Source organism: Lactuca serriola, chromosome 6, assembly GCF_051521515.1.
Source record: "Lactuca serriola cultivar US96UC23 chromosome 6, Lser_US96UC23_V15, whole genome shotgun sequence".
Lineage (NCBI taxonomy): Eukaryota > Viridiplantae > Streptophyta > Magnoliopsida > Asterales > Asteraceae > Lactuca > Lactuca serriola.
The window spans coordinates 187,039,593-187,111,681 of NC_136413.1; the positions used below are offsets into that span (position 1 = coordinate 187,039,593).

The following is a 72,089-nucleotide window of genomic DNA, read 5'->3' on the forward strand; positions in this document are numbered from 1 at the left end:
TCGTTTGGTGGCTCGAGGGTTCTCACAACAATATGGACTGGACTATGATGAAACATTTAGTCCAGTGGCGAAGATAACTACTGTACGGGTGCTGCTAGCTCTTGCGGCTAGTAAAGACTGGAAATTATGGCAAATGGATGTGAAGAATGCTTTCTTGCATGGAGAATTAGATCGGGAGATCTACATGAACCAACCAAAGGGATTTGAGGATGCAGTTAATCCCACTCATGTGTGCAAGCTGAGAAAAGCTCTTTACGGATTGAAGCAGGCACCAAGAGCCTGGTATGGTAAGATTGCTGAATTTCTTACCCGAAGTGGTTATTCAGTTGCACATGTAGACTCAAGCCTGTTCGTCAAAGAAAAAGAAGGGAAGTTGGCAATTGTGTTGGTTTATGTGGATGACTTGATCATCACCGGGGATGACGAAAGAGAAATCCATCAAACAAGAGAAAATCTATCGGTGCGATTCCAAATGAAAGAGCTGGGGGAGCTTAAACACTTCTTGGGGTTAGAAGTTGATCGTACAAAGGAAGGGTTGTTCCTCTGCCAACAAAACTATACAAGAGATATACTTCAAAGTTTGGCATGTTGGAGTGTAAGCCAATATCAACACCAATAGAGCAAAATTCCAAGATATGTGCTCATGAAGGAAAAGAGTTGGATGATGGAACGACGTATCGACAACTAGTAGGTAGTCTTATCTACCTAACTTTATCTCGGCCTGACATTGCTTATGCAGTTGGAGTTATGAGTCGATACATGCAAAGTCCGAAGAAACCTCATTTGGATGCTCTCCGACGGATCTTGAGATATGTCAAAGGTACAATTAACTATGGTCTCTTATATAAAAGAGGAGAAGACTGCAAGTTGGTTGGATATTGTGATGCTGACTATGCAGGAGACCATGATACCCGAAGATCAACCACTGGGTATGTGTTCAAGCTTGGGTCGGGACCAATATCATGGTGTAGTAAAAGACAACCAACAGTATCATTGTCAACCACGGAAGCGGAGTACAAAGCAGCGGCCGTAGCAGCTCAAGAAAGTACATGGTTGGTACTCCTAATGGAGGACTTACATCAAAAAGTTGACTATGCAGTACCACTTCATTGTGACAACCAATCTGCAATTCGGCTGGCAGAAAATCCAGTATTTCATGCTAGAACAAAGCATGTGGAAGTGCATTATCACTTTATCAGAGAAAAAGTCTTGATGGAAGAAATTGAGATGCGGCAGATCAAGACCGATGACCAAATAGCAGACTTGTTCACCAAAGGGCTGAGTACTGGAAAATGTGAAGGTTTTCGCTGTCAGCTTAACATGGTACGAAGAATGAGGGCTAGTGTTGAGGGGGAGTGTTAAAGATCATCACTAGCCCAATAAAACAAATATTATTTAGAAGACTTTAGCTTGTTCTAGAATGCTCTAGAAGATTCTAGAACATTATGGAAGACTATGGAAGACTCTGGAATATACCCGAAAAGTCTAGAATACTCTAGAACGACATGGAAGACCCTGGAAGGATATGGATCATTCTAGAAGACACTGGAGCAACCTAGACCTCTCTAGAACATGGTAGAACGTTCTAGAAACATATGGAAGCATGTAGAGTATGTTAGATAGTTCTAGAGTTATCTAGTATGTAGTAAGTGTATGCTAGTATCTAGAACCTTCCTAAGAGGCCTATAAATAGGTATGGAGCTCATTTGCTCCAAACCATCCAAGAAAGCCTCAAAGAAAGCAAAGTGTGTAGTAGTCTCACAAAGTGTAAGTTCTCCTTAAGTGTCTTAATAAAAGTCTTGTTGTTTCCCATATAAAAGAGTCGTGTTCTACAGTCACCACAAAAATTCCATCTTCTTCTTCTTCTTCCTCTCCTACCTCCTCTTCTCTGTCCATGGCTTAAAAGGAGGTTCATCTCTATCTGTAGAAAATGACGACGACGTTTTAGTTTCAGCAAATGGGCTTTTCACAGCAGGTTTTCATCAAGTTGGAGAGAATGCTTATTGCTTTGCTGTGTGGTTCACGGATCAACCCACGACTGGGGGTCCCACAGTGGTCTGGATGGCTAACCGAGATGCACCTGTAAATGGAAAATACTCGAAGCTTATATTATTTGAAGATGGCAATCTTGCTTTAACAGATGCTGAGCAATACATTACTTGGTCAACCCACACAAAATCAACCTCTTCTAATTCGTTGCAATTGCAACTGCATGACACAGGTAACCTTATCCTTTTTGAAGGACAACAATCTCTTTGGCAAAGCTTTGATTATCCAACAGATACCCTTCTTCCAGGTCAAGCTTTAACTATGAACACACAACTTGTTTCTTCAAGAAGTTGTACGAATTATGCCTCGGGTTTTTATAAGCTCTTTTTCGATGACTATGACAGCATTCTTCGTCTTCATTATGAAGGTCCAGTATCCAGTAGCGTCTTCTGGCCTGATCCTCGTTTTCTACCTCGGGAAGTTGGGAGATACCAGTATGTATACAATCGAAGAGCAAGCCTTAGTTCAGATGGTGGATTCAAGTTATCAGATGGTCTTGAATTTTTCTCGGCTGATTATGGAATTGGACCCCAAAGAATGATGAAGATCGACATCGATGGTAATCTAAGAGTCTACAGTTTCATTGAACATCAAACAAGAAAGGAATGGCAAGTTCAATGGCAAGCTGTTTCCCGTTCTTGTAGGGTTCATGGTATTTGCGGACCAAATAGTCTTTGTACTTATTCACAAGATGCAGGTAGGAGATGCATTTGCTTACATGGCTACAAGATGGTGAATTTTGAAGATTGGAGTTACGGATGTGCACCTGAATTCGAGGGTTGTAGTCCAGATAACGAGGGTTTCATCAAGCTTACCCAAGCAGAATTCTATGGCTACGATATCTGGTATCACCCCAACTACACTCTCGATTCATGCAAGAAAGATTGCTTAGATGATTGCACTTGTAAAGGGTTCCAATTTTCATACGATTGTCACAAAGGAATCTATTATTGCTACATGAAGAATTCTTTGTATAATGGATACCAAATGGGATTCTACAACACTATGTATATCAAATTACCAAAAATGTTGGTGTTATCATTTCATCAGAAAACAATCAACGACCAAAACGTCAGTTGCGTAGGCCAGGCTGTGACACCCATGATAAGATCGTATGAGAAAAAACATCATAACAAGCTACTTAACTCCATGGCTGTTTTAGGATGTGTGATCGGTTTTATTGAGATCATTGGCATAGTGTTTTTCTGGTATAAGAGCAGTAAACACTCGATTACAATCGATCAATGTTATTTTCCGGCAGCCACAGCGTTCAGAAAGTTCACATACAGTGAGCTGAAAAAGGCATCACGTAATTTCAGCGAAGAGATAGGGCATGGTGGCACTGGTGTAGTATATAAAGGTATTTTATCGGATAACAGAGTTGCAGCAATCAAGAAGCTCAAGAACACAAATCACCAAGGTGAAGACGAATTTCAAACCGAGATCAGCACAATCGGTAGGCTGAATCACATGAATTTGATAGAAACATGGGGTTATTGTGCTGAAGGAAAACACATGCTTATCGTCTACGAGTATATGGAGAACGGATCATTGGCCGGAAACTTGCATCTCGGGAAACTCAATTGGGAGACAAGATTCGAGATCGCGAAAGGAACAGCTAAAGGGTTAGCTTATTTACACGAAGAGTGCTTGGAGTGGGTTCTTCATTGCGATGTGAAACCTCATAACATACTCCTGGATAGTAATTACAATCCAAAGGTCGCGGATTTTGGTCTTTCAAAGCTATTCGATAGGGATAGAAAAGGGAAATCGAATTTTTCAACAGTTCGAGGGACTCGAGGCTACATGGCTCCTGAATGGGTGTTTAATCTTCCAATTACTTCGAAAGTTGATGTATTTAGCTATGGGGTTGTGATACTGGAGATGATAACAGGACGGAGTCCTACAGGGAAGGAGCAAAAAAGCGATGAAAAAGGTGACACAGAGCCTGCGCTTATTGATTGGGTGAGAGATAGGATTAATGGAAATGGAATGGAATCATGGATTCAGGAGATTGTAAATCCTTCGATGAGTGAGGAATATGATCGGATCACCATGGAAAATCTTGTTAATATTGCACTGCAATGTGCAGAGGAAGATAGGAAGGTGCGACCAACAATGAAGCAGGTGGTTAATATGCTTCAACATCCAGAGAATTATAGATAATATGCGTAACTAGTGAAGTTAACTTAATGATTTCTGAGTTATGATCCCTGAAATTCATATCTGAGCTTGAATTCGATTGAATAAGATTTGACGATGAGGGTAATCCTTAGATCATAAGACCCAAATACCTATTGTTTTCATCTGTAACCTTGGACCTTATGTCGTATTTTCAGTTCTAACTTCTAACAAGTACAACTTTTTTTCATGGTTAAAAAACCCGGGCAATTTTTGCAATTTTGGCTGGCTTTACTTGCTCTTTATTGGCTTGTAATTTGTAATTAACATGTACCAAGACAGTTTATTAGTTTCTTGCTAGATTTTATTTATAGGGTTTAATATCAATCTTTCCACCTTTTAGGAAAAAAAAATCAATACTCAAACAAATAGAAAACATTCTTTCCACCTGTTAGAAAACATTCTTCTTTTAGTATGGTTGCAAAACCTTTTTCTTTTTCAACTTTATTATATGTCAATTTGTATTGGTTGGTCCTTCGTCATTTTCTTTCAATTTTAGCACCTTTTGTAACCCTGTAAAATTTAGTCTGTTAATCACTACATATATTGTATGTAATGAAAGCTTAGGACCAATATTGAAATGAAATTGGAAAAAATGGAAAAACTTGATGAAACTCAACCCTATTTTTTCCACAACATTTTCATTGAAAATTGAAAATGAAAACTCAACCCTATTTTCTGAAACATTTTCATAGAAAATGAAAACAGTTTTCCACAACCAAATGCACCCTAAAACACCATCATTATAATTTTCCATGGTTAATATATCATGCTAATCGAACTTATTTACCACTTTTATATTGAAATATGTTAGATGGTCTATGGTTATCACAAACGAATATTGGTTGTAACTGTGGAAGACTTCCATTAGATGACAGAGGAGGTGGAGAGTTCGGATCTAAATTGAAGTTGGCTAAAGAAAACATTGTTCATAAGCCGATACGACTTTTACTATTATATATAATCTAGGCTTAGTAATGTTTAAAACTAGTTTAGCATTGTGCCTTCCACTTGTATATAACTATTTGATAAAAAATAATTGTAAGATTTTTAAAAACGTAAAATTATATTAAATAACATCTAAAAAAAACATAAACTATCACTTTTGTAGACATTTAGTCAATTTTTCCGTACACTAACTTAATTATTCAAGAAATCTCATTTTGACATAACATGGGCTAGTTGGTTTACAAAAAACATCATTAAACTCATATTTGTTGTTTCAAAAGCAACATTAAACTCACAACTATAAACAAGATCTTCATATACATTTAGTCACTTTCATCTATTCCAACAATCATCAATTTTACGGTCATCTAAATGTTGATACACCCATCTAAACATCATTCGCCAGAGAAAAAAAATATCATTGGAGAACCCAGATGAGCCACAATTAAGCTTCACACTTGCACCTACTCATAACATGTTGGATCGAAACTACCAAAGAAAACACCATTTTTTCTCACTCATTGTCGCTCATACTTTTGCTAGATGTAATGTTTGGGACCCTTAGCAAACTGCATTGAGATTAATAGGAGAATTAGATTGAGATTTCATCACCCAATCTACGGTTCACTATGAACTATGTAGCGACCAACAATGATCCCAAGAGTAACAAACCAGGAAAAATATAATTTAATTGTTTTTTGTCGGATGATGGAAGGCTATGTTCTTGTTTGTTGCAGGAAATGGGTAGCTGTTAGGAGTTGATGATGATGACTAGTGAAGATGATCGGTGTATAGTTTAATGATAAATCATATACAAAAAAATTATAATAGTAAATCATATACAAATAAAAAAAAAAAAAAAACATTAACTTGCAATATTTACAATGGTAGGTTTTTAACAACACCAAATCGTAGTAAATCGTGTACACAAACATAATGACTAAACATATACAAAAGTTTAAAAGTGATAGTTCAATACACTTCAAAGTCATTTTCCCTGTATTTAAAGACAAGAACACTCATGTAACACCACTAAAACGTAACCATTGTCATATACTATATATTTAAACATAACAACAGATTAAAAGGGTAAAACAGTCATAGTCATTTAGCCAACAGAATCTCAACCCTATTGTAGATCTTTAGAAGTGGGAGAGTTTTACAGGTGAATCATGGAGCTGCACAGTCCTGCTTTCGACCACCTGGAGAACACCTGGTTGTTCTATCAAAACAAAAACGAAAGCAATTAGAAATATGTTTTTATCATAATTAAGCTCAAGGCGCAATCAATTTTCGCACAAAATACCCAAAATGAAGAGATTCAAAGAGGAAAAGAATCATACTAGAAAGATCTTCAACTTGTTCAGGAGTGAGTTTTGCAGAAAATCCACAAGCTGCGTGTTTGTACGTGTACAACAAAGCCCCTTTTGCTGCCTCCTCGCTATCAATGAGTAAAACGAAATAACAATAAATAAACACAAACTCAAAAATCAAAGACAGAAACGCCACTATTTATCAGCCCCAGTTGTTTTATTCCAATGAAATGAAATAACTTCAACTCTGATATCGTAATTCAAACAAGATGCCTTCCTAAATTCAAACAGCGACGAATTTACTACGAATGAAATATTTTGCCCAATTATTAAGCCCTAATTCACGATCAAAACGAAATTCTGCTGGCTCTCAGTTTAAGACCTAATTTGTTAGACTCTTATTGCAACCTCGAACTTCAATTCCGGGATTGGATAAATAATCAGTCTATAAATCTGCTATCAATAACTTGTATAAAATTGAAGCACACAATTTAGTTAGAATTCGTAAGGAGATCCATTTATCTACGAATTTTCTACATTGATCAGATGGAGTAATAATAACAAAAAGAAGAGACCTTCCGAGGACTGAAGAGAGGGTGCGAAGGTGATAGATTTCGAGATCTTCTTGTTGAGGTCGCTCGGTGTAAACGATATGGACTGCCGCTGATACAGATTTGGGAACAGATGAATCGGCTTCCGCCATAGATGATGATATAGTGATTATGGAGATTAGCGAGAGAGTGATGATGGAGGAAGATAGGAGGGATTGAAGAGACATTTTATAGAGACAACGAGAGTTACATGTATTCTTAGCGACGAAGAATCGAATTACACGGACGGATTAAAAGAGGGGAGAAAGTGGGTATTGATTGGTATAGAGCCTACAAAACAATGGATCAATGCAAATTTTATTTACGGCAATAACGCGTAAAAGTATTTCTCTTTAGCATTACGACAAGTCGACAACCGAATAAAATAACGATCATATTTTATTTTATTTTACAGTTATTATTTTATCAATTCATACAATTAGACATAAGGTTAAAAGGTTTGGGTGCGGTTTGTTTGGCCGCATCTTTAGCATGGTGGCAGGGGAACATCACACCCACCTTGCGGTGACCTCTACAATTTCGCCGCACTCGACTAGTTTTGGCCGGAATTTTCTCTCTTGCTTTCTCACATCCAAACGGTAACTATTTTAAAATTTCAATTTAATTTTTTAAATATAAATAAAGTTTTACAGCGTTTAATTTACCAAACTTTAATCCAATACTTCTATCTTTCACTATATTTTTTTTTTACAAAAACTCCCAAACATGTCTTCTTCTACAACCCAAACAACTAAAAAACACTCATTAGAACCATTCAAAATCTTCTAACGATCCACCGATTTATTTGCCCCTGCTTACAATTCCCACAACAATTCTCACAACGCCAACTACCAACACCAACACAAACACAATCACAACCACAAACCGTAACGTCCAAAAACTCATAACCAAAAAAATTGTTTTCATATTGAATAATCCATCAACCAAACATGTTTCTAAAAAACATAAAGTATTCAGTGTATATCAATAAATATCCTAAAATTATATCAGAGTCCATAAAGCGGAAAATCATGATGTATGCAATGTAATCATCCTGAGCTCTTCTCCTTCGAATCGGAAGTACCTGAAACATAAACTGAAAACTGTAATCACAAAGCTTAGTGAGTTCCTCAAAACACCTCATACCATACATACAATGGGCCTTGCTCGACAACCATCGGACCCCGTCCTGAACAGATCTATTAGCAACATGTGATGAACCCCGCCCAACACTCCATCAGGTCCCGTCTGGCATCGGGCCCCGCCCGATATATATACAAATACATACAATACATGAAAGAGTCACAAAGACATCTAGCATACTATACCATAATCCTTTGGGCCGACATTGGTGTCTTCGACCTGTAAGTACTGTGATGAGACTCACTTCGCAAAGCAGCTCAAAAGTCAACACGCCCTCAAAATCCCACAACAGGTGCTAAACGCCACCTAGATAATCACACAAAGGAAGACCTTAATCTACCTATTAACAGTTGAACAAAAGTCCATAGGTCAAAAGTCAACCCTCAAGGTCAACGGTCAAAGTCAATAGTCAATGTTGACTTCATCTGACCATGACGACGTGGTCTTCCTTGGCCACGTCGTGGCCCGCATACGACCAAACAGTCGGGAAAATCCCATCTTCCATGTCGTGGTGACCTAGGACCACAGCGTGGTAGCCGAGGTTCTAACAACTAGGAGTGTTCACGGTCTGGTTTTTTCAGTTTTTAGCTCAAACCGAAGCCAAACCGTTAGTTATGGTTTTTATCAAGCGAAAACCAAAGCCAAACCGTTTAAAAATTAAAATCGAACAAAACCAAACCGTTACTAACGGTTTGGTTCCAGTTTGGTTTTATGGTTTGGGCTTTTTAGGCCTATTTTAATCGAGTCCATTAAATTGTTGAAAAAAAAAACTGCAATATTATTACAACAACAAAAAATCAGCCAAATATTATTAAAAAACTGCAATTAGGATTGGGCTGGACTCTAGAGTAGTAAGATAGTGTGGGTTTTAATTTTACTATGTAATATCTATAAATTAAAATTAGTATGTAATACAACAAAATACAATTTTATATATATATATATATATATATATATATATATATATATATATATATATATATATATATATATATATATATATATATAAATAAACTCTATGGTCTAGTCCAGTCCGATTTTTATACGGTTTGAAATCTTAAAAACCGTAAGCCAAACCGTTCACTACGGTTTGAAAATTTCAAAACCGCATTCCAAACCGTACAAAAAAATATAAACCGTAAAGCCAAATTGATGACCGGTTTGGCCGGTTTCACAGTTTCAAACCGAACCGTGATCACCCCTACTAACAACTTAATACATTAAGCTATTTTCTTCGATTCCATGAGCTCCAAAGCACACATCAGGTCCAAAGTGTGATCTAGAAGGATAAAGTTTCTAACTTTATCCATTAGGACCACCCAAAAGGTCCAAAACCCAAATCTCTAAGTCCTAAAAGGCTTAACAATTCAAGAACTTAACCAATAAGCACTTATTCCATAAAGTCTGAAGTCCATCCTTTCTAGAAGTGATTCTAACACCAAAACTAACCTAAATGTTGGTGCTTTATAGACATGCGAGTTACAAAAAGGTTCCATAAAGGAATGGAGGAGCTTCCAGAGTATCATTCAAAACACCAAATTTAAAAGAGTAAGACCCTATATCCATTCAAAATTTCGGACCTCTCATCTCTCTCTCTCTATCTCTCTCTCTCTTACTTGAAAACCCTAATACACCATTTCCCCATATCAAGAATCACTTTCACTTTTTTACTCTACCTCTCATTCTCTCTCACACTCTTCATCACTACCACCATTTTCTCTCACCCTCACCCTAAGTCACGAAATTTTCCAGAAAATATGTCTAAGAAGACACCTCAAACTCGAAATCTTCATAATCATGTGGTGTTCTTGAAGGTAAAATCGATTTCTACTTCACTTTTCCTTCAAGTATTATTATTTTTCTTACACTTTCTTCTTCTTCTTCTTCTTCTTCTTCTTCTACTCCATTCTATTGTAAAATAATGAACACTTGTACCTACTCACGTTTTTGATGATGATGATGGTGGTAGGATTTCATCCAAAAACAACATGCATGTTGTAGATGGTGAAGTCCCATGACCTAAACCTAAGTCAAAATCAAGGAAATGCACTTTTCTACATGTTTTGGTGGAAAAACACCACATGCATCCAAAGTTTTCTTTCAAAAATGAATTTTGAATATTTCAAACTCATGAATGGTCTTCAAACCAACATGCATGTGATGATCTTCAAGCTTAGATGCTAGATGATCAAGGTTTGTTGTTAAAAGCTTTCAAATATGTTCATAAAGGATTTATTCTCAAATAAATACCTAAAACTCTTTTCTGATCAAATCCAATTTTTGCAAGGATCCCACTAATAAAATAAGATGATCTGTAAATTTTCAAAAAATAGTTCATTTTTCTCAAATTATTATAATTATTGCAACAAAATAGGGCAATAAATCATATAAAATACTTTTTGAGGTCTATAAATCATAGGTAAGTTCGTAGATGACCCCTAATGTAAATGATTACATCTCAATGAGTTTCATCGATTTTGGTTACTGATTGGTATGGTTTTGAATTTTCTTTTTGTTTAATTAAAAAATTAAAATAAATCATAAAACCCCTTTAGGGAATCCAAAAAGGCTATCTAAGATTTTTTGCAGCTCCTACCTCACGTTTAACACTCAGACAAATATTTGCAGAATTTTTCATAATGCATACCTATTTTTCCCCGATTTTTATATTTATAACGGACTAATAGAGGGAAAAATAGTTCTACTCATCTAAAATTCATGAAAATTTACCAGAAGATCTTATAATATATTATAACTCTAAATAAAATTTTGGTTGATTTTTATGTTCAATATGCTATTTTTCTTTTTTTTCTAAGATTAAATACACTTAAATCCACAAAATCGGATTACAGTATATAAAAATCACCATTGGTACTTTTCCCATATTATTTACACTTTAAATAAAGTTTACAAAAACTTTTGTAATTTAATTTAACTTTTTGATAATTATTCACCAAATAATGATTATTCAAGAGAATAAAACAAAGAAAAATAGAAAAACTAACTGAAAAATATGTTTTATATATTTCACAGCTTCTATATATAGAACAAAAGTGTTACAAAAATTTTGGGCAATTTTGGAAACTGTCTTTTATTTATTTCTATTTTGGTTAGAATAAATGCACAAAAATTATAAAATCGGGTTAAATTATTTAGAAACCAATTTTTATATTTTTTCCAGATTAATTATGTTCAACGACAGTATTATGAAAAGTTTGAAAATTTTTATCATCTGGATACTATTTTTCAGAAATTTATATTTTTATAAAGGCTTAAAAATTTAGAAAAATAGTTAATCACATCAAAAATTCAAGGGAAAATTTCTAAAAGACTTGTACTGTGTTTAGAATGAATATGCAAAGTTTAAGAATTTTTGGAAACTTTTTGATTATATTTTGGATTTTTATGAGCATAAAACACCTTTAAATGTGTTGAGATACCCTCAACTAATATTACAAAAATCTGGAAATTAATATCCAAAATTGTCTTAATCATGTGAGTTATAAAATTTCACCATTTCAGAAAACTGTTTGTAACTTATCAATATTATATTTTGACACAATCTTGGCATAATTCTATTATAGTAGTAAGTATACTAGTATTAGATTTCGATTAGAGAGTCACTATGTAACAGCCCAGAATTTCAAGTATTGTAATAATTATGTTTTTGGGGTGTTTTAAGAGGGAACTCGGCGAGTTGGAGCCTAGACTCGCCGAGTAGGATCGCAGACCTGGTCGCGGGTTCGCGACTGGACTCGACGAGTCCAGATATGGACTCGGCGAGTCTGCGCTGTTTAGCGAAAACCCTAACCGTTCAGGTTTGGGACGTATAAAAGGGACTTATTGGCCGTCATTGTTCATTTTAGCCTTCTGAGAAGAACCCTAAATCGATTGTGTGCATCTGGAGCAAGGATTATAGGCCATTGTTGATTATAGAAGAGTTGTTGTGCAAGGAAGAGAAGGGATTGGCTAAAGGAACAGCAAGGGAGTCACATTCTGAGGATTGGGGACACAGAGAATACATCATCCAGGTAAGAATTCGAGTATACTCTGCTCTGTTGATGTGATTATGGAATTAGGGTTTATGGAACCCTTTTGTGAATAGATTTAATGTTACCCTAGTCCCCTAATCGATTGTAACCCTGTATTGGGACCTTTGGAGGTCCAGAATGTCCCATGTCTGTGCATCTCGGGAATTGATGAAGGTTTTGGATTGGAATCCTTATGCCTTAGGTCAAAATGTAAATTATGAATCATAGGGTGTATCATGAGCACTGAAATGAGGACTTTACGTGATGGATCAGCCTAGGAAGGCCAGACCTAGGAATGGTCGGAGCAGTTCTGACCTTATGATGTAGTTTGAGCAGTTGCATGGCATGGACTCGCCGAGTTCGACGAACAGACTCGGCGAGTAGCTTGAATATTAACTGGGTTGTCTTTGACCAAGGATTGACCAGTGGTTCCAGGGGTATTTTGGTAATTGTTGGTTATTGTTTGAGTTCAGTGCACTGGTGACTGTCCAGAGGTGGAGATCGTATCAGTGATCGGAGCAGCTTGAGCTATCTGTTCAGTCGGCAGTTTTGAGGTGAGTTATCCTCACTATATCGCTAGGGTTTATGGCACCAAGGCCGACCCTTTTTATCGGATGGAAATCCGGGTAGTTGTCATTGTTATGATATAGGCCGGAAGTCATTACATGTTATGGGCCGGAAGGCTTTTCTATGTGGACCGGAAGGTCATGGCCTGGAAAGGCGTATGTATGCATTTAGTATGTTGACTGATTCATAGGGTAATGTTATGCTAGTGACCGGCTAGACCGGTATCTTGTTTAGAGTAATGCTATGATATGTGATCTGTTGATCGATTGTTGTCTATGAACTGCTATATGATTATTTGTTATGTTATATATGCATTTTATGCTTATGGGCCGGAAGGCGATTATGTTGTGTGATGGACCGGAAGGTCGGCGTGGGTAGGACCGGAAGGTTTACCCAGCAGGGACGGAAGTCCCCTGAGACACATGGACCGGAAGGTCAGGGCCTGGAAAGGCGTATATGTGGTTGGTATTCTGGGGGTATCTCACTAAGCTTTCAGGCTTACAGTTGTGGTTTTATGTTTCAGGTTCTCAAGAGTCTGTGGCAAGGCAAAGGCGTGATCGTACCGTTCCTCACGTTGGTGTTTTATGATATGAACCTGGGAAATTACTCTGTTTAATAATGTATTGAAAACCTTTTTGTAACAACGTTAATAAAATGGGTGATTTTGAAAAGTTTTAATTGTTTTGAAATTTTGGATGTTACAAGTTGGTATCAGAGCCTTGGTTTGAGTGAATTGGGGGAAACATTCGTGTGACTCCAGTCTCAAATCGAGGAGGATTTTAAAAAGAGAAATTTAAAATGGTTTTCACATTTAGTAAAAGGAGGACGCAGAGGTACGATCAGCCGGAGCCAGTAAGTAACCCCAAGATACCATACATGATATTTGTTTATTTGAGCTTGATAGCACAGCATGCTAGAGTTAGGCTAGGGATCTTCAGGAATTCATGATAATGTTGCCTGATTTGTGATGCCTGTAGCCTAGGGTCCCTTATGGGATATTCTCAGTGTTCCTCTAGTGGTGAGGGTTGATAGTTGTTATGCATGTTCCCTAGGGTATTGTGGTAGTACTTCATACAAATATGGGTAGGTGTGGAAGGTAGTATGGGCCCGTACTACTGAAAGCACATGACCCATACGCATATCAGGGAAACCATGGTCTCTAGGGTAGGGTTGCGAGAGTTGGATCCCAGGATTTTGGGAAGTGTCCGAGATTGGTAGGGTGTCTTCAGTATGGAGATTTTGAGGCATGATGATAGTGGATCCGGATCAGGATCGGGAGCTGGAGAGCGAGTTCCGGGTGGATCGGTGCCGTCGGAGGTTATCGATCGGACGAGCACGAGCGAGCGGGATGCGAGGATTCGCGAGATCCTGCGTGATGGGGTTGCTGCATTGTTCCGGACTGAGTTGCCGGAGTTGTTTGGGTCGATCCAGACCGCCATGATTGAGTATTTCGATGAGCGATATGCGGCTCTCGCAGAGACGGTTGTCGCGGCGGCTACAACGGCTGTAGCAGCGGCAAGGGGAGGAGCTAGTCGGGGTTTTCAGTATCGGGACTTCTATTATACGAAGCCTCCCACATTCGATGGAGTTCAGGACCCGATTGTTGCTATGAGATGGTTATCAGACGTGGAGGGGTGTTTCTCCACGAATTTATGCCCTGCTGATCAGAGGGTGAGGTGTGCTCTGAACCTATTGAGGCTCGGAGCGAAGGATTGGTAGAGATTGACTACGGGGTCATTTTTCCGATGTGCAAAGGGCTGCAGTTTCATGGGATCAATTCAGAGAGATGTTCAGTACTCGCTATGTTCCGCGGGATGAAAAGGAGAGATTGGCTCGGGAGTTCCTTGAGCTGAAGCAGGATTTGGAGTCGGTGACTGAGATCACCAGGATGTTTATTGAGAGGGCGATGTTTTGCCCTGAGTTCGTTTTTGGAGCAGGCTCAGATGTCCCGATATCTGAGTATGCTCAAGGGGGATATCAGACAGTTCGTGTCTGCGCAGAGGTGTGAGACCTTGTTGGTGTTGCAGGAGGCCGCCATGCGGCGTGAGTTAGAGGTTGAGTTGTGGTTGCGTGAGCTGAGGCAGGCTCCGATGCAGTCGCAGCCAGCGCCGAAACGGTCCAGTACCGTTGATGTTAGAATGGGGGATCGGAGCGGCCACACTTGTGGGAAGTGTGGGAGGGGTCACACCGGAGTTGCTGGTCCAGTGGTGCATGCCGCAAGTGCGGAAAAGAGGGGCACTATGCGCGGGACTGTCGGCAGTCAGTGCCGATTCGGGATTCAAGGATTTGTTATCATTGTCAGCAGGTTGGACATTTGAGGGTCAACTGTCCACAGCTTTCTGCAGGACCGGTGCAGGCTCTAGCATCGGCCACCTTGAGGAGTTCAGGAGGAGGACAGGATGGAGCGGAGTCCCAAGGGCTCAGGGTCGTGTTTATCAGCTTGCGGCAGAAGGGAAACGGAGCAGTGCCGGAGGCAGCTGCGGGTATGATGCTTTCTTAATGTCTTGATTATCTTGCGTTGATTGTGGCGTATTGTTGGTGCTGATATCTCGTGTGGATTTCGATGCGACATTCGTTGTTCGCGGGCTTGGCATGGTTATGGATTGGTGGTTCAGGTTTTCGCTTTGGCATTCGTTGTCCCCTGATGGTTTGGTATGATTATAGTTTGGTGTTTTGGTGTCGGTAGCCTTGTGCGGTTTTAGATGCGGTATTCATCCTTTTGCAGATTGTGGGTTTGGTTACGGGTTATTGTTTGGGAACTCCGTTGGTCATCGTTCGCGAGGGTTGATAGTAGATATGCGACACTGGGTTGAATGTCGGGTAGCATCTGCAGTCGTGGAGTGGATAATTGAAAGACCGGATTCTTTTGAGCGGATTGATCAGGGAAGAGATGTGTTTTGCTGAGGGTTGTTTATGCTTGTGGGAAGCAGTCAGGGTGTAAGTGTTCTCTTTGTGCAGGGTTGCTCTGGAAGGTCTTAATGGCGATTGGTGGCTGTTAGTCAGTGCTTTAAGTGGGGGAGAATTGGAGAATTCTCCGGGAGATCAATGAGTATGTGAGGGTGCTTAGCTGTTGGGATTCAGCAGTGTTTGTCAGCTCAGAGTATAGGCCGACGAGAGCGAGTGTCGGGTATGCGGGGGGGGGGGGGGGGATACAGACCTAGGGCATTTGGTTGTGGAGGCCTGGGAGTAGGCCGGGATCAAGTTTGAGTAAGTAACCGGGGTTATGTGATCAGAGTATTTGTATGCTTGATGTACGTGATGGGTTGTACTGCATTAATCCCACGGGATTTATGTTGTGCATGTTTCTAGAGTTGGAACCGGAAGGTTCCCAGAGTTAGAACCTGAGGGTTCACAAAGTTTGGGTGTACGGACCCACAGAGATATAGCCCCGAGTGGCTAGTGTGTGTTATGAGAGTCGGTCCAGTCATGCTGGGGACTCTGATGGTATTGTTGGATCGGTTTGAGATTTCGGACTGTGTATGTTACAGTGTGATTACATTGGAAGGTCTGGCCCCGGGTTAGTGATCTTGTTTAGCTGAGGCAGTGATTTTGATGAGTGGAGAGAGTGCATGAGATTGAGAGCCCCTGCAATGAGAGCCAGAGTATGTGAGTAGCGGTTGCGCAAAAAGGGTGGTGTCGCTTGGGGTGAGCACCGTGACACTGGTTGGAGTGGTATTATGGCCAAGAGGGTTCCTTGGAAAAAGGAAAAGAGAAAGGTGTGTAACTCCGAAGGGGAGTGCAAGTTCACGAAAGTGAAAGCTGCGGAGCAGAAGTTATGGTTAGAGTATTTCGAGTATGGCTTTGAGCATCGTGTTCGCGGCAGCGAAGTAGGAACCCATCCGGTTTGGGATGTCTGTCGAGGCAGAAGGGATGCAGGGGGAAAGAGAATCTTGAATTCTCAGTGTGATTCCGATCAGGGTATAGGGTGGATATTAGTGGTTCATCCTGGAAGATGTTCGAGGATATCAGCAGTGTATCGGGTCTCCCAACCTGCGGGTGTTGGGGGCTAGTTCAGCAGGTGTATGTGATTGCAAGAGGAGAACTCGTGAGAGTTGCTCCGAGAGTGAGAATGGGTCCCTCAGTTTGTCCGGAATGGACAAAGTGGGCTTTGGATCGGGGATCCGGTGGTTCATGGTTTCCTAACCCTTATGGGTCGAGTGATTGTTGAGATTTAGAGCAGAGTTGCATCTTGGGTAATTCTCGGTTACAGAGAGCGATGGACAGTACAGAGAGCGGGCTTCAGTTGACAGAGCAGATTCAGCAGATGAGGCAGAGGTTATTGACCGCCCAGAGCCGACAGGAAAAGTTATACAGACAGATGCTGGTCCGAGCTTGAGTTTCAGGTCGGCGACTTCGTACTCCTGAAGGCCTCTCCTTGGAGAGGAGTGATTCGATTCAAGAAGAGGGGCAAGTTGGGGCCCCGGTATATTGGGCCTTTTCATGTGATTGCAAGGATAGGCCGGGCAACCTATCGTTTGGAGTTACCAGCAGAGTTGGGGCAGATCCACGACATTTTTCATGTGTCGCGATTGAGAAAGTATATAGCCGATGGGTCGGCAGTGGTCCCATTAGAAGACATTCAGGTGGATGCGAGCCTGAATTATGCCGAGAGACCAGTGGTCATCAGAAATCGGAAGATTGAGGTTCTGAGGTATAAGGAGATACCTCTGGTGTTAGTTCAGTGGCAGCACCGGAGGGGATCGGAAATGACCTGTGAGCTGGAACGTGAGATGTGGGAGCAGCATCTGGAGTTATTTTCAGAGCGAGACTTTGAGGGCGAAGTCTAGTCCTAGTGGGGGAGAGTTGTAACAGCCCGGAATTTCAAGTATTGTAATAATTATGTTTTTGGGGTGTTTTAAGAGGGAACTCGGCGAGTTGGAGCCTAGACTCGCCGAGTAGGATCGCAGACCTGGTCGCGGGTTCGCGACTGGACTCGACGAGTCCAGATATGGACTCGGCGAGTCTGCGCTGTTTAGCGAAAACCCTAACCGTTCAGGTTTGGGACGTATAAAAGGGACTTATTGGCCGTCATTGTTCATTTTAGCCTTCTGAGAAGAACCCTAAATCGATTGTGTGCATCTGGAGCAAGGATTATAGGCCATTGTTGATTATAGAAGAGTTGTTGTGCAAGGAAGAGAAGGGATTGGCTAAAGGAACAGCAAGGGAGTCACATTTTGAGGATTGGGGACACAGAGAATACATCATCCAAGTAAGAATTCGAGTATACTCTGCTATGTTGATGTGATTATGGAATTAGGGTTTATGGAACCCTTTTGTGAATAGATTTAATGTTACCCTAGTCCCCTAATCGATTGTAACCCTGTATTGGGACCTTTGGAGGTCCAGAATGTCCCATGTCTGTGCATCTCGGGAATTGATGAAGGTTTTGGATTGGAATCCTTATGCCTTAGGTCAAAATGTAAATTATGAATCATAGGGTGTATCATGAGCACTGAAATGAGGACTTTACGTGATGGATCAGCCTAGGAAGGCCAGACCTAGGAATGGTCGGAGCAGTTCTGACCTTATGATGTAGTTTGAGCAGTTGCATGGCATGGACTCGCCGAGTTCGATGAACAGACTCGGCGAGTAGCTTGAATATTAACTGGGACTCGTCGAGTTGTTCTTCAGACTCGGCGAGTTGAGTCGGGGTGGCCCCGCGATTCTTCCAGGAGGAACTCGTCGAGTAAAAAGGGGATACTCGACGTGTAGAAAGGGAATCTTAAGGAATCGGTGAGTCAAGGGCGAGTGGACTCAGAGTCATTGAACTCGGCGAGTCTTGGGGTGACTCGGCGAGTTAGGTCGCGGGTTAAATGAAGTTCTGAGTATGGGGACTCGGCGAGTCATAGGGTTGACTCAGCGAGTAGGGTCAGTCAGGGGTTGACTTTGACCTTGTCTTTGACCAAGGATTGACCAGTGGTTCCAGGGGTATTTTGGTAATTGTTGGTTATTGTTTGAGTTCAGTGCACTGGTGACTGTCCAGAGGTGGAGATCGTATCAGTGATCGGAGCAGCTTGAGCTATCTGTTCAGTCGGCAGTTTCGAGGTGAGTTATCCTCACTATATCGCTAGGGTTTATGGCACCAAGGCCGACCCTTTTTATCGGATGGAAATCCGAGTAGTTGTCATTGTTATGATATAGGCCGGAAGTCATTACATGTTATGGGCCGGAAGGCTTTGCTATGTGGACCGGAAGGTCATGGCCTGGAAAGGCGTATGTATGCATTTAGTATGTTGACTGATTCATAGGGTAATGTTATGCTAGTGACCGGCTAGACCGGTATCTTGTTTAGAGTAATGCTATGATATGTGATCTGTTGATCGATTGTTGTCTATGAACTGCTATATGATTATTTGTTATGTTATATATGCATTTTATGCTTATGGGCCGGAAGGCGATTATGTTGTGTGATGGACCGGAAGGTCGGCGTAGGTAGGACCGGAAGGTTTACCCAGCAGGGACGGAAGTCCCCTGAGACACATGGACCGGAAGGTCAGGGCCTGGAAAGGCGTATATGTGGTTGGTATTCTGGGGGTATCTCACTAAGCTTTCGGGCTTACAGTTGTGGTTTTATGTTTCAGGTTCTCAAGAGTCTGTGGCAAGGCAAAGGCGTGATCGTACCGTTCCTCGCGTTGGTGTTTTATGATATGAACCTGGGAAATTACTCTGTTTAATAATGTATTGAAAACCTTTTTGTAACAACGTTAATAAAATGGGTGATTTTGAAAAGTTTTAATTGTTTTGAAATTTTGGATGTTACACACTAGCGAATACCATTATTGTAGGAATCGGTAGTGGTACAAGTGGAACGTAGTTCAAGACACCATTTGCATCATCTCAATGTATTGTGAGTATTCATGACTCCCCCTATTTTCGGTTTTATTGTTTTGGGGTGGAAAAACATGTCCGAAAAACTATTATTTGTTCGTTGTATTTAAATTGATTTGTATCAAACTTGATTTCTATTTATTGCTATATTTCTCTATGTATGTCTATGCAACACAAAACATGAGGCCTTATCGTCTTAAGTCCCTTCCCTTACAATTTACTCCAACCATTAACTCTTTGAGCCCATGGTCATTATGGATAGCGCTATTAGGAATTTACAACTCCTCACTCGCCCGATTGCTGGAGTGCATGATACCATATAATCTATGGAACGATAAGCATAGATCTTGATAGGACATCAGTCATAGGCTTGGTTGGGAACTCATTATTTGCTCATACACATCCAAACTTGTTAGTTATTATAGAAATAAACTTTGTATCTCATTATAACAACGAACTTTTGTTACTAAATACTTATTTACTTCTTTTAGCAACGAACTTGGTTGCTCCTTATAGTAAACTAACTTGTTTTCTCCTTGTAGCAACGAACTTGGTTGCTAATTATATCTGATGGGTTTTGAGCATTCTAACACTTCCTAAGTGTACATGCAACCCTAATAACCTTGGATCTATGTTTGTCTAATTATCATGCTAAGTTGAATTCCATGGCTATATTCCTATCTAGCATATATGGGGAACAATTTTTAACTTGAATAATAGATAGAATAACTTACCTTGTTGTTGCTTGTGTTCCTTGAAACCTTGTGAGCCTAGCACCCCAAATGTGATGCCTCAAATGCTTCACACAACACCAAATGCTCTTGGAAAAACTTATGAGAGAACACACACTTCTTGAAATCGGCCAAGCCCTCTTGTTTTTCTTAGTGTAGCCGATTTTGGTGGAGAATATGATTCTTATATAGTGTTGACACATCTAGGGTTACACCATGTAAACCCTAATGTGTCATGACTCTTCATTTCCATGACCCATGGGTTTGTAACTCCCATGGAGCATCCTATGGGTAGAACCCAACTTGATAATCCATGGAGCCTCTTAGCCCACTATACAAGATATGGATGATTTACATAATCAACCCATATATTTAATTAGTTCTCTTTTGACCACTTAATTAATTCTAAATTAATTATTGATCAAACTAATCAAATAATATTATTAATATATTAGAACTTATAATATATTAATAATCTCCAAGTGTTATTTCTCTCATTTAGTCTATCCAATTGCATGGTGCCATGCAACCCAAATGGACCATGCCGGGTCGGGTCAAGTACATACCAGAAATAGTTATGGACTTAGACACCTTATCCAACAGTCTCCCACTTGGATAAGTCTAATAACTATTACTGCAAGCATGACTTCAGGAACCGATCAGCAATCGTAGCTCTTTTTCAAGGTTTCTCGGAACTGAGAAGATGATGGTACGCCATTTAAGATAAGTGATCATATAATCCTCCGTTCTAGATATCAGCCGGACAAATACATGGAACACTGTCTTGCTTATTGTCCAGCATTTGTTTCCCGATTTCCGATTTGTTTGACAAAGAACTTAATTGAACACATCAACTTAGTTCTGACCGGGCCCGGTACATAGGTCAAAACAAAATCATCGAGGGGCCCAGATATCAGCTTCTAATCCAAGAAGGAACAGATAAACTTCGACTCATATGTTTGTTCTACAACTCATTGAATCACACACAAGAGTACGATTTATAACATCGAGTTACCAATGCGTTTTCGTACAATCAATGCATAACCAACTTGTAAGTAACAAATCATATCTCTAGGTTTGAAGACTTATACGATATTACCGTCTCACGATCACTCGAGATAGAATTCCATGAAGTGATTCCAGTGAGCGTGGGTTGAGTTCAATGCTCAGAACTTATGATCACTCATGATTGTTGTAGCCTTGTCCAAGACCTCTACAACCAAACATGACAGTCTTGATTCATACCTACTTCCGACATATGACTGACTGTGGAGGTTTGAATAATATGTTATACCAAACAAAATTATTTTGGAAGTCAAAACATGCAAAAGAAATATAGTAAACAATCGACAAGAGATAGCAACACCTTACTCATAAATAAAACAATTTTTATTCATCATCAAATGTCAATTACACTTTACAAATTTCGAGGTTATCTAACTACTAAAACTAATATCATCCTTCAGCCCTATGCTCCGAGCATGCTGAAGATGCTTAACCCGAGTCAGTCCCTTTGTGAGGGGATCTGCCGGATTCTCATCTGATGATACCCTCTTTGCCACGAGGAGTCCTTCTTCGATCCGATGTCTGATGAAATGGTATTTTCTGTCGATGTGTCTGGATCTCCCGTGATCCCTTGGTTCCTTGGCTAAGGCAACAACACTTTCACTATCACAGAAAATTTCCATTGGCTCTTTAATAGCTGGTACAACTCCAAGGTCTCCAATGAAGTTCTTCAGCCATATCGCCTCCTTTGCTGCCTCGCTAGCTGCAATATACTCTGATTCACAAGTAGAATCTGCCACTGTCTCTTGCTTGGAACTCTTCCAAGAAATTGCTCCTCCGTTTAGGGTAAAGACCCAGCCTGACTGAGAGCGGAAATTATCCCTATCAGTCTGGAAGCTAGCATCACTGTACCCTACTACTCTCAAGTCATCACTCCCACCGAGGGTAAGGACCTAGTCCTTAGTCCTCCGTAGGTACTTGAGGATATTCTTTACCGCAGTCCAGTGTGCCTTGCCAGGGTTCGCCTGATACCTGCTGACCATACTCAGGGTAAAGGCTACATCGGGTCGAGTACACGTCATAGCATACATAATCGATCCTACAGCCGAAGCATAAGGTGTTCGACTCATTTCTGCTATCTCAGCCTAGGGCTTTGTGTCTTACTCAATCTGGTGTTACTCTGGATGGGTAACTCTCCTTTCTTGGAGTCCTGCATGCTGAATCTCTTCAGCACCTTATCCAAGTAGGTACTCTGACTAAGTCCAATTAGTCTTTTACTCCGATCTCTCAAGATCCTTATCCCTAAAATATAGGCAGCTTCACCAAGGTCCTTCATAGCGAAACACTTCCCAAGCCAGGACTTTACTTCCTGCAGGGTTGGAATGTCGTTTCCTATGAGTAGTATGTCATCCACATACAATACCAAAAAGCTAACTATACTCCCACTAGCCTTGACATACACACAGGATTCATCTTCACTCCTAGTAAAGCCAAATTCCTTGACCTTCTCATCAAAGCAAAGATTCCACCTGCGAGGTGCCTGTTTCAATCCATAAATGGATTTCTCGAGTTTACACACTCTATTAGGGTACTCGTTGCTGACAAAACCTTCTGGCTGACTCATGTAAACATCTTCAGCCAACTTTCCATTAAGGAAAGCGGTTTTGACATCCATCTGCCATATTTCAAAGTCATGAAATGCAGCTATGGCTAACAGAACCCGAATAGACTTAATCTTGGCTACCAGAGAAAAGGTCTCATCATAATCCACTCCAGGAATTTGAGAGAAGCCCTTTGCAACCAGTCTAGCCTTATAAGTGTGTACTTTACCATCCATGTCGGTCTTCTTCTTGAAGACCCATTTGCACCCTACTGTCTTACGACCTGGTACATTTTCAACCAAGTTCCAAACTTGATTGTCATACATGGATTGTATCTCGCTATCCATAGCCTCTTTCCATTTAGCAGACTCGGGGCCTGCCATGGCTTCCTCGTAGCTGTTAGGGTCATCTTGACTTACTAGTGTCCCATCACTAATAAGTGTCTCACCTTCTGCAGTAATATGGAATCCATAGTAATGCTCAGGTGCACTCCTAACTCTCGTGGAACGCCTCAGAGGTACAGGTTTGTCAATTGGCTCAACAGGAGTTTCCTCCTCAAGTTGAGGGCTAGAGTTTGAAGTTCCTTCACCACTTGATTCTTGAATTTCTTCAAGATCAATTTGCCTCCCACTGTCTCCTTGGCTTATAAACTCTCTTTCTCGAAAGGCTCCTCTTCTTGCTACAAAGACCACATTGTCACTAGGTCTGTAGAAGAGGTAACCAAAGGATTGCTGTGGGTAACCGATGAAAATACACCTCTCGCTTCGAGGTTCGAGCTTATCATGAGTCTCGCGTCTCACGAAAGCCTCGCAACCCCAAATCTTGATGTGGTCTAGTTTAGGTACTTTACCAGTCCACATCTCGTGAGGAGTTTTGGCCACTTTCTTTGTAGGGACTAGATTAAGAATATGGGCGGCAGTCTCCAAGGCATACCCCCAGAATGAGATTGGTAGCGAAGCTCGACTCATCATGGAACGAACCATATCTAACAAGGTTCGATTACGCCTCTCAGCCACACCATTCAACTGTGGTGTCCTGGGAGGTGTCAATTGTGAGACAATCCCACATTCCCTAAGATAGTCGAGGAACTCTGAACTAAGATACTCACCTCCTCGATCGGATCGAAGCATCTTAATGTTCCTGCCCAATTGATTCTCGAATTCCTGTTTAAATTCCTTAAACCTCTCGAAAGTCTCTGACTTATGCTTGATTAAGTAGACATATCCATATCTACTGTAATCATCAGTAAAAGTCAAATAATAACGATTAGCATCCCTTGTGGCATGTTTGAATGGTCCACACACATCCGTGTGTATAAGGTCCAACAAACCTTCACCCCTTTCACACGAGCCTGTGAAGGGTGACTTTGTCATTTTTCCAAGTAAGCATGATTCGCAACTATCATCTGACTTAAGGTCAACGACTCCAAGACTCCATCCTTTTGGAGTTGGCCTATGCGTTTCTTGCTTATATGTCCAAGGCGACAATGCCATAATGATGCTTTATCCAAGTTATTATTAGTAGTAGAATCAATACACAAAACATTATTTCCTAAGTTATCTACAACAGACACAGCTTCACACACACCATCACAAGGTAATGCTTTAAAATAAAGAACATTATTAAAGAAAGCATCAATAGAACCAACTTCATTATTAAACGAAAAGGTAAACCCTTGTTTGTACAAAGCATGAAAGGAAATAATATTTCTTGCCATTCCTAGCGAGTAACAACATTTATTCAAATCTAAACTAAACCCACTACTTAGCGATAAAGTATAAACTCCAATCTTGGTGACAGGTGAAGCTTTCCTATTCCCCATGATCAAGTTTATTCTTCCTTGCTCCACATCCTCACTTCTTCTTAGTCCCTGCAAGTCACAACAAATATGAATACCACAACCGGTATCAAGGACCCAAGAATTAGAATGGGGTGAGTTATTAGAAATGATAGTGTAAATACCTGCATGGTTGGGTTTAACTTTCCCATCCTTCACATCCTGCTAGTACTTTGGGCAGTTCCGCTTCCAATGAGCCTTTTCATGGCAATAGAAGCATTCAGCCTCTTTTGGGTCAGATAAGGAGTAATGAAACCTTTCTTGGTTCCACTTGAAGAAGAGCCATCAAGGGTCCGAGCCTTGGTACCCTTCGAAGATCTCTTTCTCTTCCTCCCTCGACTTTTCCCGATTGCCAAAACCGGAGTTGAGTTTGGAGTAGGAGTGATAGCAACCGACTTCCCGTTAAGACCTGATTCTGCGGTCTTGATAAGTCCCTGAAGTTTGCTGAGGGTGACTTCTTCCTTGTTCATGTGATATGTCATGCGGAATTGATTATAGCACGATGGTAAGGAGTGCAAAATGATATCTATTGCAAGATCCTCCGGGAAGTTCACATTAAGCTTCAGCAAACGATCCACATACCTTTGCATTTTCTGCATGTGGCTCGTGACGGATTCCCCGTCCTTCATCATGGTTGTTATCATGGAGCAGATGATTTCATACCTCTCTTGTCTTGCACTTTGATGGTATCTTTCCATCAAATCTTGGTGCATTTCATAAGGGTAGAAATCCTCATAAGACTTTTGGAGTTCCGCTGTCATCGTGGCCATCATGATGCAAGCCACTTTCGTAGCATCCCTTTCATGTGCCCGAAAGTCAGCGATCTCCTGAGGAGTTGCAGTGGTCTCATCAATCTCCTTAAGCTCCTTTTCAAGGACATATTCTTTGTCCTCGTAGCGGGTAATCATCCTGATGTTTCTGATCCACTCATTGAAGTTGGATCCATCAAAGGTGACTTTCCCACACAAGTTCATAAGGGTAAAGGAGCCATTAGGATTAGAGCCAGAAGCATTGTTGAAAGACATCTGAAGAGAAGAGAACAGGATTAGTTTAGATATAAGAGAGTCCTTAACAAAACACCCAAATGTAATATTAAGGCTAGGATCCAATCACAATGCAATATAACTTAGAAGAGGTATGCCGTAATCTAAGCTATATCATATTTGAAAGGTAGGTGGATGACGATTCACCAATTTCCACCACGAAAACCGCAATATTTTAGTATTAGGTTTTTGAATGGTTCTTAGAAATTCCTAGATTCTTTGAGATTCAATGAACACTTCAAAGGCATGTTTCAATCTCGAGCGTGCCCTCCAAGTTTTGTGACTGGGATACCGAGGATCACAAAATGAGGTGTGAAGTAACCATGCAAATCACTTGGTACCCTTAAAGTTTATCACTCAATCGATGTGCCGGTAAACCACACACGCTCCACCGATACTATAATAAACCTTAAGTCACCCTTTACCTACCTTGTTAAGTCCAAGTTAGTGTGCCGGTTAACCACACACGCTCCACCAACGACTTAATCAAAGTGTAAAGTGTAATTTCATGGAATAGCACCTTATTCACATTTTTCCTAAAGTAACTAAGATTGGGAATTTAATAAAACATTTAGTTACTTTATAATATTCATCATACTTTGAATGAGAATTTGTAAGTCCTTGTCTTACCCGTTCGGCTAACGACCCTCCACCGGTCAAGCAAGCGGTGGGTGAGAGTGGACACCCATTAAGTCACCATTTTATAGGCAACAACCTTATACCCACCTTATAGACCGGCTTCGTGAATGAGGCGTACTAACGGTAAGACGACTTTGTTCTTATACATACATATATATATATATATATATATATATATATATATATATATATATATATATATAATTATTAAATCATAATAATATAAGTATAAGGGTTGAATTTTAACTTTTAAAATTCTAAGGGTTGGAACTAAAGTTTTAACTTAACTTTACTTGTTCCAAAACGTGAGGGCAAGTTTTGTAAACTTTCAAAACTTTTCATTTCTTGTAACTTATGAGTTTAATAGAGTAATAAAATGAGGACTTTTCATTTTTCCTAACTCTTGTGTTCTTTTAATGGTTTTTAATCCAAGAGACTTTTGGTTTTCCATAACTTGAGGACAAGTTATGGACTCCATTAAAACACATTATGATCAAGAATTAAACTACCACATAGGTTACAAATAATTCCTATGATCATCTAAACATCATAAGAACAAGAATATGAACATGAACACCTTCAAGAATCAAAATCACATTTAATCTTTGTAATTTTGATAACTAGTTGTTGTAAATGAGTTAGAAAAGACATTACACCTTCTAAAACAAGTTTTCAAGTACCAAAACAATTTAGGGTAATGTTTCTAATCCATTTCCAGCAACTGAAGTCGAAATTCTGCATTCTATCGACCCTACTCGCCGAGTGCATAAACCTACTCGTCGAGTAGGTTGAAGATACAAGTGAACTCGACGAGTCCTCCCCATGGACTCGCCGAGTCCATCAGTCAGACAGCAAGTTTTTCGACTTTATTCAACTTCTAAGCACAAATAACAAACAAACAAGCCTAGGCTCTGATACCACTGATGGGTTTTGAGCATTCTAACACTTCCTAAGTGTACATGCAACCCTAATAACCTTGGATCTATGTTTGTCTAATTATCATGCTAAGTTGAATTCCAAGGCTATATTCCTATCTAGCATATATGGGGAACAATTTTTAACTTGAATAATAGATAGAATAACTTACCTTGTTGTTGCTTGTGTTCCTTGAAACCTTGTGAGCCTAGCACCCCAAATGTGATGCCTCAAATGCTTCACACAACACCAAATGCTCTTGGAAAAACTTATGAGAGAACACACACTTCTTGAAATCGGCCAAGCCCTCTTGTTTTCTTAGTGTAGCCGATTTTGGTGGAGAATATGATTCTTATATAGTGTTGACACATCTAGGGTTACACCATGTAAACCCTAATGTGTCATGACTCTTCATTTCCATGACCCATGGGTTTGTAACTCCCATGGAGCATCCTATGGGTAGAACCCAACTTGATAATCCATGGAGCCTCTTAGCCCACTATACAAGATATGGATGATTTACATAATCAACCCATATATTTAATTAGTTCTCTTTTGACCACTTAATTAATTCTAAATTAATTATTGATCAAACTAATCAAATAATATTATTAATATATTAGAACTTATAATATATTAATAATCTCCAAGTGTTATTTCTCTCATTTAGTCTATCCAATTGCATGGTGCCATGCAACCCAAATGGACCATGCCGGGTCGGGTCAAGTACATACCAGAAATAGTTATGGACTTAGACACCTTATCCAACAATATCAATGAAACTTGTTTACTCATTTTAGTAACAAACTTTATTTCCCATGAGAATATGAACGTTGCATCTCTCATGATGACAACGAACTTTGTTTATGCAAACTTTGTTGGAATAGTGTCTAAGGCTACAACTATATTAGGCAAGTATTTGACCCGGTTGTGCATGATCCTTTTGGGTTACCTTCACCATAGCAACTTGATAGGATGATTTATTAAGAGAGAGTAAATATTATTAATATATTATGAGAATAATATAAAGAATAATATATTGTTATTTGATTAATATAAGTCATAGAATTAATTGGAATTAATTTGGTGACTTAAAGAGATTAATTAAATAAAAGGGTATAAATTGTCAATTGTTTGATAGTTAAACTTTAGACTGTAAATCCATATTGATATGCATTGGACGGATTCTAGAAGTTAAGGATTGCTTCAAATCGTCCAAGGGGTTATCTAACGAATGGATTTGGATAGCTTTAAGAGAAGAGTATCCAATTAGGGTTTAGGTTGTAACCCTTAAGGAGTCTACAAGTATAAATAGACCTTATGGCATAAGGAAATCGGAACTTCACCTAAAGTAGAGAAGCCCTGGCCAAATTCCTCCCCTCTCCTCTCTCCCAAATCATCCTCCTTGCTATTTGGTGTTTGTAAGCCATTAGAGGAGTGACAATTGTAACTCTAGAAGCTCCAAGACAACAAGATCAACAAGGAATTCAAAGGTATGATTCTAGATCTGTTTCAATATTGTTATTACACCTAAATAGTCATTAGAAGTCTTGGATTCAAAGCATGTTTAATTAGAAAGCCTAGATCCAAGCATTAGGGTTTTGCATGCGCACATAGGAAAGTTCTTATGGCTAAAACCCATCAGTGGTATCAGAGCCTAGCTTGGTTTTCATTAAATTGTTGCTTAATTGTCTGAAACTAAACTGCAAAATTCGATTTTTGTGTTTCTGAGTCATGAACTCGACGAGTTCCAAAGTGGACTCGGCGAGTTGGCCTGACTCGGCGAGTCTCTTTGTGCACTCGGCGAGTCCAAGCGTCAGGAATGGCCAGATTCAGGATTTCTTCATTATTATCTTATGGAAACTTACCTTAATCATATTAGATCAACCATAATCCGATTTTTTGATATATATGACTATAATCTTGATCTAATTAAAGATATTTATCAACTAATAAAATATTTAATTTCCTTATATGATAATTAATCAATTATTTTGATTATTATGGTAATTATCTTAAAAGAAATCTTGAATAAATCAAATATAGATAATTAGGAAATTAATTGTTAATTGAAATTATTTGTTATTTGATCCTCCATGTTTTAAATGTTTAAAACTTGTCCTCAAGTTTTGAAATTTATATTTTGTGATTAAAAGTTTTAATTTAGACAACTTAAATTTCAAACCCTAGATTTTAAAAGGTTTAAAATACAACCCTATACTAATATAATATTACAAGAATAATATATATATATATATATATATATATATATATATATATATATATATATATATATATATATATATGTATGTATAACTAAAATGCTAGTCTTACCGTTAGTAGGCCTCATTCACGAAGCCGATCTATAAGGTGGGTATAAGGTTGCGGCCTATAAAATGGTGCTTAATGGGTGTACACTCACACCCACCGCTTGCTTGATCGGTGGAGGGTCGTTAGCCGAACGGGTAGGATAGGGCAACCTCATCCTCTGGTTAAAAGTATAATAAGTAATACAAAGTAACTACACATTTTTTTAAAATTTCCCAATCTTAGTTACTTTAGGAAAAGTGAATTGATGCAATCCCATGAAATTACACTTTGCACCCTTGCTAAGAAGTTAGTGGAGCGTGTATGGTTTACCGGCACACTAATTGGTTCTAAGCAAAGGTGGCAAAGGGTGATTCATTGTTTATCATAGTTCGATGGAGCGTGTGTGGTTAACCGGCACATCGAATAGGTGATCGTTACAATGAAGGCACCATGTAAATTTGCATGGTAATTCACACCCACTTTGTGATCCTCGGTATCCCAGTCACAAACAAGAGGGGCATATCGAGATTTAAACATGTCATTGAATAGTTTCAATGAATCTCATCCGAACCTAGGAATTCTCAATACATTTAGGACTTATAGTTAGTTTTTTATGGTGGAGAATTAGTGAATCGTCATTCACTTACCTTCAATTTATTTGCATGTTAGATTACGGCATCACTTTTATAATATGTAAATGTTGTTGTTGGATCCTAGCCCTAATTTTTCTTATTGGGTGATAATTAGGGATTCTTATTCTAATCTATCTTTGTCCTTTTCCTTTTAAAGATGTCGAACGCAAACAACGCTGCTGCTAGTTCTTTCACATTGATGAGCCTTTGCCAAAAGATCACCTTCGATGGAACGAACTTTAGCGAATGGATAAGATACATTCGCACCATTACTCGCTATGAGGATAAGGAGTATGTCCTCGATGAGAAGCTCGAGAAGATCAACCCTGAAATCGCTACTTCGGTTGAAATTACCGCTTTTGAAACTCATGAGCGAGATGCAACGAAGGTACATTGCATCATGATAGCCACCATGAACTCCGAATTCCAAAAGTCCTACGAGGACATGTACCCGTACGAGATGCATCAAGACTTATTGGAGAGATACCACTAGAACGCGAGACAAGAGCGTTATGAGATTTTCACTAACATGATTTCCGCTAAGATGGGTCATGGAGAATCTCTTACCGTGCACCTGCAAAAGATGGAAAGGTATGTCGACCGCCTTCGCAAGTTAAATGTTGATTTTGGGGAAGACTTGGCGATCGACATGGTGCTTCACTCTTTGCCTCCGATGTACAATCAATTTAGGATGACCTACCACATGAACAAAGAGGAGGTCACCTTAAGCAAACTCCAAGGTCTCTTGAGGGTCGCTGAGAGCAACTTCAAAGACAAGTCTGTTGCACCAACTCCCAATCCACCCGCTGCTCCTGTCTTGGCTATTGGTCAAGGAAAGGGAAAGAAGAGGAAGGCTTCGTCTAAGAACTATCGCAAGGTTAAATCTCGAGATGGTGCCTCTTCTAGTGGGACCAAAGTTGATCCTGCTAAGCCCTGCCCTAACCCGAAGGAGGCAGAGTGCCACCACTGCCACAAGATAGGACATTGGAAGAGAAGCTGCCCAGAGTACCTACAAGCCATCAATGAAGGAAAGATCAAGCCATCTTTCACATGTATATACAAAATTAAATCTAACGATTCTAATCATGCTATTTATTGGGTTCTTGATACCGGTTATGGTTATCACATTTGTTCTAATGTGCAGGGACTAAGAAAAAGTAGGGATGTGGAGCAAGGAAGGATCAATCTAATCATGGGGAACAGAAGATCGTCGCCTGTGACCAAGATTGGAGTGTATTCTTTAGTGCTTAGGAATAATTTATGTTTAGATTTGAACAATTGTTGCTATTCGCCAGAAATGGCTAGAAACATCATTTCATTTCATGGTTTATATAGACAAGGTTTTAGATTTTCTTTTAATAATGAGAATGGTTCTATTTTGTCTTATCTAAATGGTGTCTTTTACTTTGAAGCTATACCATGTAATGGAATTTATGAAACTGTCATGATTGTTGATAACTTAGGAAATGATGTTTTGAACATAGATTCTTCCACTAGTATGGATAAAGCATCCTTGTGGCATTGTCGTCTTGGACATGTCAACAAGAAACGCATAGCCCAACTCCAAAAGGATGGAGTGTTGGAGTCATTCGACCTTAGGGAAGATGACACATGCGAGTCTTGTTTACTTGGAAAGATGACTAAGTCACCCTTCACAAGTACGTGTGAAAGGGGTGAGGGTCTATTGGACTTAATACATACCGATGTATGTGGACCGTTTAGATCAACCATGAAGGATGGGAACCGCTTCTACGTGACTTTTACCGATGATTATAGTAGATATGGGTATATCTATTTAATCAAGCAAAAGTCAGAAACCTTTGAAAAGTTCAAAGAGTTCAAGAATGAAGTGAAGAATCAATTGGGCAGGAAAATCAAGATGCTTCGATCCGATCGAGGAGGAGAGTACCTAAGTCTTGAATTCCACGATTATCTCAAGGAGTGTGGAATAGTTTCGCAATTGACGCCTCCTAGGACACCGCAGTTGAATGGTGTGGCAGAAAGACGTAATCGAACCTTATTGGATATGGTTCGCTCTATGATGAGTCGTGCTTCACTACCACGATTATCTCTGTAACTGTTCTAACTTCTATTGGCTTGATATGGTTTGTTCAGAATGGAAATTTCGGGTTGTCACAGTGAGCTTGGTCACTAAGCCTGACAATCGTGTCGTGTTCGGGTTGATGTGTCGCGGGTTGGCAGGTCAAAATATGTCAACCCAAACACGACCCATTTAAATATACAGGTCACGGGTTGGCGGGTTTGGAACATAAACTCATATATGACCCACCAACTCTTTTATTTATACGGGTTCACAGGTTGGCGGGTTCGTGGGTCAGATTCCATAAATAAAATTGACAATTAAACATAAATAAATTCTTGATGGTTGATGCAAATATATCCAAATTTTAGACAGTTAACTACTTAAGTCTTAAAGATCCAAATGAAAATTAAAAACATTCGTAGAAACATGTTTAAATTAAAAATTAATACAAACATAGATAATACTTATTAAATATTAATACTTGATACATAAATACATTTAAAAATAAAAAAATATATATCTTTTTAATTAAAAATATAAACGGGTTGGCGGGTTAACCCATTTATTTTTTGAGAAACCCATATATGATCCGTTTAATAAATGAGTTGACGGGTTGACGTGTTGACGGGTTGAAAAACTCAACCCAAACTCATTTATTTCGTGTCGTGTCATGGGTCGTGTCGAGAATTACTAGCCCTATTGGTCACTATAAAAACGAGTGTCCTAAATGGGAGAAAGAAAAGGCAAATCTACTCAAAGAGGAACCCGTATTTTTTTGAACAGGTGGTATGATCAACCAATTAAGGGGGTGATTGTTGGTTAATTGGTTTAATCAATACGGTTTAATAGAAAAGTTTTTAGGATTTGTGTTTTGCTACTTTTGCTATTAGAATAGGATTCTATTTTGTTTAGTATAAATAGATGTCAAGTTTTAGATTGTTTAGTTTTAGAATAAAAAACTTACAGCAAGTTTTATTTCTTTTTTGTTTTTAGTGTGTTCACAACAAGAGTTCAATTATTTTTTCTTTACCTTGGTGTACAAGGTTTAATACCAACCTTTTGTTAACAATTTAAAGGTAAGTTGATGTCAATCTTTTAATCTCCAATAGATTAGTCAAACTTGTGACGTTAATTTTATGAAGTCCAATTAGACATTTCTCATACTATAAAAGCATAAAAATTACCAACTTTTACTTTTGCTCGATTTACCTCAAATTAAAGCCAAAGCAATAACATTTTTATTTTAACCCATGCAATGTAATATATGCATGTTTATTGAATATCAAGTGTTTTCAAAATGAAAATAGTCTTGAAAAAGAACTATTAAACATAAGTAAAATATTTTCTGTCCGTCAAAACTCACCCCCTAAAAATCATTTTTTGCATTGAAACTAATCGTCGTCTGTTTCTTTGCGTGGGTACTCTACTATTTTAATAATAAAACACTAATATTAAATTTTCAATATCATATAAACCGAATTTCTAATTTGAATCCCTAAAAAGTCCAAAAAACTGCCACATGGACGATCTGTAACCGGTGAAACAACAAAAAAATAGAGTTCTTCCCTTTTTAATAGGTAAAATCACAATTTAAGGAATTAGAAAACAAAATAAATGTTAGCAACAAAATAAATGTCTAAGGGCATCCACAATGCATTGAACTATATAGAGTTTAATGGAGTGTCATTTTATTATTCACTATTCTATATAACACTATTCATTTTTATCCCATGATGCATTAAACTCTACAAGTTCAATGGAACATATTAAAAAATATTTATTTAAATATTTAAATATTTTCCTTTTTCCCATTAAAGAATTCAACGACCATTGAACTCCAAATCCATTGAATGCCAAGGTGACATTTCACAATGATGGAGTTGTATCCATTGAATGATAAGTAGGTATAGCACCTCATTCAACTCTTCCATTCAACTCTCCATTATTGATGATCTAACACCTAACCAAATTCTCAAGATCATACATTCCATGGTTAGTGGGATGTAGACACATGTATTATATTGACGAAAATTTAAGATGAAATAAAAAAACTATAATAATTTACGTTGTTTAAACAAGTAAGTTAATCATATTACGTCAACAATTGAACTAAAGAGTTTTTTGATTGATAATCATAATAATGTAATCATGATAAGACCCCAACCGAGGTGATACATCGCCCAACCCCTATTGTCCTCTTAAGAGTTAGATCCCTTAATGATCCTCAAAATTTTGACAACTGAACATTCTGTTACCTGAAGAGTTGATCATCAACCAAGCTCATTGTGAAGTATTCGACACTAAAAAAATATGTCATTATGTGACATAGAAAAATTGCTATTAAAAACGAAAAACATGCCGGTAAAGGTTTCTCAGAACGATACATATAAAAAGTGTCACTAGAAACAAACAATCACTAAAGTTTTATTGACACTTTTCGGTTTTAATACTGCAAGTGCAACGTTTTAGGATTTTAGTGACATTTTTTTTAATATTCCACAGTAAATTAAAAATATTTTGATGTGTGTACTTGATGCCGGTAAATACTCATGTGATTCAATTAATATATATATATATATATATATATATATATATATATATATATATATATATATATATATATATATATATTATTTCCCACAATAAAATAAAACATTTTGTATCATATTTTTTGTCGGTAAATACCCATACATTTCATGAATTCATGTTAAGAAACACATTAATCTAGCTATAATATTACAAAATAAAAAGTTAATAGATTAATTTAACTAATATATTTTATCAAGTTATATATCAACTCAATTATAATCATTTATAATATTAAATCAATAGTTACATGACATTTATATTATTTTACATTTCTCAGCTGCCTGGCAAATAGTATTAACCAAATACCATTTTTTATCTGTTGTTTTCCGTTAGTCTGTCAAACATAATCTTAATTGTCATTCAATAGATTAAACTCAACTATAATAAAATATCATGTTAGCATATCAAAACCTTAGTAGGACCCAGACCCGATAGGACCCATCTGGGACGAGAAGCCCCATCCTAAATATCATATTGGTCCTCAAATAAATACCTTTTTATAGAGTTTTTTTTATATTTATAAAGAAATATTAAATATAGAACAACCATAATATAATATATGTATTATATTTGAATAATTAGTGTAATATAAAAGTCTAATTGAATAAACAAGTGTAAAATATGGTAAACAATGATAAACAGGGACGGGGACGAGGAACATGGGATTTTAGGGATGGGAAAATTGGAGATTTTGAGTTTGGATTTGGGGTAAGGAAACGAGGGTTTTGCGGGGTGAGATAGGGGTATAGGGGAGGCTTCACCCGCCCGTTTGACGTCCCTAAGTATAATCTCCATTGAACTATTTAATCAGAAAAAGAAAGTTATATATATATATATATATATATATATATATATATATATATATATATATATATATATATATATATATATATATATATATATATATATATATATAATGGATGTTAGTACGCTAGAAAACTTTTGTAGACTTTAGTAGGAAATTAATATAGAATATTGATGTGGAGTCTATAGAGTCCATTACAAAATGCCCTTAATAAATTCCATTTCAACTTAAAACCTACAACTTAGACTTCCATTATTTCAACAACATATCTATATTCATACATTGACTACAAGATATATTCCATGGCTATAAGATATATTCATACACTTAACAACATTCATGTATTACCTGCTATATATTACAGAAGATCGATGTTAAGTTCCAGGAGATATATACCTTGTGACTTTACTAACAGAAGCTTCATTAATCATCATACCTTAGGTCGAGAAGGATATTTACCACTTGGCTCATTGAAGGCCTTGCATCCCTATCATCTTCAGCACATTGTAAAGCAACTTTCACCAGATTAATCAGCGCTCTCGTATCATATTCACCACTGGTCCTACCATCAACAATTTCCTCAATCCATGCTCCATTAATTTGGCTTCCGATATGTTCACGAATCTTCGACCTCACCCACTCGACCAATGTTTGGTCTCTACCACTACCAAGTTGCAGCATTTGTAGTGGGCTCTTTCCGGTTATCATCTCTAGAACCACCACCCCATAACTGTAGACATCAACTTTTGAGGTAATCGGAAGATTAAACACCCATTCAGGAGCCATGTAACCTCTTGTACCTCGAATCCTGGAAAAGCATGAATTCTCTATCGCACCTCTATCAAACAGCTTAGACAACCCGAAATCCGCCACCTTTGGATTGTAATCAGAATCAAGCAAAATGTTATGGGGTTTAACATCACAATGCAAAACCCATTCCAAGCACTCTTCGTGTAAATATGCAAGCCCTTTCGCAGTGCCAATTGCTATTTCAAGCTTCTTTCCCCAATCAAGTTTATTGGAATTCAAGCATGTTGCCAATGATCCGTTCTCCATATACTCATAAACCACTAGCCTATGCTTCCCTTCAATGCAATACCCCCATGTCTCTATCAGATTCATGTGATTGAGCCTACCAATTGTGCTTATTTCTGCTTGAAACTCGGCTTCGCCCTGGTGAATATTACCCTCTTTGAGCATCTTTATTCCTGCTGTTCTGTCATCCGATAATTTCCCTTTATAAACTACACCCGCGCCACCTCTCCCTATCTCTTTGCTGAAGTTCCTTGTTGCGGTTTTCAGCTCAGTGTATGTGAACCTTTTGAACCCTGATGCTATCGGGAAGTAACTTTTGGCAGTTCTAAAGGAGTCTTTTAGAGTGATATACAAGAAAATTAATACCAAAAGGACCTCCATGATTCCTATTCCATACGCAAACCATAACAAGAATTTCAGAGAACTAGTTGCATGTTTTTTCTCGTAAGACCTTTGAATGGGCATGATTTGCTGCTGTTCTGGACAAATTAGGTTAGACCCCTTGACGATTAATGCTTGTTGAGCAGGTGATACCAACTGTTTTGGTAGCTTAATATACATTGGATCTCTGAAACCTCGTTGATATCCATTGTATAACAGATTCTTCAGGTAACAGTTATAGTTATAGTTATAGTTGGTGTTCTCGAATTTGAATTGGAACCCTTTGCACTTGCAGTCGTTCAAGCAGGCTTGTTTGCAGGCTTCAAGGGTGCTGTTCTGAAGAACGCTCATATCGAAACCATAAAACTCCACAAAACGAAGCTTAATATAATCTTCCGAAACCTGTGCGCAAGTTCTGAATTTGGGTGCGCAACCGAAGGTCCAATCGATCTGATTCTTCTTCTTATATCCAGGCACGCAAGCACATTTCCTTCCAGTTTCTTGAGAGTAAGTACAAAGACTGTTTGGTCCACATACGCCATGAATCTTGCAGGAACGGGAAAAAGCTTGCCACCGAACCTCCCACTTTTTTCCTTCTTTCTGATGATCAACAAGACTGTAAACCCTAATATTACCATCATAATCAAGCTTCACTATTCTCTGGCGACTCATGCCAAAATCCCAGACAAAGAAACCCAAATCGTCAGATGAGTTGAATTGGCCTTGAGAATCCAGTTTTGCAATTCTACTATTATTGTAAGTGAATCTCCCGGCTTCCCAAGTTTTCTGATAAGGTGGAGGCCAGTAAACACTCGTTATCTCCGGACTGTTGTAAAGAAGACTGAGAACGTTGTTGTCCTCAAAATAGAGCCTAAAGAACCCAGAAGAGAAATTGGCATTACTTCTTGAAGAAACCAGCTGTGAGTTTTTGGTGAACAGTTGATCAGGTAAAAGCGTATCTGTTGGATGATCGAAGCTTTGCCAAACAGGGTCTGAATCTCCATTAACTTCACGTAAAACAAGATTTCCAGTGTCTTCAAGCTGTAAACTGAGCGAACGACTAGTAGATTTTGTCTCTGTGGACCAAACAATAGATCGATCTGCATCGTGTAAAACAAGATTACCATCGTCCTGGAGGGAAAGTTTGGATTGCTTTCCATTAACTGGCACGTCTCGGTTTGCCATCCAAACTACGGTGGGATTCATGTTTTGCGCATGTGACTCGGTGAACCAAATCGAAACACAGTAAGCATTTTTACCCACCTCGAAAAATCCAGCAGTGAAATTGCTGTTTGGTGAAACCAAATTATCATCTTTGTGATCCACAAAGATTGATGAGCCTTTAGATAAGGAGTGTGTGGGCGAAGAAGGAGAAGATGAATGCGTGAAAAGGGATGAATTGTAAAGAATTGTTATCAGAAGAGGAATATGCCAAAACATTGATGGCAAAGCCATAAGATAGGATCGATGTGATGATACTTATCTTTTTTAGATCAAGTTGATGGTGAAGAAAACAGCACAGAGAAATGATTGAAACTCATTTGAATTGGGTTCTTGATGCATGAAGCGTACGTACTACGTAAGCAAAGAAACGAAGAAGACGACTACCTTGATTTTTATGACTAAAACTGAACATCAATCTAATTTATACAAACTTGCATTTCCTTTATTTACCCCTAGACTTTATTTAATGTCAGTCAAATAACTCACAGTTTTAATTCACGACTCTCCTTCACTACTTTGATAATCACTTAGTAGAAACTTATGACGTCACGGTGAGTACTGATGGCTTTTGGAACTTTCAAAACATACTGCCACTTTTCACACGGCATATATATTAAAACCAAAGCTAAAACTGTGGAGAGAATTTATTATACATATTTGATTATATAGTTTTGTGTCTCAAATAAAACATTTATTCTTTTGTTCAATACGCTTACTAAATCAAATAAATAAATAAATAAATGTGTGAAGTGGTCTCACGACTAGCATGATAAAAAACACTCGATGTTTTTCTTTTTTAATCTCAAACGATTTGAAACGTTTGACCCAAATCAATCGACTGTGGTTGGTGCTAAAATAGGAGTTTATCGATTAAAGCCCGGCCCGTTATGTTTTTGTTTAATGAGGCGATCAATTGTAATCCATCACAGTTTTATGTTTGATGAGCTCGGTACTTAATTTTTAAGTATGTATCTTTCGTTATTTCTTCCAAATATGATTTGAATTCTTAATTTTTGACTAAATGATAGTTTCTGATATTGTTGGACATAAAGGTGTTTTGGTCGACCATTTTTGATAACTTATAAAGAACTTGTTTAATACCAAACTTGTTATGAGGCTCATGTATTATATGAGTTAATTTTTTTTTTAAAAAAAATTAAATATAAATGTCAAAATATTTGAGAACTTTGAATTTATAAAAAAATAAGAAAAATAATGAATTATTATAATATAAATATTTTTTATCTTTTAAATTTAAACAAATAAAAGAAACTTAATGCGCTTTAATTTTGGGATTTTGAAATTAAAAGATAAGTTCATGAAATTGATATCCATTTATTACTATATTTATTACAATTATTATATTAAAATATTATGTGAAATTTAATAAAATAAAAAAAACTCATAAAATGACACGTGGAAAAAAAATAAATTCAAAATAAACACAAAATGACATTTGGCAAATTGAAATTGAATGAGAGTGTGACAAGTGGCAAAAAAAAAACATTCATTTATTAGAGAAGAAGATTCTCACATGTTTTAGGTTTAAAACTAGTAGAATTTTAGGAAGTCACTTCTACTTTGCATTATAGATTAGAATATCTTTTGTGGTGCAAACTTGTTTGTTCGTGCAAGACTGACACCCACGCAACGTATAAAAACAAACATATATTGATTATAGCGCTTTCGGAACCGTTTTTGGAACCTTTCAACCTGCCCTTTCCACACTGTATCAACATTAGAATATTTAAAAGCAAACGTAAAATAGACGGAACAATTTATTTAATTTTTTACATTTTTGTGTCTTGGCTAAAACATTATAGATCAGTCACTTGTTAGATCGAAAAAGTATGAATATGAGATAAAAAAAACTTTCGATATACCCTTTTTAATGTGCTAGAGGAGATGGTGATAAATTAATAACATTGATGGCAAATTAAGAAAATTGCATGGTGATAAATCAATTGCTAGGAGTCTTGTGGACTACAACTCTAAACCCTTGTCTATTAATATTGGCCCACTTAAGAAAATTGCATGGTAACATAACATGAGTTAGGTTCATAAAATTTCTCATTGCAGTTTCAAAAGTTAATCAACGAAAATTTAGTAAATAGGTTAATTATCTTGGTTTCAATCAATATTACATAAGTCAGTTTGTTGTAGAAGAATTTAAAATCTTATAGCTTTTGATTGGTTTAATTTGATTTTGATTATAGCGTAATCAAGTTTTTGTCACTCGTTTTTTATCAAATTTCAACCAATGTTTTGAAAACCGGACCGGACATCGAACCGGTCGTCTTACTGGGTTGATGGTTCAAGTGGTTCGACCGGTTGAACCGGTCTCAAAAACCGGATGAACCGGACGACGTCATATATATATATATATATATATATATATATATATATATATATATATATATATATATATATAATATCATGAGTTTTAAACTTTTAAAATAAACAACAAAAACCAATTTCTAATAATTTATATTTGAGTTTTTTAAAATATATTATGAAGATTACGTAAAAACTAAAAAAAAAATATTCGGTAATTTTGAAACATTTGGAAAAAAAAATAAAAGAACTATATGTAGTCATTTGAAGGTGAGAGATGAAGCAAGTGATTGTTTAGGCTATATATCCCACATCGACTAAAAACATAAATTGGAAGCCTTGAAAGCTCCATAAAAGGGATGGAGGCTAAATGTCTAAATGGCTCACAAACCTGATCATGGATCTCCCATAAAAGGCATGTCCTATTTTTTTTTTTCGAAGTATAAAATTTTATAATTTTTTTTTTCAGACCGGTTTTCTCCGGTTTGACCAGTCCGGTTTGCTACCGGTTTTTGGTTGAACCTGTGGTTCTTACCGGTTTGCTTTTAGGCGGTTTTTTTGTATTAAAGAACCGGTTGCCTGACCGGTTCCCGGTTGAACCGGTTCAACCGGCCGGTCCGGTCCGGTTTTGAAAACAGTGGTTTCAACCAATTTTTAACGAGTTTAGTTATATATATTTTACTAATGGAGAGCGGTCAAAAACCATCCTTCCATTCACGGCCCTTAGATCAAAATTTAGATTAAATCCTAGCTATATAAAGTCACTATTCACTGTTACCTACACCAATTTCCTTGCACGCCTCCGTCTTAAGCTCTCTCACGAATCCATCTTCTTCACCTTCTTTTCCGCTTCCATGATGCGTCTTCTCCTCCACAAATCATATCTCCGCCTTCAACTTCATATTGTCGTCTCCCACGTTCACCTAACTCTCTGCTTCGTCAAATGCTCTCCACCACCATTATATATACCAACAAGTTGTAGAGTGAGAGCGAGATAGAATAAAATTACATTGTCGTTGTTGTATCGATTTATGAACCAATAAGCAGAAAAATTGGATGATCAAAACAGAATGGAGGAAAAATACGAGACAATGACTCTGGATATTCAAGAAGATGATGAGATATTGAAGATAGTGATTTCAATTTTTCACATACTCTCTCTCTCTCTCTCTCTCTCTTTGAATTTATGTCATGGATTGTAACTTCCCAAAATTCAAGACCAAAAATTTCGTTCCCATAATAATAAAACCATCAATCAAAACGTGTTCATAAAACCATAAAGGAAATTTAGAATATATCAATCAATCATCTCGATACATCATAGTCAAATAAAATGGAAATCATAGCATTTGAAATGCGATCATCCCGAGCTCTTCCCCTTCAATCCAGAAGTACCTGAAACTTAAACTGAAAACCATAAGCACGAAGCTTAGTGAATTCCCCAAAATACCGCATACCATACATATATGTCAGCTCAAAATTGTGTCGGGTCTATTTCAACCTCGAGTCTATTTCAACTCATGTATCGGCCCAAAGTCGACCGGGTCTATTTCACCATTGACTCTATTTCAATTCATATGTCAACATGAGGCTGTATCGGGTATATTTCACCCCACATACATATAGCAAACAGGCACACATGCATATAAAACATACAACAGGAGTCACAAATACTACAAGCATATAACATATGCTAGTGTACTACAGTATAGTGAACAAACTCACCTCAGTCAGCTAATAGTCCGACAAATGACCGGGCTATTGAACCAGAAAAATCTCCGTGCTAATCAATCAAATAAAACCCCAATTAATAATTGGGCCATAAACCATAACTAGGAATCTAGTTCAATTATCCAACACCCAGAGTAAAAATTCCATTTTACCATTTTCTCACTTGGCCCAATAACCAAGGCCCAACCTAATGGCTCCAAAAGCCCAATATGACCCAAATTCCTAAATGATACCCAAAACCCATTATGGGACGAAATTCAAGAAGTCCCAAAGCCTAGAACCATAATAGTTCAAATAGGGCCCAAATTGCAAAAGTCAACGAAAGTCAACAACTGCTGAGTATGCCCAACGTACTTAGACTTATGCCCTGCATACGCCACCTTTTGTAACGCCCGTAGATCCGGGCTAGTCAATTTAGAGACGATAAGCATCAAAAATGAATTTTTGATGGAAGATTATTTAGAAGGATTAATATTAACCAAGTTGTAGTATATGTCACAAGGTTTCCGTGCAGATAAAGAACGCCAAAATTCGAGTTATAACGAAGAAGTTATGACCTATCGAAGTTTCGCGACAGAACAGGCACGACCCAGCGTGACGTAAATAGTGAATTTATGGTAGATAGATATCTATCCTTAGTGATCTAAACGAGAGTCGAATATGTCTTCGATAGTAGTCCAACGATAAAAAGACAGACGAAAACGGAGTTCAGATGAAGGAGTTATGAATTTCGAATGGAGTTTTCCTGTCCAGACCTACTAAAGATAATATATAAGTAATATATTTATAATATATTAAAAATAAAGTAAAAATTAGCCAATGGAGTCTAAACGAGAGTTGTAGAGCATAATCTCACCTACGTGTCGATATAAAGAACGTCGAAAACGGAGTTCGTATGCGAAAGTTATGAATTTCCGAAGTTCGGGGTGCGAAACCCCAAAACTGTCAGATACCACGACGTGGCAAGTCTTCTGACACCTCCGGGAGTCCCCAGGATGCAACTTGCGATGACGCATGCAGTGACGACCAAGCCCACGATGTGGAAAAAGGTGCCACGACGTGGCAAGGGCAGATTTTGCCCTATAAATAGATTTGAAGGGCCAGCCGAGTTTGGTTGCTCATTCTCTCATCTCTCTCCCATATTACGTCGTTTTACGTACAATTTTAACCCCCCAAAGCCCCGATATCACCTCGAGACCCGAAGATCCCGAGAATAAAAGAGTTTCCGAGCTGAAGCTCTGCCCGCGAGAAGTCCAGTGTGTGAAGAGATCACGGTTTCACCGAAGAATACAACCATTGCAAGCCGTAGTGCTGTGTGATCATCTTCTGATCATGTGAGTGTGTGGTTACTTTCTTCTAACACATAAGTATGAAATATTTGCTACGAAATACATGCTATGTGTTTATATATTGTTGCTTATTTGAGATATTGGTGGAATGGATGGACTATATAGGTTTTAATGAGTTAAACTGTATATGTATTTTATATCTACAAATATGTTGGGTAGGACACGGGTAGATGACATCCGTGAGTATGAATCAGATCAAGAGATTAGTTTTAGATCCGTGAGTATGGATTAGACCAAGAGGTTAGTTTTAGATCCGAGAGTATGGGTCTGGTAAAGAGATAAAACTTGTTATTAGTCCGCGAGTATGAATTAAGACTAAGTTAATTGTCCCTAGTCCGGGAGTATGGATTGGGCACAGTTATAGATCTGGGAGTATGGATCAGATCAGGATTAGGGTATAGTTGATTGTCCCTATTCCAGGAGTATGGAATGGGTACAATTATTGATCCGGGGGTATGGATCAGATCATGAGGTTAGTTTTAGATCCGTGAGTATGGATCAGGGGAAAAGATTAGTTTTAGATCCGTGAGTATGGGGCAGGTGAAAAGGTTAGTTTTAGATCCATGAGTATGGATCGGGTGAAGAGGATAGTTTTAGAGCCGTGAGTAGGGATCAGGTAAAGAGGAAAATTTTAGATACGAGAGTTTAGATTGCGTCGTTGTGAGGATCGATGGGGTGGGATAAGAGTTGCCTTTATGTGGTGAAATAGTACAAGTTTGAATGTTCTATATTTATAAATATATGATATAACATTGTGGGATGAAAACCCTATACGCTTATCAGGCTCCCAAGCCTGACCCACTCAGTTTTCTTTGTATCACAGGTATCGATACGAAGACATATTTCACAGCGAGATTTAAAGGAGATATAAATCATTAGTGTAATTAAATGTAAGTTCTGTTTATGCTTATATGTCTGTATCGGAACATGACATCCCGAGGTTTTAGTATTAAATGAAAATACATGCTCTTTGAGAAATTTTTTGATAAGTTATTATCATATCTTGTTTTGGGAACAAATTCCGCAACCGTTTTCTTTAAAAGATTACTCTGATTTTAAAAACAAAGCATAAAAAAATCGGTCTTTTCTGGCCGTGAAATTGGGGATGTCACAATTGGTATCAGAGCATTAGTTTAAGCGAACTAGGAATTTGTAGGAAATTTCTAGACTTAAACTTAGAATGCTAAGTGATGATTGTGATGAGTGTGTCTAAAATATGTTAGGTAGTACACCTAAATTGACACAAGCACTAGTTTATTTTAGGAATGATGCCTAAAATGCTTTAATGTGCTAATTGTTTTGTGTGATTGCTAAATTGATGCTATTATTTGTTCGGATCTATAGTCTGTTGCCGACCGGATCTGGAAACCTTATGTGTATAGGATTTTAAGCGTATGACTACGATATTAGAACTAGCATGTAAACGTTTCGGAGTGATAAGGAGGTTTATACGTTTATCGTAAATAATGCTTTCTTATCTTAAATTCTCGCCTGGTACACCGAACGTCTGCTTGGGTGCACGAAAGGTCATGGTGAAGACTCGTAGAGAATTGAGTAAATGGAGGAAATGAAGAAGGCTTATGATAGTGGATGACACCTATCAGAAGATATCGTAAGAGTGGTATCCTGCCTTTAGAGTATGTCTTATGAAATAACAGTACGTTTAGAGGAGTACGATACGTCTGAAGTACACCTTCGATTGGCAGGATGATGGAATGATTGATGAAATTCTTGAAGTTGTCTCATCGTCTGGTATTTCCATCACCAATCGAGTTGAAGTAGAATTGATGATTGAAGATATGCAATGAAGAATTCCTAGTAGAGTCTAGGGAAATTGTTTATGATTATTTGGACACATTCGTATGTGTTAAATTGTTTTGTGATTTTCTTGTATGGTGACTTGGTTGACTGTGGGACAATACTTGGGACGAGTATGAGTAGGTGTGAAAGGTAGTAGATGCATATACTATCGGAAGCACATGACTCACACTTGGATCAGGGAAAGTCACAAGGTTACCAAGAAGCTAGTAACTGATTCCTTTTTGTTCAAGTGTGTCATTACCCTTGTCTCGGTAGTGGCTAGTAAGATGGTTGTTATTCCGACCCTAGTGGTCATATCAAATTGAGTCCGACTACGAGGAGTTTGTTATGTGGTTCATGGAACCAAGTTCGATGTAACATCTGACCTAAGTCAAAAGATTGAAATCAATGTGATCGATAGCATCGCGCTCGTTGTTAAGGAAGCTTGTAGCTAGAAATGCTACATGTAAAAATGTGATTATATCACGTTAGAATATGAAGGAAGGTATATTCCATTCTAGAATTTGACTCTAAGAGACTTGAGTCTAAGCGTTGCATCATACGATGAGAGGTCATTAGAACATGACCCATCGATCTATTGCAATAGATGAATGAAAGTACTTATCCTAAGAAGTAGAAGGAGTTCTCAATAAGGATTTATTTTGTAACTCGGAAGTTATGATTGAAAGTACAACATAGTACGATAAGCAGATGCAAGATTGGGCATCGTCTGCGGTCAAGAAAGCCATAGAGTTAAACACTCTTTCGAGGTAACATAGAAGGTACGGTTATTACCTAGGATGAGGAGATAATGTGTGGAATCATTATGCAAGCCCTATTTCGTTGATGATTCCGGGACGTAATCATCCTAAGGGGGAGATAATTGTAACGCCCGTAGATCCGGGCTAGTCAATTTAGAGACGATAAGCATCAAAAATGAATTTTTGATGGAAGATTATTTAGAAGGATTAATCTTAACCAAGTTGTAGTATATGCCAGAAGGTTTCCGTGCATATAAAGAACGCCAAAATCCGAGTTATAACGAAGAATTTATGACCTGTCAAAGTTTCGCGACAGAACCGGCACGACCCAGCGCGACGTAAATAGTAAATTTAAGGTAGATAGATATCTATCCTTAGTGATCTAAATGAGACTCAAAGATGTCTTCGATAGTAGTCCAACGATAAAAATACAGACGAAAACGGAGTTCAAATGAAGGAGTTATGAATTTCGAACGGAGTTTTCCTGTCCCGACCTACTAAAGATAATATATATATATATATATATATATATATATATATATACATATATATATAAATATATATATATATATAAGTAATATATTTATAATATATTAAAAATAAAGTCAAAATTAGCCAATGGAGTCTAAATGAGAGTTGTAGAGCATAATCTCACCTACGCGTCGATATAAAGAACGTTGAAAATGGAGTTTGTATGCGAAAGTTATGAATTTCTAAAGTTAGGGGCGTGAAACCCCAAAACTGTCAGATACCACAACGTGGCAAGCAGTGCCACGACGTGGCAAGTCTTCTGACACCTCCGGGAGTCCCCAAGATGCAACTTGCGAAGACGCATGTAGTGACGACCAAGCTCACGACGTGGCAAGGGCAGATTTTGCCCTATAAATAGATTTGAAGGGCCAGCCGAGTTTGGTTGCTCATTCTCTCATCTCTCTCCCATATTACATCATTTTACGTACAATTTTAACCCCCCGAAGCCCCGGTATCACCCCGAGACTCGAAGCAAGTCCCAAAGCCCGAAGATCCCGAGAAGAAAAGAGTTTCCGAGTCGAAGCTCTGACCGTGAGAAGTCCGGTGTGTAAAGAGATCACGGTTTCACCGAAGAATACTACCATTGCAAGCCGTAGTGCTGTCCGATCATCTTCTGATCATGTCAGTGTGTGGTTACTTTCTTCTAACACATAAGTATGAAGTATTTTCTACGAAATGCGTGCTATGTGTTTATATATTGTTGTTTATTTGAGATATTGGTGGAATGGATGGACTATATAGTTTTAATGAGTTAAACTATATATGTATTTTATATCTACAAATACGTTGGTAGGACATGGGTAGATGAGATCCGTGAGTATGGATCAGATCAAGAGATTAGTTTTAGATCCGTGAGTATGGATTAGACCAAGAGGTTAGTTTTAGATCCGGGAGTATGGGTCAGGTAAAGAGATAAAACTTGTTATTAGTCCGGGAGTATGGATTAAGACTAAGTTAATTGTCCCTATTCCGGGAGTATGGTGTAAGTTCAAACCTTGGAATATGATAATGTTTAAAACAGACTCAACCTCAGCACATATCTCAGTATCAGCACCAGCGTGTCAACTGCTCAGTTTGTAATAGTTTAGTTTGTTTAGTGCATTGTATCAAATCTTGTATTTATCGTGTTTCCTTAGTTATCTTAACTAGTTAGCTAGCGTATCCCTGAATTGTAGGGATTGTCTAGAATAGTAGTATATAATATCTTGTATAGGTTTGTGAATGGTTACGCCTTTCACAAACCCTAATCGCTGCTTTGTGCACACGATAATCTCTTTGTGAGATTATCTTTCTTAGTGAAAGTTTTTCTTCGTGAATTCCTCTTGTTCTTATTTACCGTTATTGTTTGACATATTGATTGATCTAAAGGCCTATTCAATTGGTATCAGAGCAGGTTTCTTTTATCAAACAAATGGCTTCATCTTCCTCTTCATCAAACTCATCAAATCATCCGTCTGCTAAAATTCCTCCTTTTGATGAAACAAACTTCGCTATGTGGAAAATAAAGGCTCTATATGCCTTAGAGTCAGTAGATGAAGACATGTTGGACATCGTTGAGAATGGTCCATATGTCCCGATGTATCAGCCCCTAAAAAATAATGTTCCTGATGGTACTATGAAGAAAACTCCCAAAGAGAACTGGACGGCAGATGACAAGAGAAAACATGGTCTTGATGTTCGTGCTCGTGCCGCAATCAGCTACTCTCTGCCATACAACATCTTTGGGCTAGTTCAAAATTGCATCTCAGCAAAAGAGATGATGGATACTCTGACTGTATCTTTTGAAGGCACTGAAGAAGTCAAGGCTACTCAAATAAATGATCTTAACCGAAGGTATGAACATTTTTTTGCTAAGAAAGGTGAAACCTTGACTCAAACCTTTAACAGATTCAATACTCTTGTTAATGATCTTCGGAGACTAGATCAGTTGAAGCATAGCACTGTTCTAGTGCAGAAGTTTTTGGATTCTCTGGGTGCAGGTTGGGAGAATCATGTTGATGTGCTGAAAAACAGTGAGAAGATCAACTCTATGGACTTACAAAGTCTCTATGGAAATCTTTGATACTATGAAGAATCCAAGCTTCAAAGAAAGGAACTGATGAAAGATTCTCAGCGTGAATCATCTGTAGCTTTGTTCTCCAACAAAAAGCTAGTGTCAGATTCAGACACTGAAAGTAATTCAGATACTGATTCATCTAAAACTGACACTGATGATCTTGAAAAAGTTGTGGCTAGTGCATCCTTGATTGTAAAGACTTTTGAAAAATCAGGTCGAAACTTCTCAAAGTTTCAAAAGAAGATGGGTGGAAAGTTCTCAAAAAGATCAGAAGCTGATAAAAGGCATGGTGCTGATAAGAAAGAGAAGGCTCAGTGCTTTAACTGTGGGAGCACTGATCATTTTGCAAAGGAGTGTAAACAAAAGAAACAAGGCTCAGATGAATACTGGAAGCAGAAGTACAACAAGCTGATTGAGAAGCTGAAAGCTGAGAACTTAGAACATAAAGTGCTTGTTGCTGAAGAAGAAAAATGGAAAACTGATGAAGAGTCATCAGATGATGAAGTAAAGTGTCTAATGGTAAAGATAGAAGACCCGGATGTTTCTGAAAAAGGAAAAAGTACATTTGATGTTGATATGTCCGATGCTGTTGAAAATTCAAGGAAGCACAACACTGACTCTTCTTCAATGTATCAGGCTAAAAACTTTGTTTCCTATTCAATGAATGAAAAAATCAAAATGTTTGAGTATTTGGGTGTCATTAATTCTAAGAAGAATCAAACTATAAGAAATTTGCAAAATCAAATTGATCTTCTTAAAACTGATATATCCATGAAAAATAGCATTATTGAGTCCACTCAGGAAAATCTTAGAATTACTAGTTTGTCAAATTCTTCTTTGTCTGCTGAAATTGACAACGTTAAAAATCTTTTGATCAAAGAACAAACTGTGCTTCACACTTGGGCAAAATCTCATAAGAATGCAAATTACATTATTTCAGCTCAAATTCCACATTCATGTGAGAAAATTCTTGCGGGTAATTTTGCAGAAGCTGAAAAAGTTTTTAAATCACAAGAAAAGGATTCTGAGTTCTATTCCATGAATGAGATGAAAAACAATTTCAAAAATAAGTTTGCCAGTAACTCTTTTATTAATCAAAGTTTAATTGATGAATATTGTATTACTAATTTTGATGGTATTACTGAGTGTAATGTTGAAATTACCGGAATTGATCCAACCTCTTATCCTGCACATCTTGTAAGACCAACTCCTCTAACTGAGAATATTATTGTTTTTCCTATCTCAAATGGAGTGTTTCATGCTGTTCATGAACAACTTAAGCATTTCCCTGATTGCAATCCATCTGTGAATGAGTCAAAATCAGACACTGATAGCTCATCATCTAACACTGATCAAACTCCTTCTGACACTGAATTCAGTTGTGACTCAATGATAAACAAAAGGACTCAAAGCTCTCTTGGTGAATCTTACATGTCAAAATGTGTTAAATCAAAAAATTTGCTCACCAAGAAGAACTTTGGTACTAGAGTTTGTTACAGATGTGGTGATTCTTCTCACAAGATCAGTGAATGTTCTTTTGATAAATCATCCTCAAGAGCTGAAAATATTAAAGTTAGAAATGAAAAATGGACTCTTAAGTCAAATTCTTTAAACTGTCTTCCTAAGGAGTGTTATAATCTATTATCAAATAACTTTGTGAATGACCCATCTTCGAATGGGTCAGTGTGTTCTAACTAGTTTCTCAGCACTGCAGGGTCAGGAGCATCTTTGGTACTTAGATAGTGGTTGCTCAAGGCATATGACAAGATCAAAGTCTCTCCTGGAAGATTATGTCAATAAAACTGGTCCTGCAGTTACTTATGGAGACAATGGAAAGGGGTTCACTAAAGGATATGGAAATATCAAATGCAATAACGTGGTTTTTCAAAACATTTCATATGTAAAGGGTCTCAAACACAACCTTATCTCTATCAGTCAATTGTGTGATGCAGACTATGAAGTTCACTTTACAAAGAAGGAAGGCAGAGTTGTAAACACTGACAAGAACATCGTACTTTCAGCAAGTAGAAAAGATGATATATATGTTCTTGACATGTTATCAAGTGACAAGGCACTGATGCAATGCTTCTTTACAAAGTCTCAGACGAATCTTAGCTGGATTTGGCACAAAAGGTTTTCTCATCTGAACTTCAAGAATCTATCCAAGATATCCAATCAAGATCTAGTTAGAGGGCTCCCAAAATTCAGCGTTGTGAAAGACAAGATGTGCTCAGCTTGTGAACAAGGAAAACAAACCAAGTCCTCTTTCAAACCCAAGTCATGTTCCAGTATATCAGTTCCTCTTCATTTACTCCACATGGACTTGTTTGGACCTATTCATGTTCGTTCACTAGGTGGAAATAAGTATACTCTAGTGGTTGTTGATGAGTTCACTCGATTTACATGGGTAGTTTTCTTGAAGAAGAAAAGTCATGCTGCACAGGAAATTATCTCACTGATTCGTAAAAATGAGACACTGACAGGTCTCAAAGTTAAGCAACTAAGAAGTGATCATGGTACTGAGTTCTGAAACTCAACTCTTGAAGAATTTTGTGATCATAAAGGAATTGGGCAAAACTTCTCAACTCCTCGTACTCCTCAGCAAAATGGAGTTGCTAAACGAAGAAATAGAACACTGATTGAGGCAGGAAGGACCTTGATGATCCATGCTGGTCTTCCTATGTCATTTTGGGCTGAAGCTGTCAATACAGCGTGTTTCACTCAGAATCGATCTCTAATTCACAGGATTCGCAAGAAGAAACCATATGAAATGTTGAAAGATCGAAAGCCAGACGTATCCTTTTTTCACGTGTTCGGATGCATTTGTTATATTCTAAATCAGCGTGACCCAAGATCCAAGTTTGAACCTAAGGCTGATAAAGGTATTTTTGTTGGATACTCATCTATTTCAAAGGCTTTTCGTGTTTTTCATGTGAACAGACAATGTGTTGAAGAATCCATTCATGTGAAGTTTGATGAGGAATCATACACTGATGAAAAAGTCACTCATTCTCCTTCTATTTTTCAAGAGCTTCTCTCTTGTCCATTCGACGAAGCACCTTCTGCTGGAGATAAGACTGATTCCTCTGATTCTATCGTTCCAGTTCCATGTTCCGTGAATCAAGACACTGCAGCCAGATCAACAGATAATTCATTAGGTGCTGATGAAATCCTTGAAGCTGAAGACTCTCCTAAAAATGATAATGTGTCAGTGTCAAACTCTCCGGAATCAGCATCAGTCACTGAACATCAAGATCATCCTGTTGATCAAATTATAGGGAATATTTGTGATGGTGTCCGAACCAGATCTAGTGTATCTAATAACTTTTGCATGTACGTTAACTTTGTTTCAATGATCTTACCTGACAAGATACACACAGCTCTTCAAGATGCTGATTGGATCAAAGCCATGCAAGAAGAACTGAATGAGTTTGAAAGGCACAAAGTTTGGACTCTTGTCCCAAGACCATCCGGGAAGACTATCACTGAAACTCGCTGGGTCTATCGTAACAAGGTTGATAAAGATGGAACCATCACTCGCAACAAGGCAAGGCTTGTAGCTCAAGGGTTTACTCAAATTGAATCCATCGACTACGGGGAAACTTTTGCTCCAGTTGCTTGCATTGAAGCTATCAAACTGTTTCTCGCATACGCATCATACATGAATTTCATTGTCTATCAGACGGATGTAAAAACAGCATTCCTCCATGGTGTGTTAGAAGAAGAAGTATTCCTCAATCAGCCCCCAGGCTTTGTGGACAAAGATCATCCTGATTATGTGTATCGATTAGACAAAGTTGTTTATGGACTGAAGCAAGCACCCAGGGCTTGGTATGAGACGCTGACATCGTATCTACTTGAAAATGGATACAGATGAGGAGCAATCGACAATACTCTTTTCATCAAAAACAAAGGCTCAGATATGGTTCTTGTTCAAATTTATGTCGATGACATTATTTTTGACTCTCCAAATGAGACACTGAGCAAGGAATTTGCAGAGATCATGTCTCAAAGGTTCGAAATGAGCATGATGGGGAAGATGACCTTTTTCTTAGGTCTTGAAGTTCAGCAACAAAAGTTAGGTATTTCCATTTGCCAGAGTAAATATATTTCTGACTTGCTTGTTAAGTATTCTCTTAGTGACTGCAAACCAGCCTCTACCCCAGTGTCTAAGACTAATAAGATACACGCTGATTCAACTGGAACTGATGTCAATCACTCTCTGTAACGAGGAATGATTGGATCTCTCTTATATCTCACAGCAAGTCATCCTGATATCATGTTTGGAACCATTCTTTGTGCTCGATTCCAAGCTAATCCCAAAGAATCTCACCTCATGACTGTCAAACGTATTTTTCGATACTTGAAAGGGACTCAAAACCTTGCACTGTGGTATCCTCGCGACTCAGCATTTGAACTTTATGGATACACTGACTCAGATTATGCAGGATGCAATTTAGACAAAAAGAGTACATCTGGTGGATGTCACTTCCTTGGAAATCGTCTCATCAGCTGGTCTAGCAAGAAGCAAATATCAGTAGCCATCTCAACTGCAGAAGCTGAGTATGTTGCAGCTGGGAGATATTGTGCTCAGCTCTTATGGATTCAAAATCAGCTTCTCGACTATGGGATCAAGTTCTCAAAGACTCCCATATATTGTGACAAGACCAGTGCCATTCAGATCACACAAAACCCTGTTCAGCACTCAAAGACGAAGCATATCGAAATCAGACATCATTTCATCGGAGATAATGTTGAAAAGGGAAAGGTTGTTCTTGAACATGTCAAGACTTCGGAGCAACTTGCTGATATCTTCACAAAGGCACTGGATTCTCAATCAACTGCTTACATTATTGGAGAACTTGGAATGATTACCTTGTAATTAATTTTGCTGTTTAATTGTGCTAATGCTTGGTATTGTCTTATAAGTTGATGTACATTGTGCTGATGATGACATACTGGTGATATTTGCATGCTGAGCACTTTGGTTTGATTTCTTATCTTTTTCTCTTCTTCAAGTCTTCTAAACAAAAGTTGAATGATTCACTGTATTAAACCATACACTGATAACAACTTGAAATTCCTTGCCGATGGTTAGATCAAAAACACCAAGATCTATCACACGCAACTATCCCTTCTTACCAATCTTACACTGATTAAATGATTCAGTGTGACAAAACACACGCTGATGAGAATCTAAAATCTTTGCCGATGGTTAGATCAAAACACCAAGATCTATCACATGCAACTACCCCTTCTTACCAATCTTACACTGATTTTGTGATTCAGTGTGCCAAAACACACGCTGATGAGAGTCTAAAAATCTTTGCCGATGGTTAGACCAAAACACCAAGGTTTATCACACGCAACAATCCCTTCTTTACCTTCTTCTTATTCAGTGTCTAATGATTCAGTAAGATAAACCACTCACTGATAAAGTCACAACACTCTGTGCCGATGGTTAGATAATGTAACCAGTATCTATCACACGCACCAATCTCCTTGCTAGCCTCGATTAAGCAAGTTGTACCTTGAATTGACGGAGAAATATTTTTCAGCATGTAACTTCTGTAACACTGATCTCAGCGCTTCCGCAAACACTGATTGACTTCACCTTCAGTCAACGGCTCTTTTATCCAACGGCTATTTTCTGCTCTGACAGGTTGTTACGATACGACGTTATTTTTAATGAAGATAATCATCACCTTTTTAATGAAGATAATCATTACCTTTTTAACCCCCCCCCCTTTTTCATTCCATATTTAAACCTCTCTCACCCTTGGTTTAACTTTTCCTTCCACAATTTTGAACTTCCCTCAAAACCCTAGAACTCTAAAATACTCTCAAATGGCGGCATCTCTGTTCACTTACTCCTCCACCTCTCGAAGGGTCGTTCCTGCCCCAAACTCTCCTCCACTTCCTATTCACATCAAGGCAACAAATGTCGTTTTCAACCCTGATATTCCATAGGTTCATCGAGGTCTTGGACTCGATGATTTTGTCAATTTCTTAGCCTCTTGCCGCCTACGATACGCAATCAGTGATGTCCCATCTGAGTTATTCCCTGAACAAGTATGTGAGTTCTACTACACTGCAACTATCAATGACGACAATAATGCCATCACCGGGACCATTGGCCATGGAAGACACTCTGTCTTCATCACCGCAGAACTTCTCAGTGCTGCTTTAAGGTTACCTATTTTTGAACCTTTCTCTGAACCTCCCACTATTGAAAGATGTAAACGTATGTTTGATCAACTGGGTTATGATCACTCAAAGGCTGGTACTCGATCAGCTCTTATTTTGCGCCAATGTATGACCCCAGGTTGGAAATTTTTCACCGGTGCTCTATGCAAGTGTGTGGGTCACAAGTCTCGAAGTGGTGATCAGTTGAGTAATTATGAGCAACAAGTCGTCTGCTCCCTTCTTCTCAACAAAAGACTGGATTATGGGGCTCTATTCTTTGATCAGCTTGTTCAGCTTCTTCGTGCAAATGTACGCGCTGATCATGTTCCGTTTCCACGCTGGATTGCTCTGGTGTTCGACAAATTCTTCGCTGCAGACTACTTCTCCCATTCTGGCAATCCCATCCAATGCCCTCGCATGTCTGTTCGTATGTATCTAGATGATCCTTTGGATACTGACATTGGAATCTCCGATAGGATGAGAGAATGGATTGAAAATCCATACACTGTGCCTTCTCTCACCGCTGACACTGATGAAGGAGGTGCTGATGGTAATCATGTGGATCATGCTGATCAAGAGGATGAACACCATGATGGTGGTCATTTCTCTCCTAAACTTTCTCATCACATCATCTCGGATACTGACAAAGCTTCCTCAGCACCAAAGGATTCCATGAATCAGGGGGAGCAACCATCTCAGGGGGAGCATCCTTCTCAGGGGGAGCATCCTTCGCAGGGGGAGCATCCTTCGCAGGGGGAGCATCCGTCACCAGCAGCTCATCACTTTTCTCCGGGGATGCCACCTAGCTCTCCAGTCGCTCAAGTTACCTCAGTTGTTCAAATTCCGGCTTCAACATTTACTGAACTTATGACACTGACTCGGGACATGATTCAGCGTCTTCTTCGTATTGAGGCTGATGTTCAACAGATAAAGGAGGTTCTCCTACTTACTCCTCCCTCTAGTCCCAAATCTGATGATGCTCAAAAAGGGGGAGATGCTGATGCTGATGATCATGCTGATGGTGAACCAAATGAGAAAGACACAGAACCTGCTGACAACACCATTATTCAGCCTGAATCACCCAGGCCCATGCCTGAGTCTGACTCTGCGGGGCATAATAGTCCAGCAGCCTCTGAAAAGCTGATTAAAGATAGTGAGCATGATGAAGAGCATGATGAACCTGATGATGAATGTCAAATACTGGATATGAACTTCATTAATCCTCTTATTCCAGTTCAGCAAGAAAGTTCAGATGACCTTGAAGAATCTCATCCGATATCAGTCGATCCTGTTGCTGATCCCATCTTTCCGGTCCAAGGAGAGGATTCGGACGTTGCCAGTGAAGAATCTCATCCGCTATCTCGAAAGCGTAAGGTAGCAGATACTGACTTGGATCATTCTCAAACTGATACTTCTCTGACTGTGAAGAAACCCAAGTCCATAGTCAGTATTTCAAACCTTGTCGCTGAATGGAACATGTCCCCTGATCAAGTCAAGCAAATTCTTGATGAAGCCAATCGAGCTCAGCTTCTAAAGAACATTGCTCAAGCTGATGAATCTCTTATTCAGCACAAACTTCAGGTCAAGGGATCTTTTGAAGCTCAGATGCAGAAATTCCTGGAATTTCAGTCCAAGGCTCAGTCTTCTCAACCTCCTCCTGGCCCTAGTAAGCCTAAGACTGACAGTGTTCTTGAACGGATTGATCGAAAGAGATTTGAAGACGTTCTTAATCGGCGAATGTGTGGTGATAAGATCATCAAAGTCAAAGCTTCCAAACCTCGAAACGAGAAAATCCTTACTTTGCTGATCACTCGTCAAGGTCCTCAGCTTTCATACAGTGAAGTTGTCAAGAGGGATGAGCTGATCAGATATGGATATTCGGAATGGATGGAACTGCTCGAACTAGCATCCAAGCAAACCTCAGCTCACTCTTCGGAACTGACTTGTGCTCTTCATCTGCTGATCAAGAAAGTTCAGCGTTTGGATCTTGTTCCTATAGAACGACCTCAGCATCAAGGCCAAAGGTCGCCTGTTCCTAGATCTCGAAGAACCAAGTTTCAAGTTGATGGTGAAGATGTATTGGTTCTAGACTTTGGTGCTGGTGAAATTAACAATTCTCTTCCTCTCAGTGTTGATCCGGTTCAGCATCAGTTTATCTCAGCTCCTGAACATGGGATGTTCTATCTTGATAAAAATAGGAGGGTGTGTTTTCAGCGAACTACTGAGATCCCAAAGGCTCCAACCACTCACCTTGTTGGCTTAAGGAAAATGTGCATGAGTCATCAAGATATATCCGGAGAATTTCACATTCTTATTGCCATGGAGCTGCTGAACAGAAGACAGGAGTTGCTGGATAGTCCTTACTGGCAGTCAAAATTGAAGCTGAAGCTGAGTATGAAGAATTCCTTTCCAGAGGTGTCTTAATTTAGTTTGTTCTGAACATCATCATATTGGGGGAGATTGTAAGGTCAAACCTTGGAATATGATAATGTTTAAAACAGACTCAGTGTCAGCACATATCTCAGTATCAGCACCAGCGTGTCAACTGCTCAGTTTGTAATAGTTTAGTTTGTTCAGTGCATTGTATCAAATCTTGTATTTATCGTGTTTCCTTAGTTATCTAAACTAGTTAGCTAGCGTATCCCTAAATTGTAGGGATTGTCTAGAATAGCAGTATATAATATCTTGTATAGGTTTGTGAATGGTTACGCCTTTCACAAACCCTAATCGCTGCTTTGTGCACACGATAATCTCTTTGTGAGATTATCTTTCTTATTGAAAGTTTTTCTTCGTGAATTCCTCTTGTTCTTATTTACCGTCATTGTTTGATATATTGATTGATCTAAAGGCCTCTTCATATGGATTGGGCACAGTTATAGATCCGGGAGTATGGATCAGATCAGGATTAGGGTATAGTTAATTGTCCCTATTCCGGGAGTATGGAATGGGTACAATTATTGATCCGGGAGTATGGATCAGATCATAAGGTTAGTTTTATATCCGTTAGTATGGATCAGGGGAAAAGGTTAGTTTTAGATCCGTGAGTATGGGTCAGGTGAAAAGGTTAGTTTTAGATCTGTGAGTATGGATCGGGTGAAGAGGATAGTTTTAGATCCGTGAGTAGGGATCAGGTAAAGAGGAAAATTTTAGATACGAGAGTTTAGATCGTGTCGTTGTGAGGATCGATGGGGTGGGATAAGAGTTGTCTTTATGTGGTGAAATAGTACAAGTTTGAATGTTCTATATTTATAAATATATGATATAACATTGTGGGATGAAAACCCTATATGCTCACCAGGCTCCCAAGCCTGACCCACTCAGTTTTCTTTGTATCACAGGTATCGATACGAAGACATCTTTCACAGAGAGATTTAAAGGAGATATAAATCATTAGTGTAATTAAATGTAAGTTCTGTTTATGCTTATATGTCTGTATCGGAACATGACATCCCGAGGTTTTAGTATTAAATGAAAATACATGCTCTTTGAGAAATGTTTTGATAAGTTATTATCGTATCTTATTTTGGGAACAAATTCCGCAACCTTTTTCTTTAAGAGATTACTCTGATTTTAAAAACAAAGCATAAACAAATTGGTCTTTTCTGGCCGTGAAATTGGGGATGTCACACCTTTGGCCAGTACGCGTTGTATATGAGTTGGGTACGCCCAACGTACTCCACAATAGTCCAAACTCACCATTAAGGGCTTAATTTATTAAGCCACTAAGTTCATTCTCAGATCTAATCCTAAATGATGTCTTAACACGTAAAGTTGGCAACTTTACTCGTTTGCATGTCTTAATGGAGCCCAATACTCAATAAAACCCATAATAAGAACCCTAACTAGGGATGTCAAAAACCCCCGCGGGGACCCCGTTCCCGTGGTACCCCGATACCGTACGTGACTAATTTTTAGAAGAATTTGGGAGCGGGAGCGGGGGCGGAGGCGATATTAACTCCCGTTTATTTTCGGGACCGGGGGCAGGAGTGAGTATTTCCGTCTTGTACTCTCACGGGGCCCCGTTTATATATATATATATATATATATATATATATATATATATATATATATATATATATATATATATATATATATATATAATGTAAAATACAAATGGGAAATTAGGGCTTTAGCTTTCTGTGTTCCGTCGATTGACTCGATTCTCATTCTCAGTCCGTCTTTACTCTTCAGCGGTTCAACCTTCACAATATGAATGACGACTAGCTTCCTACTTCTTCTTCCTCCTTCCTCCCAGTAGGACCTGTAGTGTACTCCGACTGCGACTTCTCAACGTCTCCAACTCCCACCGGAGACCAGCGACCTGCATTTGCGTTTCCCATCACTACCGCACGACCCCCTACTGCATTCGATGGTAATGTATTTAGAACTCCGACTAAGACTTCTCCAAGTCTTAATTTCTGTCTTTCCTTTTCCGATACAATTGACAATTGAGAGCATTCTTCGGTCTTCACAGTTCACAGTCGATTTTACCACTTGGTTGAGTTGGCTCATGAATTGTGTTTATGACCGATTTCTCAAACATAAGTGTGAATTAAGGTTTATTCAATATTGTTGATTTCGATTTCTCAAACATTAGTGTGAATTAAGGTTTATTTCAGTGAACAAATTTCGATTTGTATGAGGTGTTTGTGTATAGATTTCTCACAGACTCACAGTTTTCTTTTGGAAATTGCTAGAGTGTCTTTTTGGAAATTCCTAGTGTACTGATTTTGATTTATATGTGGTGTTTGTGTTGGAAAGAAGTGAGATTCATACAATATATTTGTTGCTTGCTGCTATCAGTTTCACAAACTAGAAGTCTAGATGTAACGCCCCAATTTTTATGTCTAATTTTTACGTCCAAAAATTTCGTTTATAAAACATTACTTAGGAAACATTAATAATTAAAACATTGTTTAATTAAACCATTTCACATCGAAAACCAAATTGAAATCCACAACATTTTATCAACCAAAATATCAGAGTGTCAATCCCAGAATAAACTCGTAACTGCGGAACAAGAGTGTGTGACTACTACCACATAACATGTATCATAATATCAGAATCTATCTAGCATGACTGGGTATGACTACCCCTTCGGCCCTATTGACCGGATATCTTGGGGACTATCTCCCCCTACTCTCACTGGCACATATCATCATCTCATAATAGCACATAAACATAACACAGGTAGTAGAAATCCCTAGATGAATATCACAAAGACAATCATCTACATACAACTCCTACTGGTGGGCCGGCATTGTGGCCGTAGACCCACCGCTACTGGAAGGTAACTCACCTCGAAGTAGCTGCTGATCAGATCGGGAACTGACTGTCTACTGTTGCTGCTGCTGCTCTGGAAATCCTCCGGCTGTAATTCCCACAACATACTCAATCAATCACTGCTAACTGTCCTTTGGGTAAAATGACCATTTTACCCCTGATCATGCCATAAGTCAAAGTCAGAGTCAACTTTCAGTTGACCCGACTCGCCGAGTTGGCTCACCAACTCGCCGAGTCCCTATCCAATCGACTGCCCTGGATCCCGTCCCTACTCATCGAGTTAGGCGTTGACTCGACGAGTTCTCCTTCTAAACTGAGGTTCAAGTCCTTCATCCTACTCGTCGAGTTGTATGAACAACTCGCCGAGTTCATCTTCATCCGTTGAACACTTATGCTGCGACTCGCCGAGTCTGTTCTTGATCTAAGGAGATTGCCTTGAACTCGCCGAGTCATGGCAATGACTCGCCGAGTTCCTTCATGGGTGAGTTCGGCTTCCAACTCACTGAGTCACACCCCGTGACTCACTACTCTCATTCGACACAACGAAAAGGGGACAACTCGGAGACTCGAAAGCAGACTCGCCGAGTCAGATGAACGACTCGCCAAGTCGTTACCATGCAATCACTATATACGCGATGTTGCTCGATTCCAGTCCATGTGATTCACAGATCTGGGTTCCTAGAGCATGAATAACACGTAAAGTTTCCAACTTTACATGTAAATATTCCTCAATGAGAGTTTTAGAGTTCAAAATGCACCAAAAGGGTAGATCTAGGGTGTACAAGCAACATGGGTCCATAAAGGCAGTGGATCCAAGCTCCTGGAGCTCGATTCCACCTAGATCTAGAGGCTAATCAGCCAAAAACGAACCCTCCACATACACAAGCTTGGAAATGGGTCAAGAAGGACTTTAATAGGTCCATAAGCATAAAAACATGGGGGAAAACGAGCCATACCTTAGTGAACACTATGAGATAGCTCAAGGATGCTTGACCTCCTCTTCTTTTTCTTGATCTCCTCTCCTTCTCACTCCAAAGCTTCCAGAGGACACACCAATGGCTTCAAATCCACAAAAAAAAAACGAGGCTTAGAACGAGGTATAGGGCTCTGAGAGTGAATGGGGGCTGGCTTGGGGCGGAAATGAGAGATTAAATAGGGTGCAAACCCCTGAAACTTAGGGTTTCGTCCAACAGCGGTGACTCGCCGAGTCCAGGATATGGACTCGCTGAGTCTCCAACTTAAACGTGTCCCGGGTCCCATCTCTACTCGGCGAGTCGGACCTATGACTCGCCGAGTCCAAGGCTAAAAATGGAAAATACTCAGATAAGATTTACGTACCAGGAACCAGGTGCTACAAATCTCCCCCACTCATTTTAGACTTCACCCTCGAAGTCTGTTGCTCGATCCTGAAACAGCTCGAGGTAATGCTCCATCATCTCTTCCACCGACTCCCAAGTCCATTCCGAACCCTTGAGGTGCTGCCATTGCACCTTCACTAGCTCCACCCTCTTATTCCTCAAGTCCTTTAACTTCCTGTCGAGGATTGCGACTGGGCGCTCGATGTAATTCAGGTTGTCATCAACCTGAATATCCTCCAACGACACTACTGCTGACTCATCCACTAGGCACTTCCGCAGCTGGGAAACATGGAAAGTGATGTGGATCTGGCTGAGCTCGACTGGCAAATCCAGCCTATACGCCACCTTGCCCACCCGGGCTACAACCCTGAACGGCCCAATAAACCTCAGGCCCAACTTGCCCCGCTTCCTGAATCGAATGACACCCTTCCAAGGCGACACCTTCAGAAGAACCATATCCCCAACCTGGAACTCCAGGTCGGATCGGCGCTTGTCGGCGTAACTTTTTTTCCGACTCTGAGTAGTCTGAAGCCTGCTCCGAACCTGCTGGATCCTCTCGGTTGTCTTGAGCACCACCTCGGTGCTCCCCATGACTCTCTGGCCAACCTCTCCCCAGCATATCGGGGTCCTGCACCTCCGACCGTACAACATCTCAAATGGGGGACGGTCAATACTCGCGTGGTAGTTGTTGTTGTATGAGAACTCGGCCAAGGGAAGATAGGTATCCTAACTACCACCAAAATCTAACACGCACGCCCGCAACATATCCTCCAAAGTCTGGATGGTCCGCTCGCTCTGACCATCCGTCCGCGGGTGAAAGGCGGTGCTAAAATGCAAACGAGTGCCCAACTCGTCATGAAATCTCTTCCAAAACCTGGAAGTAAAACGCACATCCCTGTCCAAGATAACCGATACTGGCACCCCGTGCCGCGCCACGATCTCCCTGATATAGATGACGGCCAATTTCTCGACCGATATGCTCTCCTGAATCGGGATAAAGTGAGCACTCTTGGTCAATCGATCTACGATGACCCAAATCGAATCTACTCCACGCGCAGTCCTGGGAAGCTTCGTGATAAAATTCATAGTGATATCTTCCCATTTCCACAGTGGAATATCCAACGGTTGCATCTTGCCATGCGGTCTCTGATGTTCGGCGTTGACCTTCCTGCAGGTCAAGCACCGCTCGACGTACCATGCCACATCCCGCTTCATGCAGGGCCATTAATAATCTGGACGAAGATCCCTATACATCTTCGTCGCCCCCGGGATGAATAGAGAATCGGGACTTGTGCGCCTCCTCCATCAAGATCTGGCGCACGCCTCCGTGATACGGCACCCACACCCTACGGTGTAGTGTCAATAGTCCTCGGCTATCATAATCGAAGGAGGAAACCTGACCCACCACAGCTCGCTCTTCCGATGTTCCTCCTTGATAGCCTCCTGTTGAGCCTCCCGAATTCGCTCCAACAGGGGAGTCACTACGGTCATCCTCATGCAAATGTCCCTGATCGGCGCCGCCTTGCGGCTAAGCGCATCGGCCACCACGTTGGCCTTCCCCGGGTGGTAGAGGATCTCGCAATCATAATCCTTTACCACATCTAACCACCGACGCTGCCTCATGTTCAGATTCGACTGATCCATGAGGTACCTCAAACTTTTGTGGTCCGTGTAGATGGTACACCGAACCCCGTAGAGGTAATGTCACCAAATCTTGAGGGTAAAAACCACCGCCCCCAACTCCAAATCATGTGTCGGGTAGTTCGCCTCGTGAGGCTTGAGCTGCCTCGAAGCGTAGGCAATGACATGCCCCCTCTGCATCAGTACCGGGCCCAACCCTGAAATGGACGCGTCACAATAAACCACAAAATCCTCTACGCCCTCTGGCAGGGCTAAGATTGGTGCCTCGCACAATCTTTGTCTCAGTGTCTCAAATGCAGCCTGCTGCTCGGGTCCCCACCAAAAGACCACGACTTTCTTCGTCAGTCGCGTCAGGGGTATGGCTATCTTGGAGAAGTCCTGAATGAATCTCCGATAATAGCCTGCCAATCCTAGGAAACTCCGAATCTCAGATGGAGACTTCGAAACCTCCCATCTCATCACGGCCTCGACCTTGGCCGGGTCGACCAGAATCCCGTTCTGGTTGACAAGGTGTCCGAGAAATTGCACCTCGCGCAACCAAAACTCACACTTGGAGAACTTGGCATACAAGCTCTCCCTCCTCAGGGTCTCCAATACCTCTCTCAGATGCTCCTCATGCTCTTCCTGTGTCTTGGAATAAACCAAGATGTCATCGATAAAGACTATCACAGACCGATCCAGCATCGGTCTGCATACGTGGTTCATGAGGTCCATGAACGCGGCAGGAGCATTGGTGAGCCCAAACGACATCACAACGAACTCATAATGGCCATAGCGCGTTCGAAACACGGTCTTCTGCGTATCCTCCTCCCTGACCCTCATCTGATGATAACCCGAACGCAAATCAATCTTGGAGAACCAAGATGCTCCCTGAAGCTGGTCAAAGAGATCATCAATCATCGGGAGTGGGTAACGGTTCTTCACCGTTACCTTGTTCAGCTCCCGGTAATCTATACACATCCGATGCGACCCGTCCTTCTTTTTCACGAACAGAATCGGGGCTCCCCAGGGTGAACTGCTCGGTCGAATGAATCCATTGTCTAATAGCTCCTGCAGCTGTGTAGACAACTCCTGCATCTCAGGAGGAGCCAACCGATACGGTGCCTTGGCTACGGAGCCGCACCAGGAACGAGGTCAATCCTGAACTCCACCTGACGCTCCGGAGGTATCCCAGGAAGCTCCTCTGGAAAAACATCTGCGAAATCTCGCACCACCGGAACCTCGCTCACCATCGCCTTACCCGCCTCCCGGGTATCCATCACGTACGCGACATAACGTGCACATCCCTACTGAAGGTAGCGTCTAGCCCTCACTGCTGAACATACTGCGGGTCCACACTACGGCCTCTCGCAATGAATCACTAACTCTCCCCCACCGGGGGTCCTAACTCGCACTAGCTGCTGCGCGCAATCTATCACCGTCCCATTAGGGAACAACCAATCCATGCCTATAATCACCTTGTTCCCACGCAGCGGAATGGGAACCAGGTCTACCAAGTAGCGCTCCTCAAACAAACGCAATACGCAATCCCGAAACACCATCGATGCTCGCACCGATCGATCATCAGCAATCTCTACCTCCAAAGGGCAATCCAACATGCCCGAAGACTCTGTGAACTTCTTGCTAAGTGCAAGAGAAACAAACGATCGGGTAGCACCCAAGTCGAACAACACTTGAACTGGGATACCGTTCACATGGAACGATCCTAACACACACACACACACACACACACACATATATATATATATATATATATATATATATATATATATATATATATATATATACCGAGCACACATCAATATCATAACATCATAAAATAAAAATAGAGGGAAAGAATCTTACCCGTCACCACATCGGGTGCGGCGCGTGCCTCCTCGGTAGTCAGCTAAAATGCCCGGCTCCTCACCACTGGAGCCTCTGCCTTGCCATGCCATCCATCCGTGATCCGCAGGGTCGCTAGAGCTGGAGCCTTCACTGGCGTTGAAACTGTCAACTGGGGGCAATTGGCCTTCTTGTGGCCCCTCTGGTTGCAGTGGAAACACAGCAACTCAGACGTATGAATAACTGCTGCCGGAGCAGTGCAATCCCTGCTATAGTGCCCAGACTTGCCGCACTTGTAGCAGCCTGATGATCCCAACCTGCACGCCCCCTCGTGCACCTTGCCGCATTTCCTGCAGCGTCCCCGTCCCTGTTGGCCTTTCGGCCCCACATCTGATCCCTTGGGCTTCTTCCCCGAAACCCCTCCTGTCTGTCCCTCCTCTGACTTTCGTTTCCGGATATGCTCCAAATCTATCTCCCTCTCCCTCGCCCTGGAAATCATGGAGTCCAAGGTGGGGCAAGCTGAAAAACTAACGTGCTCCTGGATATCAGCCCGGAGCATGTCATGATAGCGGGTCCTCCTCATGTCCTCATCGCCAGCATACTGGGGCACCAATAGTGCCCTCTCCCGGAACTTGGCGGTGATTTCCGCCACGGTCTCCGTCGTCTGTCTCATGTCTAAAAACTCCCTGGCCAGCTGCTGAAGCTCGACAGCCGGCGCAAACTCCGCCCTGAACCTGGTCACAAAATCCGACCAGGTCATAGCCTCGATAGCTGAGGCTCCCAACAAGTCACCCACTGACTCCCACCAATCTCGAGCTCGGTCTCGTAAACACCCTGCTGCATACCTCACCTTCTACCCCTCGGGGCAGAAGCTAGTCAACTGTGCAGACTCGATGTCTGCAATCCATCGCCTGGAAGCAATGGGGTCCTTCACCCCGTGGAAATCCGGCGCACCACTGCCCCTGAAGTCCTTAAAGGACAGCGTGCGAGATCCCGACTGGCCAGATGCCATGTCGCTCCTGAACGCCCTGAGGCGATCCTCCATCAACTCGATGATCCCTTCCTTGATCGACCCAAAGATGATGGGGGTCGACTCAAGCATGCCTCTGGTAATCTCTGACGTGATGAACTCACGTAGCCCCTCGTCTACTGGCTCGGAACCTGATCCCAAACCCGATCCCTCCCCTGAACTGCCCACTGCTGGTCTCGGTCGTAGTACCACCATTCTGCAATACGGAAATAATAACTGTTAGTGATACTAATACTTCTTGAGGGATCATATTTACCACAAGTTCCCTGGTCTCATCTTGGCCTCCCTTGGTTCGGGTACGGATCCTCTGCTTTCAGTAGTACGGGCCCATACTACCTTCCACATCTATCCGTACCTTCTTCAAGGAATGCCTCGACTCCACCAGATCCCTTTCACTATTGCTGATCACTGCTATACTCATCCTAGGCTTGCCCTAGGGAAATCTCCGACTCTAGTCTATCCAGTCCTCAGCTGCTGCAGGCCTCCTTGTAATGCTAATTAGCCACTACCCGAATACCATCACATGTGATGAGGCTCAGATAATCTTTCGAGTACCCAACTCGTCCCTACAACGGTTGGACTCAAACAAGATCTACGCAGTGGGATCAAATCTGGCACACTAAGATTATTCAACCCTGATCACATGTGACGTGACGTATTCGCCTAGTAGCTAACTCCCATTATTCAGAGTCCCACAAAGCACGAAGCAAGCAGCATTCAGACAAGGGTAACAATCTCAATCAACTTTATCTGCTTATAGGAACTGTACTAGCATACAATGCTAAGCTCATATTACTAGGCATAACCTAATCAGGCTATCCTACTCGATTTCTACTTAATACTAGCATGCAATTCTCATACAACTGAAACACATATAGCAGGCACATAAGGAATCACTCCTAGATACTTAGTCTTATTCTAGCATGTTGTTCTACAAAAGTTGATAAACATAACATAAACTTGTATGGGTACTTTGGGGAATACTTACTTGAGCTCGGCCGGTCGCGCACATCACACACTTCGTTCTTCCTCAAAACTCTTTCACCAATTTTAGAAAACATTTTCTTTTAGAAAATCTTTTAATCCCTTGATTTGAGTTCAGACACCCCCGAAGGTGTGTCCGAATCCCTCAAACCAGGGCTCTGATACCAACTTGTAACGCCCCAATTTTTACGTCCAAAAATTTCATTTATAAAACATTACTTAGGAAACATTAATAATTAAAACATTGTTTAATTAAACCATTTCACATCGAAAACCAAATTGAAATCCACAACATTTGATCAACCAAAATATTAGAGTTTCAATCCCAGAATAAACTCGTAACTGCGGAACAAGAGTGTGTGTGACATGCTGCTACCGCGCCGGCTCCTTTCCCCTAGCTGAAGAGGTACCTGAAACCATAACTGAAAAACGTAAGCACAAAGCTTAGTGAGTTCCCCCACTGTACCACATACCATAAACCACATAACATACATAAATTGTCAGGCATATCTGGGTTCCCGACCTACCCCTTCGGTCCTCTCGACTGGACGTTGCCTAGCATACCTGGGTGCTGGCCTCCTCTTCGGTCCTCTCGACCGGATACTGCCTAGCATATCTGGGTGTTGGCCTCCCCTTCGGTCCTCTCGACCAGATACTACCTAGCATTTCTGGGTGCTGGCCTCCCCTTCGGTCCTCTCGACCGGACACTAGGGAACTATTTCTCCCTTCTACTACTACCACATAACATGTATCATAATATCAAAATCTATCTAGCATGACTGGTATGACTACCCCTTCGGCCCTATTGACCGGATATCTTGGGGACTATCTCCCCCTACTGTCACTGGCACATATCATAATCTCATACTAGCACATAAACATAACACAGGTAGTAGAAATCCCTAGATGAATATCACAAAGACAATCATCTACATACAACTCCTACTGGTGGGCCGGCATTGTGGCCGTAGACCCACCGCTACTGGAAGGTAACTCACCTCGAAGTAGCTGCTGATCAGATCGGGAACTGACTGTCTACTGTTGCTGCTGCTGCTCTGGAAATCCTCCGGCTGTAATTCCCACAACATACTCAATCAATCACTGCTAACTGTCCTTTGGGTAAAATGACCATTTTACCCCTGATCATGCCATAAGTCAAAGTCAGAGTCAACTTTCAGTTGACCCGACTCGCCGAGTTGGCTCGCCAACTCGCCGAGTCCCTATCCAATCGACTGCCCTGGATCCCGTCCCTACTCGTCGAGTTAGGCGTTGACTCGACGAGTTCTCCTTCTAAACTGAGTTTCAAGTCCTTCATTCTACTCGCCAAGTTGTGCCCCAATTTTTACATCCAAAAATTTCGTTTATAAAACATTACTTAGGAAACATTAATAATTAAAACATTGTTTAATTAAACCATTTCACATCGAAAACCAAATTGAAATCCACAACATTTGATCAACCAAAATATTAGAGTTTCAATCCCAGAATAAACTCGTAACTGCGGAACAAGAGTGTGTGTGACATGCTGCTACCGCGCCGGCTCGTTTCCCCTAGCTGAAGAGGTACCTGAAGCCATAACTGAAAAACGTAAGCACAAAGCTTAGTGAGTTCCCCCACTGTACCACATACCATAAATCACATAACATACATAAATTGTCAAGCATATCTGGGTGCCCGACCTACCCTTTCGGTCCTCTCGACCGGACGTTGCCTAGCATACCTGGGTGCTGGCCTCCCCTTCGGTTCTCTCGACCGGATACTGCCTAGCATATCTGGGTGCTGGCCTCCCCTTCAGTCCTCTCGACCGGATACTGCCTAGCATATCTGGATGCTGACCTCCCCTTCGGTCCTCTCGACCAGATACTGGGGAACTATTTCTCCCCTCTACTACTACCACATAACATGTATCCTAATATCAGAATCTATCTAGCATGACTGGGTATGACTACCCCTTCGGCCCTATTGACCGGATATCTTGGGGACTATCTCCCCCTACTGTCACTGGCACATATCATCATCTCATACTAGCACATAAACATAACACAGGCAGTAGAAATCCCTAGATGAATATCACAAAGACAATCATCTACATACAACTCCTACTGGTCAGCCGACATTGTGACCGTAGACCCACCGCTACTGGAAGGTAACTCACCTCGAAGTAGCTGCTGATCGGATCGGGAACTGACTGTCTACTGTTGCTGCTGCTGCTCTGGAAATCCTCCGGCTGTAATTCCCACAACATACTCAATCAATCACTGCTAACTGTCCTTTGGGTAAAATGACCATTTTACCCCTGATCATGCCATACGACTCGTCGAGTTGGCTCGCCAACTCGCCGAGTCCCTATCCAATCGACTGCCCTGGATCTCGTCCCTACTCGTCGAGTTAGGCGTTGACTCGACGAGTTCTCCTTCTAAACTGAGGTTCAAGTCCATCATCCTACTCGCCGAGTTGTATGAACAACTTTCCGAGTTCATCTTCATCCGTTGAACACTTATGCTGCGACTCGCCGAGTTGTATGAACAACTCGCCGAGTCTGTTTTTGATCTAAGGAGATTTCCTTGAACTTGCCGAGTCATGGCAATGACTCGCCGAGTTCCTTCATGGGTGAGTTCGGCTTCCAACTCACTGAGTCACACCCCGTGACTCACTACTCTCACTCGACACAACGAAAAGGGGACAACTCAGAGACTCGCGAGCAGACTCGCCGAGTCAGATGAACGACTCGCCGAGTCGTTACCATGCAATCACTATATACACGATGTTGCTCGATTCCAGTCCATGCCATTCACAGATCTGGGTTCCTAGAGCATGAATAACACGTAAAGTTTCCAACTTTACGTGTAAATATTCCTCAATGAGAGTTTTAGGGTTCAAAATGCACCAAAAGGGTAGATCTAGGGTGTACAAGCAACATGGGTCCATAAAGGCAATGGATCCAAGCTCCTGGAGCTCGATTCCACCTAGATCTAGAGGCTAATCAGCCTAAAACGAACCCTCTACATACACAAGCTTGGAAATGGGTCAAGAAGGACTTTAATGGGGCCATAAGCATGAAAACATGGGGGAAAACGAGCTATACCTTAGTGAACACTCTGAGATAGCTCAAGGATGCTTGACCTCCTCTTCTTCTTCTTGATCTCCTCTCCTTCTCACTCCAAAGCTTTCAGAGGACACACCAATGGCTTCAAATCCACGAAAAAACGAGGCTTAGAACGAGGTATAGGGCTCTGAGGGTGAATGGGGGCTGGCTTGGGGCGGAAATGAGATATTAAATAGGGTGCAAACCCCTGAAACTTAGGGTTTCGTCCTACAGTGGTGACTCGCCAAGTCCAGGATATGGACTCGCCGAGTCTCCAACTTAAACGTGTCCCGGGTTCCGTCTCTACTCGGCGAGTCGGATCTATGACTCGTCGAGTCCAAGGCTAAAAATGGAAAATACTCAGATAAGATTTACTTACCAGGAACCAGGTGCTACACTAGAACTGTAACAGAAGTTTTGGAACTTGATTTTGTGAATATAGTCAACTGTGTTTATCAAGGGCTTACATGTTTGTTTATATACATATGTTGGACTTGTATAAACTATTTGTAGATCTAAATCAAACTATTTGTGGATCAATTCTTGATTGTTAATTTTATAATTTTCATCACTTCAATCATACATGTATTTTTTAGCTAGATAAGTCATATACACGATTTCTCACCGATTGTTTGTGTGAACCATTTTCAGATTTTTGTACAAGTGGTAGAATCGTTGGTCCACATAGGAGTAGACTTCTTCCGTCAACAATTGAAGCTATCATATGCTCTCAAAATTGGCTATGGGCGGGTAAAAAAGGTATGTATGAATTTTCTTGAACCATTGTTTTTTTAATTCATGTTAATATATTATGCGTATTACCTTTATTTATTTTTTCTTTGTTAGGTTGTGTTATTGATGGTGATAATGTACATTCAGATGAAGACGACGAGGGACTTGAGGTAAGATTGTTCCATTTGTCGTTTTGTATTGAATAAACTAATATAATATATTATTTTTATTTATTTAGGGAGGATATTCAAATGTCAGTGAATGAAGAGTTGAAGGAAATTAATGGATACTGAAGATGTAGGTGTTGTTTGTTTTGGAAGTGGTTAAATGTCTTTTGTCTTTTTCCAAGTTTGCGGAAGAAGACGTGTACTTGCGAAACGTCTACCCGCCAGAAGGGAAAAGTGCTCAAAAAGTATTTTTGTAGAAAAACCAACGAGGTCGTAGTGAATTGGTGTTTTATATCTGTAATTTTGGATTTGTCGTATTTTGCATTTGTCATGTTGGATTTGTCTTTGTAAGATTGTTAGATTTGTCTTTGTAAGATTGTAAGATTGTTGGAATTGTTGGATTTTTAATTTTTAGTTTCTAAAAGATTAGGTTTTAAGCTTTTAAATTTATTAAAAATTGTATTTTTGCCAAAACCAAAACAATTTTTAGCAAAAAAAAAATCCAATTTTAAGCCGAGGAACCGGGGGAACGGGGGCGGGAGCGGGGGCGGGGGAAACAGCTGATTTCGGGGGCGGGGGCCGGGGCACCTATTTCCACTCCCGTTTTCCCCCGTTGGCATCTCTAACCCTAACTCACACATGGTCCTATATAATAAATCAAGATTGCATTGTTATACACAAGGGACCTCAAAAGTGCTAAGATCTATCATCCCTGGCTTTTGGTGTAGCTCATACTCTCATGTTTGACTTGAAGGACCATAAGAAGCACAAAAACAAGCGCTAACTAGATCTATCA

The 72,089-nt window shown here is 39.9% G+C and overlaps 3 protein-coding genes across 3 annotated transcripts; 1 reads left to right on the forward strand and 2 right to left on the reverse strand.

Annotated features, from left to right (window-relative positions):
• The first annotated feature begins 1,878 nt into the window (after positions 1-1,878).
• Positions 1,879-4,558, forward strand: LOC145057569 (putative receptor protein kinase ZmPK1). Its single transcript, XM_079005437.1, has one exon. The coding sequence runs from the start codon at positions 2,062-2,064 to the stop codon at positions 4,213-4,215; it is 2,154 nt and encodes a 717-aa protein (XP_078861563.1). The 5' UTR covers positions 1,879-2,061; the 3' UTR covers positions 4,216-4,558.
• A 1,544-nt stretch (positions 4,559-6,102) lies between these two features.
• LOC145057570 (Proteinase inhibitor, propeptide) lies at positions 6,103-7,372 on the reverse strand. The gene is made up of 3 exons (XM_079005438.1): positions 7,067-7,372; positions 6,522-6,619; positions 6,103-6,400 (listed from the first exon to the last, which is right to left on the reverse strand). Exons 1-3 carry the CDS (start codon positions 7,267-7,269, stop codon positions 6,321-6,323), a joined length of 381 nt encoding a protein of 126 aa, XP_078861564.1. The 5' UTR covers positions 7,270-7,372; the 3' UTR covers positions 6,103-6,320.
• Positions 7,373-35,989: 28,617 nt separating this feature from the next.
• LOC145057571 (putative receptor protein kinase ZmPK1) lies at positions 35,990-38,816 on the reverse strand. Its single transcript, XM_079005439.1, has one exon. It carries the CDS (start codon positions 38,670-38,672, stop codon positions 36,225-36,227), a length of 2,448 nt encoding a protein of 815 aa, XP_078861565.1. The 5' UTR covers positions 38,673-38,816; the 3' UTR covers positions 35,990-36,224.
• Between the last annotated feature and the right edge of the window lie 33,273 nt (positions 38,817-72,089).

Coding starts and splice junctions, on each gene's coding strand:
- LOC145057569 (XM_079005437.1), top strand. CDS start 2,062: ATGGCTAACCGAGATGCACCTGTAAATGGAAAATACTCGAAGCTTATA.
- LOC145057570 (XM_079005438.1), bottom strand. CDS start 7,269: ATGTCTCTTCAATCCCTCCTATCTTCCTCCATCATCACTCTCTCGCTA. Junction 6,620..7,066: donor CTCTCTTCAGTCCTCGGAAG/GTCTCTTCTTTT, acceptor ACTCATTGATAG/CGAGGAGGCAGCAAAAGGGG. Junction 6,401..6,521: donor ACAAGTTGAAGATCTTTCTA/GTATGATTCTTT, acceptor TTGTTTTGATAG/AACAACCAGGTGTTCTCCAG.
- LOC145057571 (XM_079005439.1), bottom strand. CDS start 38,672: ATGGCTTTGCCATCAATGTTTTGGCATATTCCTCTTCTGATAACAATT.